Below are 72,089 nucleotides of genomic sequence, written 5' to 3'. Positions count from 1 at the left end.
TTTTTATTTAGAAATATTCCATAAGGATATTTTCCTATGTATTATATTTTTAAGAGATCATGTAATCAGAGTTATTATAAGCATTTTCCTAATCAAGATATAATTAAATTATAATCCAATATTTATGCTGTATTTAAAATCTTCTTTAGGAACATATTCTCATTGAGGATTACCCAATCAGCCAATAGTGAAGAGAATCTGTTACATGAGCAAAATCATTAATGAATAGGCAGGTAGACTATATTTCAATGTTAAGTAAACAATACTCCTGGGGAGGGGCAGGAAAATAATTCAGTTAACCATCTCTTTATACACAGGTTCACACTAAAATTATTTTTATATCTGAAGAACTCTTTATTATTGCAATTCAAACCATTTCAAAATTTGTACCCAAAGCAAATTTTTATAGTACAATTATTGAGAAGATAAAAAGGAGTTAGTAACAAAAATGCTGACACATCCATAACTACACTCCTGCAACCAGACTTTGCTATAATAAAGCACAGTTTTATTAAGCAATTAATTAGTTGCTACATTAAAATGATAGGGGCCCAACTCATAAAAATGACTTATGAGGATGCAGGCTTCTTTTGCTGTGTTAACTGAAAATGCAAGCTGTACACACCATTTAATTAAGAAAAATGTAATCAAGCAATAGTGTGGGTGTTTAGTTTGGAAGCAAAACTTGCAGGTGTGAGGGGACAAAGAAATGTGATCATGACATCTTTAGCTGAGAGTACCATTTGTTGGAAGCGACTATAAGCTAAAGTTTCAGAGGCTTAGCAACTGAAATAAGTAACGGTGCTCAGAGGTTTATCCTATAGCTTTTACCTATTTTTAATTTTTAATTTAGAGTTGCATTGAAGACATGTATACAGCAATCCTAATTGTAGACTGTATACTCAGTGTCATTTGAGGCAATTTGTTTAAAGGCAACTTAATAAGAAGAAATATTTAGGTTCTTATTCTATTGCAGATATTGTGCTAAGGACTTTATATGGATTAATTTTATATCTCTCAACAGCCCTTTCAAGTTAATTCCAGTTTTACAAATGGAATCTTAGGGACATTAAATAACTTTTCTAAAACCACACCACATGTGGTGGACGAGACAAATTCCTAATGGAGCCAATATACATGACTGCACAGACTGTGCATTTAAACCTTATGCTCGCTATCCCTGTTTTTAATTTAATCACCACCTGTAAAATTGTGGTCACTTTCACACTCTATAAGATAAGATCTGGGGCAATAGTTTTGTGTATAAATTACCCTAATTATTTTAGATTTCCCTCCAGAAAAAAAAAGAAGACAGAACAGAAATTATCGTATCTGTTTGGAGACTCTAGGGATGACAGAAGAAGCAACAGGAAATGTAGTTTTCCCTAGTGGTTAATCTGGAACCCAAATAAAATTATCATTTTCCAGAGCTGGCCAAATTCGAAAGCTTATTCTTGTCTCCTTGTCTATAGCCATTATTAATGAAATGAGAGCTATACTTTCCTTTCCTAAAGAAATAAGCCTTTAGCTGGCCTTCCCAGAGAGCTATTCATCACCATCATTTAATTATGAAGCAATGACTCACCCTCACAAAATATTGTAAAGGAGTGCGAAATAAAGACAGTTGTTATGATAGAATTGAAAATCATAGCATTGAGTTCCTAAATTTTTTTCTTGATACAGACCCCAAATTTCTAAAGTATTTTACTCATTTACCCTTCCTTCAGATTTTTATCTAGTTTCACCTTTTTCACCCTATTTATCAAGAAAATATGCCTCATTTTTAGCTCTCACATGTATCTGAAATCTGGTCAAGATAATATAGACCCCAAAGTAAGATAACTTAATTATGCTCCACAGAATATATTATTACTCAGATCAACAATATTTTATGCAATATTAGACAGGTAAAATTTAATATCAAAATGAAATATTGCTGAGCAAGAAATTTGCTGATAAAAATATTTCTCTTTTAGTGACTTCAATGATAAAACTTTAAAATTAAAAGAACTGTCAAAAGCAAACAAAAACAAACAAAAGAATGGTCATTTTTCTTCAAATATTCAGGGCCTTGGCCACCAATATCTTAAGCTTATTGTTCCTAAGGTAAGTCTGAGCAATTGAAGCAACACATTATCCATACAATTTTGGCTACATTAAAGATCACTATACCAGATAACTGAAGATAAATTATTTTTTACAGCAAAATTATAAAATATTTAAAACTCCTAATGTAACATGCTAGAAACACAGTAAGAAGCAAGCTAAAAAACATGAAGTGAGGACTTTAATCATCAACAACAAAATATATAAAAACAAAGCATACTTTTCTAAAAGAATAAGTGTTCAAATTACATTAATAGGAGATCTCAAAGCAAAAAAAAAAAATCAAACAGATTTTTAAGTCATAGGTATATTACTGAAGAAAATCGCTGAAACAATAAACTTTTTACATATTTACTTTTAAATATAATTGTTATTGGCAATCTTCATTTTTCTGTATTATTTTTAGAATTACCATTCTATAATAAATTTGATCAAATAATCAAGTAGAAATTCCAGGAATACTTTTACTACTAAAATCATTCAGCTGTCTTTGAGCCATTCCTCAAAAGTTTCTATATTGCATATATAATTTAGTATCTATCAAATAGGACCTGTGCTCTTTGAGACAAATGATCCTTTGGTTATTTTTTACCATTAAAAAAAAAAAAAACAAAAACCTAAGACAATAAGACACACATACTGATTTATCTGCATAAAACTTTGCAGTTTTTGTTTCTTGGTTTTTGGATTGCTTCTCGGCCTTTTGGCTAAGATCAAGTGTTTCTTGGTTTTTGGGTTTTTTTATTGTTGTTGTTGTTATTTCTAAATCAAATAAAGTACAAAGTGTTATGCTGGCCAAAATTGCCAGTGTTTGGGCAAAGGTAGAGTCTGTCAATTGACTGAATAGTAAGTACTAAGCCAAAAAGTAGGTGCAACTAGATTGTCAATAGTAGCACAAAATGAGGGATTTTTGCAGTGTTGAATCAAAATTCTCCAAGTAAAACAAGATACCTGCTGCAGTAAATGGAAATAAATGTTTCTACTTGTCCAAAGGAGGAAATTATGTGTCTCCAAAGAAATTCAAAAAAGATTTCTCTCTACCCATTTGTGGAATATAATGGACAAGATTTCTCTTTTACCCATTTTTAAGGTAAAACAATCAAATTCACCCAGTTTAAGTGTATAGTTTGATAAATTTGGTAATTATATGCAATTGCAATAACTATTACCACGATCAGGACCTAGGACAGTTCCACAGATCTAAAAAGGTCCTCCTGCCACATTGCAGTCAATCCAATCTGACCTCAAAACACAGCCATTAATCTGCTTTATTTTACAATTTTTCATTAGCATAATTTATTAGAATCAATTCATAGATAGCCTTTTTGATTTCTTTCAATTAACATAGTAATTTGTGATTCACCTATATTTTGAGTATTAATATTACATGTCTCTTTACTTCCAAGTAGTAGTCCATAATATGGATATACCAAAATCCATTAGTATTATTATTGGTGATTATTTTTATTGATTATTGATTTACTGATTAATGGACATTTTGTTTCTAGTTTTTAATGAATAATCCTGCTATGATTACCCATATGAACATATTTGTGTCAACACATATGTTAATTTCCACTGTATAAATACCCACGAGTGGAATTTGTGAATCTTAAAAAGAGTAGCTTTAACATACAAAATATCGCCATTGTATTTTCCAAAACTGTCCAATTTTCTGTTCCCAGCAATATTACATGGAGTTCTAGTTGTTTAAAATCATCATTACCTTGATATTGTCACTTTTTAAAAATTTAGTTATTTAATGGATTCCTTATGGGATATAATTAGGGATATACTTTGCATTTCCCAAATGAATAATAAGGTTATATACATCTTTTTATGTGCTTATTGGCCATTCATAAGTCACCCTTATGGAGTAAGTATTGAAAGCTGTTTCCCATTTTCATATTGGCTTTTTAGCTTATTATCAAGTTATAATACAAGAACCATGGGACAATTTCAAAGTTGCAATATGCATGTAAGTGTAATGCCAATAGAAGAAGGAGATAATGAAGCACAAGAAATATCTGAAGTAATAATAGCCAAGAACTTTGCAAAATTAATAACAGACACCAAAATACTTATACAAGAAGCTAAGTAAACAAAAATTAAACATTAAAAAATACCCCAAAATCCACATATAGACTTAGCATATTGAAACTTTAGAAGATCTTAGGATAATGAGAACAATCTTGAAAGAAGACAAAGGTAGACAAAGCATCTTACCTCTAATGGAACAAGGATATAAATTACAGTGGACTACTCATCAGAATCCATGTAAGCAAGAAGAAAGTAGAGTTGAAAAGTTTTGAAAGAAAAAAAAAAAAAAAAAAAAACCTACCAAACTAGATTCCTACATCCAGCAAATTTATCTTTCAAAAGTGAAAGAGCTCTTTGGTCTCAGCAGCAGAAATGAGATGACAAAGGGGACGTCATCCCTTTGGAAAGGCTCACAATAAGACACACATGTTGTACTGCTGCTTTACTCTAATACCACTTTCAGAAGTCGACCTGTGGCAAGTGTGGCTATCCTGCCAAACAGAAGAGAAAGTATAAATGGAGTGCCAAGGCTAAAAGATGAAATATCACTGGGATGAGTGGGATAAGGCACCTAAAAGTTGTGTGCCACAGATTCAGTCATGTATTCCGGGAAGGAGCAAAACCTAAACCCAAGAGGGCAGCTGTTGCAGCATCCAGTTCATCCTAAGGATTTCAGTGATTAGTCACACAATAATCAATGATCTGGTTTTAAAACATTAAAAAAAGGTGAAAGAGAAAGACAATCTAGGTAGAACAAATGCTGAGGGAATTCATTACCTGCAGATCTGCCCTGCAAGAAATGTTAAATGATTTTCTTTAGGCAGAAGGAAAATACAGGTTAGAAACATGGATCTATATAAAGAAAGGAAGAGTTTCAAGCAAGAAATAAAAAGGTAAAGTAAAATATTTTCTTCTTATTCCTTACTGATCTAAAGGATAATTATCCAAGGTAATAATACTAGCAATATATTGGATGATTATAACAAATAAATGAGATGAATGACAGCAATTGTCACCAAGGATGGAGGAAGGTTGAAAGGTACCTGCACTAAACTTAAAGTGAGATAGTTTTATTTTAAAGTAGACTAAAATTTGTCATAAATGAACACTGTAAATTCTAAAACAAAAAGCAAACAATTTAAAGTATAGTTGATACACTAAAAGATGATTTACATAAAATATTCTTTTGGAGGAGGAAGATAAAGGGAGCTCTGGCAACAAAGAGAAAACAGTTCCAGACATAGTAGATATTAATCCAGCTACTGATGCAAAAGTGATATGCATTTACTACAAACTATATTTTGAATTTTGATCCTTTCTTGGGCAGGCAATATGAGATATGATACCCTCTCATGATATTGGGCAGTGTAGAGAACTATAGCTCCCAGTCAGCCACACAATCACAAGGGTAAATAACTTATACACTTACAACCCTTATGTGTCCATATAAATCATGTTTTTCACTGTCAGTATTCAATAAATTACAGGAGATATTCAACACTTTATTATAAAATAGGGTTTGTGTGAGACAATTTTGCCCAACTATAGGCTAGTGTAAGTGTTCTGAGCATGTATGAGGTAGGCTAGGCTAAATTATGATGTTTGGAACATTAGGTACATTAAATGCATTTTCACCTTAAAGTATTTTCAACTTATAATGGGTTTATCCAGATGTAATGCCACTGTAAGTTGAAGAAGAGCTTTACAGAAATACTTTAAATATGAATGCTATAGATGCACCAATTAAAATATAATGATGGGCAGAGTGGATTTAAAAAAGGCAACTATATGTGTCTAAAAGAAAAACACTTTGAATAGGAAGACTAATATCTTAAAGGTGAAGGAATGAAAAAAGATATACCATGCTAGCACTAATCAAGGCAAAGCTGGAGGAGAGCTATATTATTTTCAAACAAAGCAGACTTGAAATCAATAAAAATTATCACATATAAAAAGAAGTAAGAGATCAATATGCAACAATGTATAGCAATCCTAAATGTGAATGCATCCAAAAATAGAATGTTGAAATATATGAGGTAGAGTGTCTGGGTGTCAGTTAAGTATCTGTCTGGTGATTTCAGCTCAGTTCATGGGTGGTGAGATTAAGCAGCATGAGCAAAACATCAATCTCTAAGCTCAGCAAGGAGTCTGCTTGAGATTTTTCTCCTTCTGTCCCTCCCCTCACTAGCATTTGCTTGTGCTCTCTCTCTAAAATAAGTAAATCTTGGGGCGCCTGGGTGGCTCAGTCGTTAAGCGTCTGCCTTCGGCTCAGGTCATGATCCCAGGGTCCTGGGATCGAGTCCCACTTCGGGCTCCCTGCTCTGTGGGAGCCCTGCTTCTCCCTCTCCCACTCCCCCTGCTTGTGTTCTTGCTCTCGCTATGTCTCTCTCTGTCAAAAAAATAAATAAAATCTTTAAAAATAATAATAATAAAATAAAATAAGTAAATCTATATATATGAGGCAAAACTAAATGAAAATGAACAGAGAAGTAGATAAATCCACTATTACGACAAGGCTTCCACGGTCCATGTTAATAATTGATAAATCAATATTGATAAATATTGATAAATCAATAAGGATATTGACCTAAAGTTGACCTGAATCAGACTATTAATCAACTTGATCAAATTGAAATTCAAAGAAAATTTTATCCAACTTCAAAAGAATACACATTCTTCTCATGGAACATTCACCAACATTACCCACATTCTGAGTCATAAAACATACTTTAACAATTTAATAAAATAGAAATCATGTAAAGTTTGTTCTCAGACCATAATGGAATTAAATTAGAAATCAATAACAGAAATATAGCAGTATGTAGACGGACATCTATAGGACATAGTGCATATATCAGGAAAGAGGAAAGATCTAAACGTCAATAACCTAGGTTTAACTTTAGAAACCTAGAGAAAGAAAAGCATATTAAGGCTTGAACAAGCAGAAGGAAAGAGATCATAAACATTATCAGAAATCAAGAAATTGAAAATAGGAAAACAGTGGAGAATATCACCAAAACCAAAAGTTGTTTCTTTCCAAATGAATGCATTTATAGGCAGGATAACAAAGAAAGAGAGAAGACACAAATTATAAATTTCAGAAATGTAAGAGACGTTGCTTATTTCACAGATATTAAAAAGATAACGATGTTACAAATAACTCGATACCTGTAAATTTGGTAAGTTAGATGAAAAGGGACAATAATTTTAAAGGCAAAACTACCAGGGTGCCTGGGTGGTATAGTCGGTTGAGCCTCCAACTCTCATTATGATCTCAGGGTCCTGATATCAAGCCTTGCATCGAGCTCTGCACTCAGTATGGAGTCTGCTTTAGATTCTCTCTCTCTCTCTTCCCCTCCCACTCATGCTCTCTAAAATAAATAAATCTTAAAAAAAAAAAAAGGCAAAACTACCAAATTTATTTGAAGAAAAAGATGACCTGAATAGTATGACATCTATTAAATAAATTGAATCAATAATTAATAACATTCCAAAAATGAAAGTACCAGTCCATTATGATCTCAATGGTACATTCTCCCAATCACTTAAGAAAGAAAGAATTCCATTCTTCACAATATTTTCCAGTATATAAAAATAGGGGGAATACTTCTTATTCCACACATTACTTTAATAATAAAATGATATAAAAATTTTATCAGAAAACTGCACACTGATATTTTTCATAAACATCCTCAACAAAATATTTACAAATTGAATACAATGTATAAAAATAATTATTAACCTTGGCCAATTGAGATTTATTCCAGTATTGTAGAATTCTGGGATTCTATTCCATATATGAAATGCTGCTTCAGTATTTGAAGAGCAATCATTGTTCTTCAAATAGAAGAATAGAACAAAAAAAAAAAGGAAGAAAAAAAAAGGAAATCTGCCAAAAAACATAAGTTGTACAAGGTAAGAGGGTTGATAATATACAGATGTCAAATGTTTTCCCATATAGGAACAATAAACAGATGGAATTCATATTTAAAATTACCATTTATGGGACCCCCTAGGTGGCTCAGTCAATTAAGTGGTTGCCTTTGGTTCAGGTCATGATCCCAGGGGACTGGGATCAAGCCCCATGTCAGGGTCCCTGCTCAGTGGGGAAGTCTGCTTCTCCCTCTTCCTCTGCCCCTCCCCCCAGCATGCTCACATGCTCTCTCTCAAATAAATAATCTTTTAAAAAAATAAATACCATTTAGAGTTGCATCAAAATATAATACTTAAGTATAAATCTAACAAAATATGTCAAAAAAAACGGTCTGTGGAAAATTACAAAATGACAACGAATTTTTTATATTAAAAAAATGTATAGAGTCTTCAATCACTCATTAAAAGACTTATAGCCTTTATAGAGTCAGCCCAGTATTGAAAAAGAACAAAGTTACAGGACTCATACTACCTTAGTTCAACCTTTCTACAAGACTTTATTAACGAAATGAGTGTAATATTGATGAAAGAATAACATAGATTAATGGAATATAAGCTAGATCCCAGAAATAGACCCTAACAAACATAGTCAACTAATCTTTGACAAAGATCAAAGGCAAATCAATAAAGGATAATCTTTCCAACCAATGGTTCTATATCAATTGGTCATCCATATGCAAAAATATTAACCTAGATCTTATATATTACATATAAAATGACTCAGAATGGATCGTAGACCAAAATGAAAAACACAAAACTATTAAACTTCTAGAAGATAACTTAGGTGAAAATCTACATGATCTTGGATTTTATGATGGGTTTTAAAAATATAATACCAAAAGCAATATCCATAGAAGAAAAATTAGTCTTTCTTAAAATTAAAAACATGGTCTTTATGAAAGATATTATTAATAGAATAAAAAGATAAAGACTTGGAGAAAATATTATCAAAATACATAGCTGATAAAGGATTTGTATCTAAAATATACCACCAAGGGGCACCTGGGTGGCTCAGTCATTAAGCATCTGCCTTTGGCTCAGGTCATGATCCCAGGGTCCTGGGATCAAGCCCCGCATTGGGCTCCCTGCTCCACGGGGAGCCTGCTTCTCCCTCTCCCATTCCCTCTGCTTGTGTTCCCTCTCTCACTGTGTCTCTCTCTGTCAAATAAATAAAATCTTTAAAAAAATAAAATAAAATAAAATATACCACCAAAAAATGACTAGGAGGAAAGATGGCAGAAGAGTAGGGAACCTCATTTAATCTGGTCCCTTGAATTTAGCTAGATAACTACCAAATCATTTTGAATACCTATGAATTCAACGTGAAATATAAGAAGAGAATTGCTGGAATTCTACAAAGAGAAAAGTGACCACTTTTTACAAGGTAGGAGGTGTGGAGAAGTGAATTGGAGGGACTATATCAGAAGATAAACAGTGGGGGGAGGGAGCCTCTGAAAGCTGGCTACCAGAAAGTGATATAGCCCCAGGGGGCAAAACCAGAACTTTTAGAAGTGTGCTCCAGTGAGAGACATCCTGCCTGAAAATGCTCAGGTGGCAAAGCAGGGCAGAATCCTAGGTGGACAGTATGGTCTCAGGATCCCTGTGGTCACAGAAAGAATGGAGGTGCCTGAGCCCACAGAGTTTCCAAGCATCAGAGTAGGAAAGTGGCTATGTTCAGCAAGGAGCCCAGGGGGTGGGCTCTCAGCTGGATTTGCCATAAACCCAAACTTCAGCATCATCATTCATCCCTTCTAGGTGCGGGGGCCCTGCAAAGTGCAGAAACCAGCCACCCTCAACCTTCCCCCGGGGGGGGCAGTGTAGGTCTGCACTGCAAGAGTCTGCAGCATTTGGCACACACACAAGTGAAGACTGCTTTTCCCTGGGGGTTTACTGAAGAGAGGGGGCCACAGTCTTTCAGCTCAGGGCTAGAGATCAGGGTGTAGCCATTTTCTCCTTCATTCTCTAAAGCAGCCAGAAAGCCTTCAGGGAACAAAAGCCACATAGAACAAACCAAAGCAGCATACACTGAGCCTGGCCCCCTGGCAAGGGGCAGTGCAACTCCGTCCAGACAAAGACACCTGAGATTCAGTGCAGCAAGACCCTCCCCCAGAAGACCAGCTAGAACATCAGGGGGATACCAAATTTATCAAGCACACAAAACTGCGAAACTCCAGTACTAAGGGAAAATAGTGTATAAAATTTGGGGTTTTTTCTCATGATTCTTTTATCTCAGTTTAAAATGCTCATTTTTTCTTTTTTTCCTTTTCAACTAGTTTATTTTATCAACTCTTTGTTTTTTTTTGTTTTTTTTTTTGTTTTTTTTTTAAGATTTTATTTATTTATTTGAGACAGAGAGAATGAGAGAGAGAGAGAACACATGAGAGGAAGGAGGGTCAGAGGGAGAAGCAGAATCCCTGCTGAGCAGGGAGCCTGATGTGGGACTCGATCCCGGGACTCCAGGATCATGACCTGAGCCGAAGGCAGTCGCTTAACCAACTGAGCCACCCAGGCGCCCTCAACTCTTTGTTTTTAAGTCTTTTTTTAACTTTCATTTTTACATTTATATTTTATAGATATATTCATTTTTAGCTCCCTTTCACTGTATTCAATTTTACTTTTGCATATATAAGTTTTGCTTCCTTTACAATTTTGGGATTTAGTGTCTCCTAACAAATAGGCCAATACCCAGGACCAAGTGGGTACTCTATTTTGTTCACCTGGGAGATTATATTCTCTCCCCACCCCCACCTCCCCTTTTTTCTTTTCTTTTCTTGTTTCTGACAGATTTGTCTAGCATGTATTTCATTTGGGTCATGGTTGATATTTTTGATTTTGTTCTCTCATTCATCCATTTTTCTCTGGGCAAAATGACTAGAAGGAGGAATTCACAACAAAGGAAAGAACCAGAGGTAATACTCTCTGCCACAGATGCAATCGGTATGGATATAAGTAATATGTTAGAGCTGGAATTCAGAATAACAATTATAAAGTCACTAGCTGGGCTTGAAAAAAGCATAAAGGACACTAGAGAATCTCTTAGTGCAGAAATAAAGTCTAATCAGGCCGAAATTAAAAAAGCTTTAACTGAAATGCAGTCTAAAATGGATGATTTAACACTAGGGTAAATGAAGCAGAAGAGAGAGTCAGCGACACAGAAGACATGATGGAAAGGAAGGGAGCTGAGGAAAACAAAAACAACTAATGGACCATGAAGGGAGGCTTCAAGAAATCAGCAATACCATAAAGCAAAACAGTATTAGAATTATTGGGGCCTAGACGAAGAAGAAAGAGAGAGGAGGACAGAAGGTATATTTGAGCAAATCACAGCTGAGACCTTCCCTAATCTGGGGAAGGAAACAGGCATTCAGGTCCAAGAGGTAGAGAGAACCCTCCCCTCAAAAATCAATAAAAATCAACCAATACCCCAACATATAATAGTGAAGTTTGCAAATTTCAGAGATAAAGTCCTGAAAGCACCTCAAAACAAGAGGTCCTTGACCTACAATGGTAGAAACATTAGACAGGCAGCAGACCTATCCACACAGACCTGGCAGGCCAGAAAGGGCTGGCATGATATATTCAGGGTACTAAATGAGAAAAAACATGCAGTCAAGAATACTTTATTCAGCAAAGCTATCATTCAGAATGGAAGGAGAGATAAAGAGCTTCCAGGACAAACAGAAACTAAAAGAATCTGTAATCACTAAACTAGCCCTGGAAGAAATATTAAAGGGGATCCTGTCAGCAAAAGAGAGAGCCCAAAGTAACATAGACCAGAAAGAAAGAGACAATCTACAGAAACAGGGACTTTACAGGTAATACAATGGTACTAAATTCATATCTTTCAACAGTTTCTCTGAATGTAACTGTATTAAATGCTCCCATCAAAAGACACAGTGTATCAGACTGGATAAAAAAGCAATACCCATCCATATGCTGTCTAAAAGAGACTCATGTTAGACCTAAAGACACCTCCAAATTGAAAGTGAGGGGGTGGAAAATCATTTATCATGCTAATGGACATCAAAAGAAAGCTGGGGTAGAAATCCTCATATCAGATAAATTAGATTTTAAACCAAAGACTGTATTAAGGGATAAAGAGGGACACTATATCATACTTAAAGTGTCTATCCAACAAGAAGATCTAACAATTATAAATATTTATGCTTCTAACTTGGGAAGCAGCCAAGTATATAAACCAATTAATAACCAAATTAAAGAAACACATTGATAATAATAATCATAGGAGACTTTCAACACCCCACTCTCAGCAGTGGACAGATCATCTAAGCAGAAGATCAACAAGGCAACAAGGGCTTTGAATGACACTGGACCAGATGGACCCCACAGATTTATACAGTGCATTCCATCCTAAAGCAACAGAATAAACATTCTAATCAAGTGCACATGGAACTTTCTCCAGAATAGATCACATACTGGGTCACAAATCAGGTCTCAACCAATACCAAAAGACTGGGATTATTCCCTGCATATTCTCAGATCACAATGCTTTGAAACTTGAACTTAATAACAAGAGGAGATTTGGAAGGAACTCAAACACTTGGAGGTTAGAGAGCATCCTATTAAAGAATGAATGCATCAACCAGGAACTTAAAGAAGAATTTTTAAAAATCTGGAAACAAATGAGAATGAAAACACAACTGTTCAAAACCTTTGATACAAAAAAGTGGTCCTAAGAGGGAAGTACACAGCAGTACAAGCCTTTCTCAAAAAAATTAGAAAAGTCTCAAATACACAAATTAACCTTACAACTAAAGGAGCTGTAGAAAAAGAACAGAAAATAAAGCCTAAACAGGAGAAGAGAAATAATAAAGATTAGAGCAGAAATCAATGAAATAGAAATCATAAAAACAGTAGAACAGATCAGTGAAACTAGAAGCTGGTTCTTTGAAAGAATTAATCAGATTGATAAACCCCTAGCCAGACTTATCAAAAAGAGAAAGGACCCAAATTAATAAAATCACTAATGAAGAGGAGAGATCAGGACCAACAACACAGAAGTACAAACAATTTTAAGAACATATTATGAGCAACTGTATGCCAACAAATTAGGCAATCTGGAAGAAATGGATGCATTGCTGGAAACTTATAAACTACCAAAACTGAAACAAGAAGAAATAGAAAACCTGAACAGAGCCATAACCAGCAAGAAAATTGAAGCAGTAATCAAAAATCTCCCAACAAACAAGAGTTCAGGGCTGGATGGCTTACCAGAGGAATTCTACCAAACATTTAAGGAAGAACTAATATCTATTCTTTTGAAGCTGTTTCAAAAAACAGAAAGGGAAGGAAAACTTGAAAACTTGTTCTATGAAGCCAACATTTCCTTAATCCTAAACCCAGACAAAGATCCCACCAAAAAGGAGAATTACAGACCAATATCCCTGATGAACATGGATGCCAAAATTCTCACCAAGATACTAGCCAATAGGATCCAACAGTACATTAAAAAGATTCACTGCAATCAAGTGGGATTTATTGCTGGGCAGCAAGGTGGTTTAATATTTGAAAATCAATCAACGTGATACATCACATTAATAAAAGAAAGAATAAGAACCATATAATCCTCTCAATTGATGCAGAAAAAGCATTTAACAAAATACAGCATGCTTTCTTGATTAAAACTTTCTAGTGTAGGGATAGAGGGAATATACCTCAATATCATAAAACCCATTTACAGAAAGCCCGCAGCAAATACCATTCTCAATGGGGAAAAACTGGTCCCCTCAATGGGGAAAAAAGGTCAGGAACATGACGGGGATGCCCACTCTCATCATTATTATTCAACATAGTACTAGAAGTCTTAGCCTCAGCAATCAAACAACAAAAAGAAATAAAAGGCATTCAAATTGTCAAAGAAGAAATCAAACTCTCACTCTTCACAGATGACATGATACTCTATGTGGAAAACCCAAAAGACTCCATCCCAAAATTGCTAGAACTCATACAAGAATTCAGCAATGTGTCAGGATATAAAGTCAATGCACAGAAATCAGTTGCATTTCTATACACTAACAATGAGACAGAAGAAAGAGAAATTAAGGAATCAATCCTATTTACAATTGCCATAAGATACCCAGGAATAAAACAAAAGCCATAAGATACCTAGAAATAAACTTAACCAGAGATAAAGGATCTGTACTCTAAAAACTACAGAACACTTACGAAAGAAATTGAGGAAAACACAAAGAATTGGAAAAACATTCCATTCTCATGGATTGGAAGAACAAATATTGTTAAAATATCTATGCTACCCAGAATAATCTACACATTCAATGCAATCCCTATCAAAATACAATCAACATTTCTCACAGAGCTGGAACTAATAATCCTAAAATTTGTATGGTACCAGAAAAGACCCTGAATAGCCAGAGGAATGTTGAAAAAGAAAACCAAAGCTGGTGGCATCACAATGCCAGACTTCAAGCTCTATTACAAAGCTGTAATCATCAAGCAGTATAGTACTGGCACAAAAACAGACACATAGATCAAAGGAAGAGAATAGAGAACCCAGAAATGGACCCTCAATTCTATGACCAACTAATATATGACAAAGCAGTAAAGAATATCCAATGGAAGACCGTCTCCTCAACAAACGGTGTTGGGAAAACTGGACAGCCACATGCAGAGGAATGAAACTAGGCCACTTTCTTACACTATAACAAAAATAAACTCAAAATGGATGAAAGATCTAAATGTGAGACAGGAATCCATCAAAATCCTAGAGAACACAGGTAGCAACCTTTTTGACCTCAGCTGCATGAACTTCTTGCTAGACACATCTCCAGAGGCAAGAGAAACAAAAGCAAATGAACTATTGGGACTTCATGTGGATAAAAAAGCTTTTGCACAACAAAGGAGACAGTCAACAAAACTAAAAGGCAACCTATGGAATGGGAGAAGATATTAGCAAATGATGTATCAGATAAAGGGCTAGTATCCAAGATCTATAAAGAACTTATCAAACTCAACACCCAAAAAACAAATAATACAATCAAGTAATGTGTAGAAGACATGAACAGACATTTCTCCAAAGAAGACATCTGAATGGCCAAGAGACCCATGAAAAAATGTTCCGCATCACTTGGCATCAGGGAAATCCAAATCAAAACCACAGTGAGATACCACCTCACACCAGTCAGAATGGCTAAAATTAACAAGTCATGAAACAACAAATGTTGGTGAGGATGCAGAGAAAGGGGAATGCTCTTACACTGTTGGTGGGAATGCAAATGGGTGCAGCCACTCTGGAAAACAGTACGGAGGCTCCTCAAAAAGTTAAAAATAGAACTATTCTACAACCCAGAAGTTGCAATCCTAGGGATTTACCCCAAAGATACAAATGTAGTGATCCAAAGGGGTGCCAGCATCCAATGTTAATAGCAGCAAAGTCCACAATAGCCAAACTATGGAAAGAGCCAAGATGTCCTTCAACAGATGAATGGATAAAGATGGGTATATACATATACAATGGAATATTACTCAACCATCAGAAAGGATGAATACTTACCATTTACATCGATGTGGATGGAGCTGGAGGGTATTAGGCTGAGCAAAATAAATCAATCAGAGAAAGACAATTATCATATAGTTTCACTCATATGTGGAATATAAGAAACAGTTCAGAGGATCAAGGGGAAGGTGGGAAAAACGGAATGGGAAGTCATTATAAAGGGAGAAAAACCATGAGAGACTCTTAAATATAGAAAACAAACTGATGGTTGCTGGAGGGGAGGTGGGTGGGAGAATGGGGTAATTGGAAGATGGGCATTAAGGAAAGCTCTTGATGTGATGAGCACTGGGTGTTATATACACCTAGTGAATTATGAATTATTGAACACCACCTCTAAAACAAATGATGTACTAAATGTAGGCTAAATGAATTTAAATTAAAAAAATAAAAAATATACCACAAAAAAATCTTAAATATTTAGAAAAAAAATCCAATTAAAATGGGCAAATATCTAAATAGATACCTAAAAAAGACACAGAGGGCAAAAAAGCATATGCAAAGATGCTTAACATAATTTGTCCTTAGGAATTGGAAAAAAATTGTTTTAATTTCCAATACATACTTTACAATGGCTACAATTTAAACAAGAAATAAATGTACTATGATATATGTACTAATGATAGGGTACAACAGGAACTCTCATTAGTTGCTGGTGGGAATAAAAATTGATACAGCACTTTGGATAGCAATTTGGCAGTTTCTTACAAAATTAAACATCTACTTATATCTACTTAAATTCTTGCACTGCTAGGAATTTACACACTAATTTGAAAATGTATGCCCAAACACATACACAAAATTGGCACATGGATGTATATAGAAACTTTATTCATAATCACCAAAAAATGGAAGCAATGAATATGTTCTTCCATAGGGAAATAAACTGCAGTTTATGTATACAATGGAATTATCCAGTGATAAAATGAGCTAGCAAGCCATGAAAATACATAGATAAATCTTAATTTCTTATTTATACATGAAAGAAGCTAGTCTCATAAAGCAATATAATGTATGATTCCAATTATATTTCATTCTAAGAAAGGCAAAACGAGAGAGACAATAAACAGAGCAGTGATTGCCACGGGGCTGGGGAAGGCAAAAATGAACCATAAAAACTATTTTAGGGCAGTGAAACTATTTTGTATGATACCATATTAAGCATTGGTCAAAATTCATAGAATTCTAGAACACAAAAAGTAAACTTTTATATATATGCATATTTTATGTAAATGTGATACATATTTTACATATATATTACAAATATTTATATATTTGTATATATACATATATATATACACACACACACACACATATACATATATATATATTTTTTAAAGAAAGTATTTAGGGGCACCTGGGTGGCTTGGTCGGTTGAGTGACCAACTTTTGATTTCGGCTCAGGTCATGATCTTGGGGTTGTGTGATCTGGAGCATCCGGCTCTGCACTCAGCAGGGAGACTGCTTAAGATTCTCTCTCTCTCCTTCTCCCTCTGACCCTCCCCCTGCTCATGCTCACTCTGTCCCTCTTTCTCTAAAATAAATAAATAATTATTTTAAAAAAATAAAAAGAAAGAAAGCATTTAGGAGATCAGGGATTCCCTAGGTAGAATACAGAATGTGATAAAAAATATAAATGTATCACAAATGTATAAAACAACAGCACAAAAGGAGGAGGGAATAATGGGCTATCCTAAGTTACTTTGAAAATAAGTAGATTCTGTAAAACTAAAGGCAAAAGAAGCTGCACATAAATACTATATTCTAGCTGATGGAGTAGTTTTTCACAGTGGTATGGCAGGGAATATATTTGAAAGTTGCTAAGAGAGCAGTTTTTTAAAGTTCTCACTACACAGAAAAAAAAAATGTATGTGAGGTAGTGAATGCATTAACTAATCTTATTTTCATAATCTTTTTATAATATATACATATAAAAATGATTATGTTGTGTAACTTAAACTTACACAATGTTATATGTCAATTATATCTCAATACAACTGGAATAACTAACTAACAATTCTGAAACCATTTTACAAGTACACTGTAACTGAACACTTATTTCCATTAAGTAAATGGAAGGCAGAGTATTAAATCCAGGTTCCTCATGGTTGGAGTAGGCAGCTACAGGTAAACAAGAGGAAGAAAATAGAATGATCTGTGTGGTAATGGATTAGAGTTGGATAGATCAGTATTAGATCAGGTTTCATTTAGTATACAGATGGTTATACATAGAAAAATTTATAAATATGTGCTACACGCATGGATCTCCTGTCAGCTAAAAGAACCTAGGTGTAAAAATATCCCAGAGCAGCAAGTATACCTAAATACCCAGATCTTGGATTCTAATATGATTTTCCAATAAAATAAACCACTGAAGAAATGACTGATTCTCTGACTGGGGCAGGAAATACACAAAATGAGCATAGACCATCTTGTATTGACAGAAAAGATGAAATTTCTGGGGGGGGGTGGTGAATTATAAAAAGAAAACCTCAATGATGGGGGTGTGTAAAAGGGACACTAGAATAAACTAAAAGAGCTCCCACTGAAAAATTTGTAATAATTCAGCAACAAAATAAAGACAGTAGTATGAAATCATAAAGTATAAAATAAATATCCATGAGTCCATTCTAATATAAATAGATTAAATAAATGATTAAATCTCTCATGCAAAATAATCCCAAATAATGTATGGAGATACTTCACCCTTAACAAGTGGCTCATAACTTCTATTCATTAAGTGTGGGGTATGCACAGTGATTTCCTTTCAAAAGTAAAAAAGAAAGGGGTAAAAAATAGTAACTTTATGGTGGAGAAAACTGACAAACATTACCTCAAGCCAGGTGATTATTAACATCGACAGTGATAAGTCATATTGATAGTATGTACTGTCGACTAATGTAATGAGAATGGCATTTTACTTTTATGATGCTCCTCTAAAAACACATTATCTCAGTGAGAAAAGCATCAAACAATTTCCAACGACTGACAACCTATAAAATATTTGACCAGAATTCCAGGTCATCAAAATAAGAAAAGTCTAAAATACTGTCAAAACCAATAAGAATCGAAGGAGATAAGACTACTAAAGGTAATGTGGAATCATGGATGGGATCCTGGAAGGGAAAAAGGATACTTTAAAAAAATAGTAAAATTGGAATAAATATGGACACTAGTAATAATAATACATCAATATATGTTCATTAATTTTAACAGATGTACTGTGTACATGTAAGATGTTAATAAAAGGGAAACTCAGTATGGGACATAGGGATACTGTCTATACTACTTTTCCTTTTAGCAGCTTTATTTAGATAGAATTCATATTCCCTACAATTCACCAATTAAAAGCATACAATTAATGGTTATTAGTATTTTACAGATATGTGCAACCATAACCACAGTCAATTTAAGAACGTTCTCATCACCTCAAAAAAACAAAAAAACAAAAAAAACAAAAAAACCCCCCTGTGGTCTTAAGCTATCACCCACTCTTCTCCCATCCCATCTCGCCAGCCATAAGCAATCACTACGTTAACTTTCTGTCTCTATAGATTTCCTATTCTGGATATTTCATTTGAGTGGAATAATATGTGGTATTTTGTGACTGGTTTCTTTCACTTAGAACAAGGTTTTCAAGGCTCACCCATGTTGTACCATGTATCAGTACTTCATTCCTTTTTGTAGTTGAAAAATATTTTATTGTATAGATATATGCCATTTTTATCCATTCATCAACTGATGGACATTCAGGTTGTTTCCACCTTTGGGCTATTAATGATTGATGCTGCTATAAATATTTGGTTTTTGTATGGACATAACTGTCAACAATTTTCCTTAGTTGTTTTCTTCTCGGTGTTGCTATTGTGCCCATTTTGATAACTAATTATCATGTAGTCAGTGTATGCTCTTATGGCAAAAATGAGGTATATATTAATAAACCACTATATCGTAAACATTTTTATGCCTTGGACAATACTTGGAAATATTAACTTTCATTATGGCGTATGTAACTTTTGTATTGCAATGACTGTATGGAATGTGACACATAATTATAATTGTCTCACCTCTCTGTTAGCAAGAGCAGAGAAACCCGAGATGCATGATTGACTAGATATCTGCATCCAAATGAGATTCATAAATTTTAAAGCAGAGCTTTTAGAAATATCTGTCATATCTACTTCCTTCTACTGTTATCCTAATTATGAGTATTTGAAATAAAGATATTGTGTGATATGATTCATATCCCATCAGAAATGTTAGTTCCCTTCATGATTCTGTGACATATGTGTTACATAGTTTAGAACAATTCTGATGAAAATGTTAAAAATGTATAAGTTTCTCTCCCCACTTTTTTTTTTTTTAAATAACACCACTGAAATGTAATAATGCCTAGGAGCCAAAAGAATTCCATATAAGCCTGTTGCAATCCTCAGTCTTATAAGCAACATTCATTATAACTTCAACAAATACTCCAATTAACCTTGACACCTCAACTCCAGTTAAAATTGGTCTAAATATTTTTAATAAGCAGAGCGTTTATCACCCTATGGACTACAGATTCTTGGAAATAAACCAAAAATCACAATTTCTTAAGTTCCCTTACCTTTCTTAGTTACTCCCCATCATTTTCATATATTCCCAGAAATTAGTTTTATTATTAACTTCACATAAGCCCCCAATCAGTAGCTGAATGATAATTAAATTACAAACATAACAAATTAAAAAATCAGTATTTTTTTTCCATTTTAAGTAAAAAAGATAGGTTTTGAATAAACACCTTGTCAATATCCAACAGAAATTCGAATTAAAATAGCTATCATGTAATTTAGACCAAAAAAAAGTTTGATTTCAAATGAGTTAACATGTCTTAAGTCATAGCCATAATCATTATGTAGTTCATTGCTTAAAAGGCAGCATAATCTAGGATAAAAATGTTCTCACTTTTTTTACTGAATATAATTCTTACTAAATTTTTTTGGAAAGAAAAACAGAACCACTAGGCTAAGATGCCTTGCCCTCCTCAATGTTGGGCTCTTCTGTCCCTCTTATTATACTGGCCAGGAATTAGCATCTAGCAACTTTAATTCACTAATTCACCCATTTATTTATTCATAGAACATATGAAACATCTGTTATGTAGCTGCTGAGTTTTATTAAACCATTTTTTTAAATTATGGAGAATGAAGGCTCATAATACAGACTGATATCCTTGATGCTCCCTAGGAGTTTATCCTGTTAACCGTTCATTTTACAATTTTAATATAAATTAAGAGGAGGAAACTATAAAATATTTTATGAACTATAGGAGATAGGAATAACTGTAAGACAAAATATGCAAGAGAAGAAATAAATACATGATGTTTTCACAAATAAAAATGATAATGATCACTGCTATCAGGCTCCCAAGTGAATGAGAGATTTTTCAGCGTAAACTTCAGCTCAGATCTAATGCTGGCTCAACTACTACTTCCATATTTTTTCTTCTTGTCATTCTCACATTTCCTCAAACATGCCATTGATCTTTTAACAGAACGTTTGACTAATCAAATGCCTATTTAATAAGCACCCATTTTGTGATCGTCACTATAGAATCAGAAAAAAAAAAAAGGAAAAATTTCTCACAAATGATTGGAAGACTGGAATGTATATACAATAATGGTATATTAAATAGTGTATAAACTGTACTGTAGTGGGCTGTTGGATGGCCACCAAAAATATATGCCCACATCCTAATTCACAGAACCTGTCAATATTATCTTATATGATAAAGAGTGATTATTACCTTATATGGCAAAATATGTGATTCATCAAGGATTTTGGAAGGAATTGGTTATCCAGATATGCCCTAAATCCAATGACATATGTTCTTATAACCATGATGCAGGGGGAGATTTGATAGATAAGAGTAGAAGGTAATGCAGCTACAGAGGCAGAGAAAGCAGTGATGCAGTTTCAAGTCAAGTAACACCTGGAACCATCAGAAGCTGAGAGGCAAGAAATGGATTCTCCCACACAGAACCCTCAGAGAGAAAGGACATGGCCCTGCCACAGTTTGGCCTCCAGAACTCTCAGAGATTAATTTCCCATTTTTCTAAATCACCAAGTTTGTGATAATTTGTTTACAGCAGCTCAGGTGTATATACACATTCATGCACATATTAGAATTACATATATGACATATAACATATGCATGTGTGTAAGAGTGTGTCTGTGTGAGTATAGTAAAGAAAAAGCAATTCAAAGGCATGTATAAGGAAAGACTGGCTCTCATTAAATCACTTGGATCTGAACACAAATGTCACCTCTCCTATTTTCTTCCATTCTCTGTTTTATATCTCCCTGTTTAATAATGTTGGTATCAGTTACCTTTGAAAATTATTTTTCTATTTGTTTTCTGTTTGACTGTTGTTTATTTGTACATTTTCTATGTCTCACCAAGACAATGCAAGCCCTATTAAGGCAAAGAAAACAAAGAACTTATCTTTCATATACCAAGTGCTAAATAAATGTTGAATAAATGAAATAAATGAAGAAGGTTGATGGGAAAGAAGAACCTTATTGGACTACTTTTTATGAAGACACAAATATGAAGATACTATTCTTAATTTATCCATTGGATTAATTGAATAACCTATTTCAGTATAAAATATTAAAATGATACTTTAGTTGTTTACCTCTTTCTAAGAAAAAGTACTTTTTTCTCCCATTTTTCCTATTCCTTGTAAGGATCTATTGTTTAATTACCTGTGCTGGAAATTTATCTTATTTCTTTTTCTCTCTTTCATCATCAATCATCAAATTAATTGCCAAGTTTTAAAAAGATTATCTAAAACACCAATGCATATAGTATGATTCTCATTTGGAATAAAGCAAATAATTCTCAACATATGGACACACATGCTTGCATATTTTTACTCGAATAGAGATAACACAGTGTAAAGATACACACTAGGGGGATTAAAAATCAATTAACTCCAGGACACAAGAGAGCTTTGTGTGTATGTGTGTGTGCATACTGGAAAAAAGAGGAAGAAAAATGATGTTTCACATTTATATTTTTTGTATTGTATTTCAATTGTTAAAATATGCACACATTATTTCTATAACTTGAAAATCAAATAAAGAAAATTTTAAAACAAAAATCTTGTCTGTTTTTAAATTTCATTTTCATTCAGGCTTCCACCATCTTAATTCAACCTAAAGTTACTTCATCCTTAAACTAATATACAGTTGTTCTCTCCTCCTTCAACATCTTCCCATTTCAGTCTACCCTACATAGTTCTTAGATTTATCTCCATATAACTCAACTTAAAAATCTATAATCTCTCTCTTGAGACTACAGAATTATTAACGAAGGCTCATATAACATCCATAATGTTCAAAATGAGGCTCTTTTTAACTTTTCTATTACTTTCTTATCCTTTATAGAAAAATTGAACTGTCTGTGCACAAAATAAAGCTGATCATTTTACTTTACCAAAGTTATACCTCCTATGTTATCTCTACCAATAAAGACATCATATATTTATCCATCCATAATTATCTAAGCAGAAAAAAGTCATTTGATATTGAAACAAAATTACATATTTATCTTAAAACACTCATGCTTTTTAATAAAGATATTTGTAAACTTACCTTTTTAAAAGCAATTGCAAATTTTGCTACTACTTTACAAAGTTTCCCCCTATATGAGCTCATTTAATCCTGACTATAACTGTGTTAGATATAATTGTAATTAAAGCCCACAAGCAAATTGATTTGACCAAAATCATGCATTTGGTAAGTTATAAAACCGGCACTTGAACATCAGTCTCTGACTACAAAATGTGGAGTCTTGTTCCATTAAACAACAATTGCCTCTCATCCTGCCCAGTTCATTCAATTTGACTGCAAATTCTCTGATAGAACTCTTGGCTTTATCTTTTTTAACTTCAAAGGTAAATGACAAAATACTTTGAAACAGAACTTCAATAAATATTTAACTAAATGATTTGTCATTCAGATAAATGATGTAATTTTAGACATTACCAGAAAATATGGTCACAACACTTAGACAAATTTTCAATCAGTTGGATAAATATACACAAACACAACTCTGTTCTAAAAAGTTTTTGATAGATTAAAAGAATGGACTTAAATTTAATAGAATAATATCAAAGTTTTGTAGTTAGTTCCAAAACAGCAATCACTGAAATAGAGATAAAATGATGTGTGATAAATGTTTAAGATTATTTCATTTAATATATACGTATGTATACAGTTGATTCTAGTTACTCATGGTAGTCAGTAGGCATGTTCTATAAAGTTGCTGGAAACACTAAATTAGTGACTATTAAACCACTGCTCCTAGATAAAATACAGATTCTTGTGAGCTTCTGGTCACACTTCCACCAACTGATCAATATATATAACCTCGTTTTATTTTTGTTTCTGTTTAAAGACAACTTATATTATCATTGACTATTATTATATATAATGATATATTACTGACCTTTTAACATTAAAATCACGCCAACAACAGTATAACACATGCCTGAATAAAGCTAATCTAACAAATATTTTCTCCGTAAGACCCAAAGCAAACTTCTTTTGATTAAGAACACCAGATAGCACTTCAGTACTATGCTTAGGGGGTCATTTGAAAAAGTTAAATCACCAACAAAAAAACACCAATGTGGAAATGTGACATTATGTAGACCATGAAAAGGATACTTGTTTACAGTATGAGAGCTGAAATAAGAAGGCAGAGCCTCACCTTGTTCACCTTATTCAGCCGGGAACTTGCAATTGGGCGATGCAAATTTTCACTGGTATGCACCTGTTCATGAATGACATATAGTGAAAGCACATGAGTACTGATTTGGGGTTACAAGTACATTTTAGCCAGCAGGTGAATAGGCAAATACAGAATCTGCCAATAACAGGGATTGGCTGTACACATACATGTAATTTTAGTCTACTTTTCTTTAAACAAATTCATGTTTTCTTATTAATGTAAAATCCAGGAAAGCACACAGGTTCACAATTGTCTTTTTTTTTTTTTTTTTTTTTTTTTTTTTGGCTAGTAGGGTATTTAAGAGGTAGTGATTACTGTCTTACAAATTAGACGTTGAGGGGGTTCCACTGTTTCTGGAGTCTGATGAAACTTATGGCACTTCATCCTCAGAAAATACGTTCATGAAAATAATATTTTGCACAGAATTTCAGGTAGTTCAGGGAGATTTAAGGCATACATAATCACACAATTGTAAGTTTCCTTGACTTAGAAAACTGCACTCCATTCTAGTAAACACATTTCTAAAATATTATAAAAATACAAATGAAAATGAATATAGGATAAAATGAAAACTAAAAGCTACAAAACATAGCTCAAAAAAGTGGGGAAAGTTAAACTGGAGACTTTTTGTAATACAGCATTTATACCAAAGACTAGTATATGGAAGGTACTTTCTTCATTTCCATGTAAGAATTCATAGGACAGAATAAGAATTAATGGGGGTGGCGGGGCTGGGTGGCTCAGTCAGTTAAACATCTGCCTTTGGCTTTCTCATGGTTCTGGGATCAAGCCCCACGTCAGGCTCCCTGCTAGGTGGGGAAGCCACATTGGGCTCCCTGCTCGTTTCTCCTGCTTGTGGTTTCTGGCTCTCTCTGTCAAATGAAAATAAAAATCTTAAAAAAAAAAAAAAAAAAGAATTAATGGTGGGGGAAAGCTACAAAAGACTATAAAAAGTCATCTTTTGCCAACAGAATTATCCAAACATGATTGAACTGCCTCATACTGTAGATTACCTAGCATACCAGTCTCTGAGGTCTTTAATAAAAATGAATATTTGTTGGAGATACTGAAGGTGTTCAAACATTACATGATATTTAGACAAGATGCTTAAGGCTAAGAATTTAGAATCAGATTCTAAAATTAATGAGTATTAAATTTTATTTTTTAAATCAAATACTGATAAGCAAAAAAATATTTCACAAGTAAAATAATGTCTTTCCCTTAGGAAAATGAAAACTTAAAATAATGAGTTAGTGCTTTAAACTTGATTTTTGAAACGATTGTATAACATAAATAAGTTTTGTGTAAGGAGAAATTTGGGAATAGAATACTTCTAGGCCCAGTAAAAACTCTCTTTTACTATAGTTACATCCAAATAAACTATTTTTAAAATAAATAATACAAAGCAACTTACAATTAAAAATTTACTAAATCAGAGCCCACAGCTTAACTTAAAGATATTTTTCATTGTATAAATGGGTAAGAATAATACCGTTAGTTACAAAAGTCTTTGTTTCTAAATTTCTCAACATCAATTTTGTGTTTAAAAATTATTTTGTAGCTTATTTCCAAAGTGAATTTCACTTTCGTTTTTGATTTTAAGTTTTTCTGTAACTCGCAATAGAACAATCATGAAATACTAGTTTCAGAATGCAATAGACATTCAATAAATGAAGTGTATCTGATTTTTACTGAACACTGATAGAGTAGTCCAACTATTTGTATTGATTTCCTCACTGATTGGCAGCTGGGGATTGAGACGAAGAAAAATGCCCTGAGAAACTATAACATGGAGGGCGCCTGGGTGGCTCAGTTGGTTGAGCGACTGCCTTCGGCTCAGGTCATGATCCTGGAGTCCTGGGATCGAGTCCCGCATCGGGCTCTCTGCTTGGCAGGGAGTCTGCTTCTCCCTCTCCCCCCTCTGTGCTCTCTCTCTCAAATAAATATATAAAATCTTAAAAAAAAAAAAAAAAGGAACTATAACATGGATTGTCAGTCAGTAGGAAAACAAATATGTCCCCTGAAAACTTTATCCAAAAAGTTTTTCTGAGCAAACACAGTTCTGCTTAAAGATATTCAAACCATGAATCAAAACATCAGGTGATCTGAGATAGAATTTAAAAACATCATAAAATCATAATGATGAAAACACATTTCAAAGTTATTTTCTAGTAATTCTAGGTCACTACAATCTAAGAGGATAGCAAATCAAGATTATAAATTTGTTGTACAACAATAAGGAAAATTTTATATATTTTAAAAATATTACTGTCCCTCCTCTACATAAGTATACCAAAAACCCTTCAGCATCAGAGGCAAATGTGAGAGCATATTTTATAACTTATCTACTGCTTTTATGAAATGTATCCTTTTCACACTTAGTAAAATCATAAGAAAAGTATTGTGCATTTCTTTATTTCATCAGGGAGAGAGCTGAGAGAAGGTGGCAGTTTTGCAAAAGTTGTCATTCTAATACTTAAATGAGCACTACTGTGTTATGCAATAGAATGTATGTCCTTTGGGTAAAATTATCCAGAGAAAATACAGTTAAAAGAATCGTGGAAGTTATCAGAAAATAATGAATTATTTCATTCATTCCATTTTTCTTTCAATATGTCTACTGAGGATCTGCTTCCAAGACTACTTATATGGCTGTTGCAGGATGCAATTCCTTTTGGTTTTTTGGTCTGAAGGCCTAACTTCCTACTTGATTGTTGGCCAGGGGCTGTCCTTAGCTCTCTACAGTATTGCCTTCCTCAGATATTGTGATTTATAAGAAATATATCAGATGACCAAAATATATATATTTAATTTATTTTAAAGATTTTTATTTATTTTTTGACAGAGAGAGAGAGACAGCGAGAGGGAACATAAGCAGGGGGAATGGGAGAGGGAGAAGCAGGCTTCCCTGCCGAGCAAGGAACCTGATGCGGGGCTCGATTCCAGGACCCTGGGATCATGACCTGAGCTGAAGGCAGACGCTAAATGGCTGAGCCACCCAGGTGCCCCTGATGACGAAAATATATTTCACTTATATTTTTACGTCAAGTCCTCAGCTTACAGCTCCCAAGACCCTTGGAATTTACTGGAAGATAAGAGTTATGGAAGTATCTTCTTTTTATGATATTTGATCTCTTATTCTCAGTTCCTAAAAAGCTCCAGAACCATAAAGATGAAATGGATATCTTTTTAATTCATAAAGCCCCTATCAACCACAACTGAGTTTATGTTAATGAGATGACTTTTCAAAATCTAGAGAAGGTAGGGGGTGTGGGGGTTGATTGGTTAAATTCCAACCAATTTCGAGGGAGGCCAGAGGGGCCGGAGGTTGAATCAATCACCAGTGGCCATGTTTTAAGCAATGATTTAATGCCTATGTAATGAAGCCTCTATAAAAAAAAAATAAATAAGGGGGTTCAGAGGACTTACAGATCAGTGAACCAGAACACTTCCACATACCACCACACTGCCCCAAACTTCACAAGAACAAAAACTCCTTTTTGGGGTACCTCACCTATTTATCTCTTCACCTGGCTGTTGACTGTATCCATTAATATCATTTGTAATAAACCATTAATCTAGTGACTAAACTGGTTTCCTGAATACTGTGAGCCCCTCTAGCAAATTAATTGAACCTAAGAAGGGTTTGTGGAAATCTCTGATATAGCCAGTAGGTCAGAAATACAAGTAGCAACCTGAATTTCACCTGACATCTGCAGTGAGGGACAGTGTTGTGGGACTGAGTTCTTAACCTGAGGAATCTGACGCTATCTCCTGGTAGACAGTGTCAGAACTGAGTTGAATTGTAGGACACCCAGCTTGTATCTGAGAATTTCTTGGTGATATGGGAACACTCCCCCACCCCATTCCCTGAACCCACACACTGGAGTTGGTGATTAGGACACTTACCTTCCTGCAGGAACGCCGACAACATTGATGCCGTCTTTGGCCCTCCATCTTGTGCTCCCATTTAGTGCACAGATGGTGCTACTTTAAATAACTAGTGATCCCTCTGGCACACAGGTGGCGCCACTTAGATAACTGCCCTGTGACCTTACCACTGTGCCTCTCACTCCATGAAAGCTGGGGATTAAGTTGTGAAAAATGGAGGGTGGAGAATAGCTGCATAATGCCCTGGATCAACTGCCCAAGTCAGTGAGTGACCTTGAATAAAACTATGTAAACCATATGGAGTGACTTTGTTTTTCAGTATTAAAGTGCTTTCTCCATTTGGAAGATACATTACTTGAACCTCCTCCGCCTTCTAACACTTCTCAACATGGCAATTTGCTTCATTAAAGCAAGCAAGAAAAAAAAAAAGTGCTAGCAAGATGGAAGTCAGTATTTCTTATAATCTAATCACAGAAGAGATATCCACTGCAGTTGAGATTGTCTAAGAAGTATTTAGAAGCTACCCAGCAAACTATGCATCCAATAAGTAAGACCTGAGTGGCTATTATACCCCGGGCATTGTTTTAGGTGTTGGAGATACAGTGGTAAGCAAGACAGAACAAGCACTTTGCTTCATAGAACTTAGTTTCTCCAATAGGAGTAATATGTCATATTTCTGTTTTAAAGTCATCCATCTGGGCAGGACAAAAGAATGATTAAAGGAAGGCATTAGAGACCAACTGGATGGCTATAGTAATCCAGATGAAAAAAGCTGACGGTGAGGTAGAGAATTTAGATTAGAACAATGTATAGCCTTGAACAATTGGTGTCACTACCAAAATAGGAAATGTCTAAAGGGATGGAAGGTAAAAGGAATGAATCATTTGAATTTGTTCAATTTGAAAAATGTGCGGATGTCAACATAGAAAGTGCCCTAGGAAATTAATTTCAGAATTTCTGGAGTTCTAATCTACATAACACTCTGGAAATCACATCATATAATGTCTGCTTCCTAATATGTCCACAAAAATTTGTTAACATACCTTTATTCAAAGCTTATCTTGTATTCTATCTCTTTTTGGGGGGGGGGTGTTTTGTTTCTATTCCTTATACCTCTCCCTAACCCACATTCACCAATGCACCCGCAATACTGGATTCAATATATGTTCTCCTAAAATACTTCCCACGATTGGTTTACATAGTAAAAATCTACATGTGTATAAAAAACAATCTTCTAAACTACCTTCCATAAATGGGTTTTCCACCTATCTACCTATTCTTAAAAATATGATTTGGGTTTCAGAGTGTATACATTGAAATATGCTTTAATAGTATCCTAATTGTCTATTTTTTTTCATTTAATAATATAAGGCCTCCGTGTGTACATCTAGTTCATTACTTCTAACTGCTGCATACATTTTAATCAAGTATATAAACTCATTTTACTTTTCCATTTCTCTATAATGAATGAATACCTCTCTCTAATCTTATCAATATGATCTTTTGGTGAATGCCTTAAATGTGACTCCTTATGAATGTGTCCCATAGGTTTACTGGGTTAAATACTTTGTAATAAAATTACTAGTGTATAGCATATACAAACACTTCACTTTAAAGGTATTTCCAAAGAGCTCTTTTGCAATTGCTTATGCTCTCACCAGCACCGGAAATTATGTCACTTATTAATGTTTGCTATCTGATGGATATACAGTGTTATCTCATTGTATTTAAACTTGTATTTCTCAAATATAATGACACGGTGTCTCTGTTTATAACTTACTAACTTACTTACTAAAAATGTTTTTCTTCCTTTTTGGCAGCAAGAGCTGACGAATATATATCATATGTGTATCTTCAATTTTAGCAAGTAATATGTTTTCTAAAGCAGTGCCATCTCGATAAACTCCCACAACAGTGTATTAGTCCACATCTTACTAAGATTCTCCCCTAGCCTCTGGCCAATCTTTCATTCACAGCTCTCTGTGTTTACATACAAAACACATACACACACAGATGTACTCTGGGTATCACACATCCACACATCTACACACCAAGGGGATAAAACCATTTCTAGAATACTTGTAGATTTCTTGTAGTCTGTGTGTGCGCACGCACACACACATGCATGGAGACATGCATGTGCAAGTGAGAGAGGGAAACAAAAAGAGAGTTATCAACATATGTCATCTTCAGGATTCTGGTGGTTTCAGGGAAGGAAGCCAGAAACCTATGCTGGTTTTCCATCTATTTGGAAAAAAAATAATAATACAAAGTTTACACATCAGTTCTTTTTATCGTTTAATACTTTATAAATGTGAAGTACTTTCCCTCATCAAGATGATGATTTCTCTAAGTAAATAATGCTACAACTTAAAAATTCCTTCCTCCAAATACATTCCTTCTAAAACCAAGTAGAATCACTGTAGGCACTGTACTCAAGGCAATTTTTTCCTTTAATATTTACTGATGCATGTATACAAAACATGTGTAACAAAATGATGGCTTGTTTCAGCTTTCTTGTTTACATTTTCTAACATATAGCCACAAAATATTTTGCTAAAAGTATAAAATATATGCAAATTTTAAAATATGTATTTGGAAATCTCGGTGTGATAATGAGAATTGCCTTCTGAAACATTCATTCTAGGAGCTATGTTTGTAGATTTAAGTATGTCAGAGGGGAATACCTTGGAAGCAATTTGACTCATCATTTTGAATTGACACTCTTTTTCTGACCTAGGATGTGCACTTTGTTCTTATTTGTAGCCTTTCCACATTCATTTGCATTTAGCAACCTTGATTCCAATGGTTGTTATTGCTACTTGTGATTTCTAACAGTGTAGTCCCCCCAGGGTCATTCTGTCAACAGATCTAGATGCTTCTTTCAGTGGTACAAAGTCACACATCAGGGGTGACAGTTAACAGAGAATGACCCCGCTGTGTTTGCTCTTAACAAAGCAGGAAGACTTGTGCTTATCATACTCTATCTCATTGCTAGGAGGCAGTGTTATTCTATTTGCTTAAAATTACCTTGCAAAGATTCATTCAAATTCTTTGTTAATCCAAGAGAAGTGAATAAGTAATTTTTATTGTACGTGCTTACTATAGAGACTTTTTGTGTGATTTACAAAACATTTTTATTATATCCTCCTATAAAAAGTTTTCTAAGATTGGTTCCCAGTGAGGAAATCACCTAAACACAATAGTTCCAAGATAATATTGTTGGTACAAAAATTTTAAATGCAATATATTATAAAATTATATAATTAACTTGTTTTCAAGAAATTATTTTGAAATCTTCTGTCTCCACATATGCTAAAATTGTGTGCGTTCTATGGATATGGCAGAAACAATTCCCTTGGGGTTTTTTGGGGGTTTGTTATTTGTTTTTTCATAAAATTTGAGTTAAAATAAAAATATGAGCTTTGAATACTTTTCTAACACTGATACATATATAATGGACTATTTAGAAAATGTTGAAGATATTAATTTGTCTTACTTTTGCATACCTGTTGGAATTGCTAAATGAGAACTATCAGAAGATGGCAATTTTGAATATGTGAGAATGCACAGAAATTCATTAGGAGGAGGAATTTTAATTCTCTGGGTAAAAAAAAAAATGAGTGAAAATGATAAGAAGCCAATAGTGCTAACTTTTTTTTCCCCCTCTATTTACTTATATTTTCTTTCTTTCTTTTTCTTGTTTGGAATTTTGGAATTACTAAAGAACAGGAAAAAGACAAGACTCTAACCTGGTTCACATTTCCTATGAAAACTGGAATAAGAAGACCCATATACAACTGATCAAGAATAAAAAGAAATATCCAATGGGTTTTAACATGTGGCAATTTATTGTTCCCCTGGCAAGGGCCCAGTTGGGGGTCTAGGATGCACAGGGCTGAGAGCATAGCTCCCATGGGTAGAGAAAGCAAAGAATGAAATTATTTCATAGTTTGATATTCCTTCTTTTCAGGTTAAATAAAAATAATAAAATTTATCCAATAAAGATAAAGCAGATAAAACTTAAATTTTCTTTGCATATGGCTATCAATTACGTTAAAATGAAAACAGAATAAAAATGAGTTCTTGACATTGTAACCTAAAGTGCTCTAAGAGAAAATAAGTATTATAGGCATCAAAATGGATGTATTTACCTACCATGTAATTAGATATATATAAACACATTGACCAAATATTTTTGATAAATTGGCCATTTTGCATGTTTGAAAAATTTTGGTATATTAATAAAATAGTGGAATGCTTGAAATTACCCTATGAAGGAGGGCTATAATGAAGGCTATAATGAAGATATGTAAGCAGAAACTTGAGGATTAACAGATTTCTTATTTCAGAGATAGAATAGTTACTTATGTGGGTCATTGCCCTTATTAAATCAAAAGCTCCTTGAGGTTAAATGGAATAATATCAATGAGCACAATATTTTGTGAACAACATTTAGTCAAAACATTGATTGAATGAATGAAGAAATGTTAGGAACCTCGGCAGGACTATTTATGTTTTTGATGCAATAGGACAAAAAGGTATGGGAGAAAAATACAAAGGAGAAAGAGAAGTTAACAGATGAAAGAACATCGAAGTGAGTAAAAATGTAGTTGAATCACAAATAAACTAAAGCATGAGAAGAAATAATAAAAGAGTATGATTATTTAATATCAGAATCAATCTATCTACAACAATGTTTTGTGATGTGAAACAAGGCTTTTATTTTATTTTATTTTATTTTTATTTTATTTTATTTTATTTTTATTTTATTTTTTTAAAGATTTTATTTATTTGACAGAGAGAGACACAGCAAGAGAGGGAACACAAGCAGGGGAGTGGGAGAGGGAGAAGCAGACTTCCCGCTGAGCAGGGAGCCTGATGTGGGGCTCAATCCCAGGACCCTGGGATCATGACCTGAGCCGAAGGCAGACGCTTAAGGACTGAGCCACTCAGGCACCCCTGAAACGAGGCTTTTAAAATGGGTCCTTTCTTTCCAGGTTTTGACAAAGTGAGGCCAACAAAGTTCAAAGTAGACATTGAAAAATTGATTAAATGGCTATTTAAAAATAACTAAAGATTTTTATTTATTCATTAGAGAGAGAGAGAGAGAGAGCAAGTGGGGTGAGGGGCAGAAGGAGAAGCAGACACCCCGCTGAGCATGGAGCCCGATGCCTGGCCTGATCGCAGGACCCTGAGATCGTGACCTGAGCTGAAGTCAAAGGTTTAATCAACTGAGCCACCCAGGCGCCCTGAGGATGATTTTTTTTGGAGAGAACTATTGGCAATCGGCTGTGATTCCCGAACTCCAGAAGGGAAAGATATACTTCTTTCACTTTAAGACAAGGGAGAGGAGAATTGTGAGGTCCACATTGTAAGACTCTGGTAGGGGTTTTCATACTAAACAAGATATGAGAAAACAGAAAAACAATGTCTATGTAAATGTCTGAGAAATCTAAAGGACAAGATTAATTATAGTTTGGGAATTACCTATGCTCAGGCGGCCGGTGAGGGCTTACAGTAAACTTTTACATGCCTGGGGCTACAAAAAGTGTGGCACATGACTAGCCAACATAGAAACTTAGTAATTCTGGTGAAAATTTAAATACTTAGAAGAATGGACACTGCAGGAGTGAGTTGGGCTGTTGATGTCTTCAACAATGCAAAGAAGTGCCCCAAAGAAAAAGAATGAAATATATTCCAAGTTCAAAGAGCAAAGATTATAGATGACCACGATGTTATCAGTCTAGGACACATTTGTTTCTAAATTTCTTCTTTTGACTCCCACTACTCCAATTTGACAAGCTTCAGAAACTGAAGGTAACTACCTGGATGAAGAGGAACAGAAACAGGAAAGATGACAGAGACATAAAGTAGAAGCCAAACACACACTATCTTGCCTGGAAAAGGCGGGAGACTAAGAATAGAAGAGTGACTTTAATTACAAATAAATCTCAGAGCTTTGACTATTATAAAGGAACTGATCTAGTGATTAAAATGAACCCAAATTTTATCATCTGTATTAATTTCCTATCATTACCGTAACACATTACTGCAAATTTAGTGACTTAACCAACATAAACTTTTTATTTTACAATTCTATGGGTCAAAAGTTCAATACAGGTCTCACTGGGTTACAATCAAGATGTTGGCAGGGTTGTGTTTCTTTCAAGAGGCTCTAAAATAATCCATTTCCTTATCTTTTTCCGGCTTCTAGAGCCCACACATTTCCTTGACTCATTGTCCCTTTCCTTCATCTTCAGAATCAACAATGTTGCATCTCTCAGACCATTTTTCCACAGTCAGGAAAAGTCCCCAATTTTAAGAATCCATGTGATTATAGTGAGCCTACCTAGATAATCCAGGATAATCTTCCTATGTAAAAGTTTTCAATTTAATCACATTTGCAAAGCCCTGTTTGCCACGCAAGGTAACATATTAACAGGTTCCCAAATTAGGACTTGGGTACCACATCATCTAAGAGAGAGAAAAATATCTCTGGGGCAAATCTGTCCCAGAAAAAATTTAAATAGTTTTTACTTAAAACTATTTAACTATTAAACTATTTGGTGTGAGACAAAATAAACTTGCTTTATAAATAAATGCCATAAATACTATTTGGGCAATGTATCAGATAATTATAATTCAAAGTTTTGTACTAATTAATTTAGTTGTGTTATCAATCATTATAATTTTTCTTTTTAAAACTGGGTACTGGGACAAGAATGTACACAACGAAGTATTCCAAGGCATTGAGGTTGAGAGGTCAAGAAGCTTCAGAAGCTATGAAATCAGAGGGGATGTGCAAACATGCCAGTTAACAGAAAATCTGGGATTGGTATGCTAAGGAACACAGCCTGAAGAGAACACCAAGGGGAAAAGAAAACCAAGGGCTGGAGGAAGTTATTAAAGGTAGGGATATGAAGCAAAGGGTCAAGGTTTCTGGAAAATGAAAATTTCAGGAAGCAACAAACTACTCACAGGAATAGAGTGGATAAATAAGCTAGGAAGAAGATGGGAACAAGACATATTATCCCTGAATGTCTTCTAAAGATCTCTAAATGCCACTTCAGTGGGTAGCCACCCTCACATTGGCCTTTGTACATACAAGTGTTGGCAAAAAAGGTAAATGATGAAGGCTCAGCTCAACTCCCCCTTATTTTATAAGACACTATGGATGTCATCCAACCAACAAGCCAAACGGGTTATTAGGATTAATGTATTTATTCAAATTATCCTAGAGATCTGTAGGTTAAGTACTTTATAAACTTATCAAGTAACACATATTATAAAATGAGATATTTGATAGTTTACTATAGCATTAGTTTAATACAATGTTGATCTTTGCTCTTCAAATAAAGCGCTGACACTAAATCAGCATTTGGATGTACACAGATGCCTTAACTTTTCACTTTATAAAATGAAAGGTATCATTTACTTTCCTAAATTCCTAAAATAAGACCAGCAAAGGAATTCAGAGCCACTTACCTCCATATTCTGAGCTCTCTATTTTAGCACCATCACAAGGCAGAATTCATTGGCCCATGACAGGAAGAATATCTTCCCTTCTTTCAAAATGACAATCAAAAATTGATGGGTTCTCACTATTTTTATTCTCTGACACTGGCTAATTATTAACTCTGCAGGAAAAAGATTAAATTTTAATGTTAATGTCATTGTAAAACACCAGGATCTGTCTCAGCATGATAAGATATAAAGGTTTACGTTGTTTTGGTAAGTTGGCCACCTGTTCAAATGTTAAAAATTTACAGTCTTGGGACGCCTGGGTGTCTCAGCTGATTAAGTGTCTGCCTTGGGCTCAGGTCATGATCCCAGAGTCCTGGGATCGAGTCCTGCATCGGGGTTCCTGCTTGGCAGGGAGCCCGCTTCTCCCTCTGGCTGCCACTCCCCCTGCTTGTGTTCTATCTCTCTGAAAAATAAATAAATAAATAAAATCTTAAAAAAAAAAAAAAATTACACAGTCTCTCCAGCCTCACTTGTGTCCATCTTTTATATTGATATATTTATCATAGTCACTGTATTTGTATGGTTTGAAATAGTCCCTCTTTAAGAGGTCTGCTGAATGCATAGTTTAAACTGCAAATGTTTCTTAAATCTTTCAAGAATAATTTATATTTTTCAATTTTTTCCATCTGATACCTTGTTAGAAGTGCCACTAAATGATTAACATTTCTTAGAAGGAAGTAGCCTAAAATTGGAATAATCTAAATGTAAAAACATACAGTAACCTCTGGACCACAATTAACACTCAGCATATAACACCACAGCAAACAGAGCACGCTGTCAAACACATGCTCCATAATAAACTTTTGAAAAGATATTCTGTGCATTTCTTTTACCTACTAATCTCCATAAAGAAAAGATAGCTAGTTGAATAATTTGAGTAGCCCCTTAAGTAGCTATTTTTATAAAACAATAATATTTTATAAAAACAATCACCTTCTATCAAGCCAAAAGTGTTGTTTTATCATTAAAGATTTCCTGTATTTATTTAAATGAACCACAAGAAAAAGATTATCACCATGAACCTCATTTCTATTGTTAAGCTGAAAATAAAGAGCTGCAATGAGAAGCAAACAAGCATTTATTTGGGATCAAAGAATTGCAATTCTGGAAGCACGGATTCAGGTAGAAACTCAAGTAGTGTCCTGCTTGTGGAGTGAAAGCAAGGGATTTTTAATAAGGAAAAGGAAAGTGGGGGGTAATTTCATAAGTTAAGAAGACAAAAAAAAAACCACACATTTTTCTGTGGGTGTCAAGCTAAACTACTCTGGGTTATACATTGATTGACTACTGATTCTACCTTCAGAAAGTCCACAACCATCAGTCTTGCGATCAGGACATCCATTCTCCCACTGACTTCTCGAACAATTGCTGAAAACAGTTGCCATTTTGCCCAGTCCAAAGGTTTTTACTCAGTTCAGAGATGGGGAAGGCAGTTTCTCTGCAGTGGCAGGTACAGCTCCACTTAAAAATGGTCCATTCGGGGGTGCCTGGGTGGCTCAGTCGTTAAGCAGCTGCCTTCGGCCCAGGTCATGATCCCAGAGTCCTGGGATCGAGCTCCGCATCGGGCTCCCCGCTCAGCGGGAAGCCTGCTTCTCCCTCTCTCACTCCCCCTGATTGTGTTCCTGCTCTCACTGTCTCTGTCTCTGTCAAATAAATAAATAAAATCTTAAAAAAAAAAAAAAACCTTAAAAAAAATGGTTCCCTTCATGGCAATTTTTCACATAATTAATACATTTATTTAGATATGAGAAGATATAATTACAAGTAGGGTTCTAGCTCAAAGACACTTTTCTTATGAGACACTGTTTTAATATTTAACTTGTTTAAAATTTTATTGTATGTAAACTAGTCATAGAGGAACTATGGATCAATATTTAAAAAATAGGAGCTAAATTCTTTGCTCTCAAGTAGCTTATAATTTAGATAAGGTTTTATCTTCATGGATATAAAAAATTATCCAGCGACCTTTGTTTTGAAAACAGACCCTCTCCAAAAAAATGCGTTATTTTACAGAAAGTGAATCATGTTAAGAAATGCTGAGTAGAGGGGCGTCGGGGTGGCTCAGTCGTTGAGCATCTGCCTTCGACTCAGGTCATGATCCCAGGGTCCTGGGATCCAGCCCCGTATCGGGCTCCCTGCTTCTCCTTCTCCCACTCCCCTTGCTTGTGTTCCCTCTCTAGCTATCGCTCTCTCTGTGTCAAATAAGTAAATAAAATCTTAAAAAAAAAAAAAAGAAAGAAATGCTGAGTAGACTTTAATGATGAGACTGAGGAGACTCTTCTAGGATTAAGGGAAGGATAACTGAAGGATAAAGTTTTGTGTTAGATTTAAATATTAATTAATCATTTAATCAGCAAACATTTATTACAAGTCTCCATGTGTCAGGCAGTTTTCTTCACATTGGAGATGTAGCCACGAACAAGACAGACATGGACTATGCCCTTATTGAAGTTAGAATAATAAAGCTCTCATAAATGCAGTGATAGGAGAAGTGCAGGTTGCTATAAGATTGCCTACCCAGGGTAAATTTCCCAAGCCAGACAGTGATGGAAACTTTTAAGGAATGGTAATAATAATATAAAATTATAATAATAGTAGTAAAGATTGTAATAGCCAAAATTGTTTAAGCACACACCCTATACAAAGTACTTTTGTATGTACTTTATAGGTATAAAAGGAAAAACTACTGGAGCGCTTGGGTGGCTCAGTTGGTTAAGTGACTGCCTTCGGCTCAGGTCATGATCCTGGAGTCCTGGGATCGAGTCCCACATCGGGCTCCCTGCTCAGCAGGAGTCTGCTTCTCCCTCTGACCCTCCTCCCTCATGCTCTCTGTCTCTCATTCTCTCTCTCTCAAATAAATAAAATCTTAAAAAAAAAAAAAATTAAAAAAAAAAAAAGGAAAAACTACTTTGACATTTGTTAAAGATGGTAAGGCAGACTTTACTCAGTGGGACTATGACAATGGCATTTTGTAATAAGGGGAGAGAGACTGAACTCAACCCCAAATACCATAAGGACAAGGGGAGATTTATAGCCAAGGGGTAGGGTGAAGGTCTGCAGATTGAAAAGTACTCAAAGCAGACCTCAAGGGTAAGAAGATTCTAAGCTCACTTGACAGAGTTTTTGCTGAAGGCCGGCCAGGGTGATAAGATACTGAAGGTGGGGAATAAGGAAAGTGATCACACATCAAGGGTGGGGATTTTCACTATATTGGCCCAGCAGGATTCTTGCTAAAATTGGACAAAATGCGCTTAGGGCAGAGCCCAAGGGCAAGACCTAGTCAAAAATAGAACTCAGAGGAGCCTGACTAAGGAGGTAAGAGAGTCTTTGTCATAGGTATTAAGACATTTAGTACTCCTAACACATAAGGCAGCATAAGTAATGTCATGCTTACACTGATAAGGGAGTCAGGGAACATCTAGGGTAAGTCAATTGCTAAAGATCACATGGCAAGTACGTAGGATAGCCTGGTCTCAAATCCAAGCTCTCTCTCTGCAGAGCCAATGCTTTTAGTCTTCTACTCCACTGATATTTTCCAAATCAGAGAAACATCATGCACTATCTACTGGAATGGGAGAGAAATATGGCAGTTGCCACACTTTATAATTTTTAGGGTATATTCAGGATTCATTTCCACATTTTTTCATATATCTATATCCATATATTTGTCTGTAACCATCATGATATATAAATGTCTTATAACTTTTTATTATTATAGTATTTTTAAATTACCCCTAAAAGTTAACTAAAAAAAAAAAAAAAAAAAAATCACAAAGTATAGCTGACCCTTGAATAATGCAGGGGCTAGGGGTGCTGACTCCCCCAACCCCTTGTAGTCAAAACTCCACATATAACTTTTGGCTCTCCTAATAGACCAACTGTTGACCAGAAGCCTTACCAATAACATTAAGGGTTGATTAGCACATACTTTGTATGTTTTATGTATTATACACTATATTCTTATTGATGAAGGATAGTTGGAAGATAGGCAGGCAGGGACAATCACCCCTCCTACCCACCCCCCAAGAGGAAACCACCCTTAAAAGGATTTTACACCACTCTGGAAGGAGCCCTCCACCCTTTCCCATGTGATAGATAGATGACAAAATCCTGATTGGATGACAGGCATGGAGGGTTAATCAGATTAGAACAGCCCACCGACAAGCCCATAAAACCCCTAGACTTAGAAGCTCCAGCGGCAACCCTCTTGGGTCGCCTCCCTCCTCAGGAACTCTGTACTATCACTTTGCTATCGCTCAATAAACCTTGTTTTGCTTCCCACCACTCTGATCTACCTCTTCATGCTTCAAAGTTCTTCGAAGCGGTGTCACACCGTGGGCACCAATGGAGAAAAAAATCCTGTAACATTACAATAAAGTAAGCTAGAAAAGAAGATGTTATTAAGAAAATCGTAAGGAAGAGAAAATGCATTTACAGGACAGTACTGTATTTAGAGGGAAAAAAAAAGTATAGATGAACCCGCCACAGTTCAAACCCATGTTGTTCAAGGGTCAACTGTATTTATTCCATAAATATACCTTAGTTTTAATAACCATCTTACTATAATTACATAATAAAAGTGTTTCCAATTCTTCACTTTGCATTATTTCAAATTTAACACCATTCACTTTTTTAAATGCTATTCCTGAAATTCATGTGATTTCCTAAGGATAGAAATGAATGTGTCATAGTTGCCCTATTTTTTTTAATAAAAGGTTTGTAAAAATTGACATTCACTCTCATATGAAAAGGCCCATTTACTTGAATTTTATTTTATTTTTTTAAGATTTTATTTATTTATTTATTTATTTATTTATTTATTTATTTATTTATTTGACAGAGAGAGAAAGAACAACAGGGGGAGCAGCAGAGGGAGAGGGAGAAGCAGACTCCCCACTCAACAGGAAGCCCAACGCAGGACTCCATCCCAGGACCCTGGGATCATGACCTGAGCTGAAGGCAGATGCTTAACAGACTGAACCATGCAGGCACCACTGAGCATTATCTTTTTAACCACTATAATTCTCTTTAAATATTAAAGTTGGTAAATATTGTATATTTATTAAGTTTTATTTTGGTGTGTTGGAACATGTTTGTATGTTTCTTTTTTTTTTTATTATTAGAGAGAGAATGAGAGGGAGAGTGAATATTAGAGGGGGCAGGGTCAGAGTGAGAAGCAGACTCCCTGCTGAGCAAGGAGCCTGATGTGGGACTCAATCCTGGGACTCCAGGATCATGACCTGAGCCGAAGGCAGTCGCTTAACCAACTGAGACACCCAGGTGCCCCTGTTTGTATGTTTCTAGTTGCTGTGGTTTTACTGATCAGTATTTCCTTTTCTGTGAACTGTCCATATTTTTGCTCCATTTTTAAAATTAAGACCTTGGTTTTGGTTCACATTTACAGAGTACCTACCATGCTCTAGGCCCGGTGGATAGAATAGCATCATCGTCTCTAACTATGGAGGGGAGGTCATCAGGGAAAGATAGTCACAGTGGAGGGGGATGAGTAGCGGTTATCTCACTTCTAAGATCAACAGATAAAGTGATTTTTAAACTGCTTGGGGGAAGGATGGGACTTAGTCATGAGTTGAGGATACTTTTCACTTAATCAGGAGAGTAGCATGTTTAAAGTCTCAGAAGAGCAGAAACATGGTGATTCCAAGTAATTGCATGTGACTAAAGCATAAAGTATAGGAGTAGGGTGTGATAAAAAATGAGGATGTAGAGGTAAGCAGAGACCATTTGATGACTGGCTGTGCAGTCTACCTTAAACTGCTCATACGCATGCTTATCTGAGTCAACTTTCATTCTATTTCTATTTAAATGTTGCAATTATTGGGGTTCCTGAGTAACTCAGTTAAGCATCAGACTTTTGATTTCAGCTCAGGTCACAGATCTCAGGATGGTAGGATCGAGCCCAGCCTCGGGCTCACACTGAACCTTGGAGACTGCTTAAGATTCTCTCAGCTTTTCTCTCTGCACCAACCCCCCACCCCTGGCCCACTCATGCACACTTTCTATAAATACATACATACATACATACATACATACATACATACATACATACATACATAAATAAAATGCAATCACTTAAAATACTTTTCCAATGCACTTGGTTCTGTTGATCATGTGCTGGACATGCATACATTTTCTTCCTTGTAATCAAATCTGTTCACCTTTCCTCTACCATTTTTTCAATTTTTCTATATTAATTCAACATAGTTTTAAAAAGTAAGTAGATAAGACCATCCTGGACTGGTTTTATTTCTCAATTAACTCATCATATTTGATAAGAAATGCACTTACAATGGAAACTACATATTTGATGGAATAGAATAGCAATGATTATGTTTATTTTAGTAATTATATGTGACCATATCTAGAGCAGTAATTTCAAGAAATATCCATTGTTCCCAGCAGTATCTTATGAATATTCCATAAGCAATTGGAAATGCCATATTCCAAGATTTCACAGGTGGTTTGGAAAACCCCTATAAATTGAAAGGTCTCTGTATTTGAATTACAGCTCAGCTGGTGTTACAGCTAGCCTCTTCACAAGTTGAACCAACTGCATTATGTGGGAGTCTGGAGGGTTTCCACAGCATAGGGCCATTTAAAGCTGTTTATACTGCCACCAATTCTCATTATAATAAATGTACCTCATGGTACAATACTTTCATCTAGATCCAAGTTGTCTTTGACACAAAGCCTAGAAAATAATTTGTAGGTAATTTTAGATAATCATCCCCTTACATTATTTACTGTGAGAGATTATTACTATACTTACCAGGGAATTTGAAGAACATGTTGATAATCCTAAATCTAAATACCAAGAAGCACAGAAATACAGATACTATATTTCAAGTGAAAATAATTTATTCTAGAAAAACCCCTATATGCCTGCAATCATCTCATTCAGGAATATAGCTTTATATTCATTTTTTTAACCTTTATTAGTGGCATCTGGTGGCACTACATTAGAATGGGTGGAGGATGTACTGACTTATGATTGTTCTTTTTACAATACTTTTATTTTCTAATATAAGAAGGACGTAAATGCAGAAAAACTTTCATTGAATACCACCACCTAGAATAATAACACTTAGTGTCTCCTTATCAATACTATATTTTGGACCCTATTTTAGTCATTTTACATATATTAACTCACTTATTATCATAAAAAGTCCAATAAGTATATATTATTACTGTCCTCACTTTACATATATAAAAATATTGAGTTCCAGGAATATTATGTAACTATTCCAAGGATACAGAATTCTAAGGGTCAGAGTCAGACTTGATGCCAGGCACCTGGCTCTCAACTATTATGAAACATGATAGGAACTATGTACTAGGTATATTACACACATGAAGTTACTAAGATCTTACAACATCATGAAACAACTTGTTACCCTTGTGGCAAATGAAGCAACTAAGACTTAGAACAACTTAGTAACATGGTAAATTGAACAGATAGTTGACTACAGAGCAAGCCCCAGACTAATTTGACTATAATGGCCTGTAACACCCTGTGCCCAAACCCCCCTAAAGAGAATTGCACATTCCACGAACTATAATAATTAAGATACCTAAAAATAATAAATGGAAGGGATCGTTGAATCCACTAAATCCTAATTTTATCTAATTCTTTTATTGTTGACTTTGTAAAACTTTTACTAGAACAATAATCAGTTTACCTTTGTGCCTTAGTTCTTTGTCATTTTTTAAAAACCATCAGACAGATGTGATAATTATTAGACACATAGGCACAAAAAAGAAGCAGGAGAAAAAAGGGCTTGAATAATTTGGAAATGATAATTAAACACAAGGTAATAAGAATTTGCCTTTGCATGAACTATGACCTGTTAGAAAGCAATATGACTTTCATCCTATTAAATATATAGTCAGAGTTAGAAAGGTGCTAGAAACTATATAAATACCCAGGTTCTAGGGGCATTTTTATCTCTTTATGGTGTATTTACAATTTGGTCTCTGATTTTAGATACACATCCAAATCCTGAGTACTTATTATTTCTCTCTCTCTTTTTTTTAACCTACCACCTACACATAATATTAAATTGATAAGTTAATTTATCCTTAATAAATGTAGCTGCATTATATCACTGTCTGGATTTTATTGTCTGAAAAATGATGGAGGTCACATTTCGACCTATATCGAGAAAGTACTATATATTGCTAAAGATTTTATTGAGAGTTAAGGGCTAAAAGTCCTCACAGAGTTTTCTTTCTGCCCTCTCTTTGGTTAAGAAAAGCATTGTCCAATTATTTCTTCAATTGGGAAAGAAATAAACATTGGGTTAGAGAATTCTATGAATTTTTGGTTGTTTCCAGAAAATGTATCACTAATACCATAATAACCTGCAAAACAAATTAAAAATTTTGGAATCAGAGGCTCTTTCAAACTCAGCTTAAGATGCTCATTATTGATAGATACCATTGTTAACTTCTTTTTTTTTTCCAAACATTCTTAAATTTTATTATTTTTATTTTTTTTAAGATTTTATTTATTCATTTGAGACAGAGAGATACAGAGAGAGAGACAGCATGAGCAGGGGGACAGGCAGAGGAAGAGGGAGAAGCAGGCTCCCGCTGAGCAGGGAGCCGGATGTGGGGCTCGATCCCAGAACCTTGGGATCATGACCTGAGCCGAAGGCAGACGCTTAACCGTCCGAGCCACCCAGGCACCCCTCATTGTTAACTTCTTGATGAGATTAAGATTACCTACCAACCCTACTGAGCATTTTGATACAAAAAGATATGCCAAAATAAAAAATAAATAAATAAAACAATCCCTGAAACAGATGAAAAATTGAATATATAAACTTTTTAAATGCGTAAGCATAGACAATTATAAATCTCTAAATATTTAAGTTTTGTATTCACAAGAGAATGTTATTTTAAAACATAAAAACAAGTTAATTTCTTAATCTTTAGAAATATGATAGTTTCTTAATATCAATATCCAATCAGAATTCGAATTTCTCCATTTATTTCATAAAGTCATTTTGACTGTTGGTTTATTGGGAATTGTATCAACCAATGCTCATATATGTTAGTCTCTTAACTCTCTTTTTTAATCTACAGGTGTCCGCAACTCCTTTTTGTTCTGGAAATTTATGTGGTAAAGAATGCAGAACTGTATTCGGTACTAAAGAATTCTCCACATGCTGTGTGCTGGATGCAGCTAATTGCTTCCCCATGATGTGGCTTAACATGGTCCTCTGACTTTTTTTTTTTTTTTTTTTTTTTTAAGTTTTAAAGCAGAAGGCTTGATGAGATTCAGGTTTGATTCTTTGGCATGACAAATTCATAGGTAATGGTGTATACCTCCTATGGTACCATATCAGAGTTGCATAATATCTGCTTGTCCCTCTCTTGGTACTTTTAAGACTAGTCAGAGGTTTGATGTCATCGCCCCAATTCATCCAGTTGTTAGTTATACCCTAACATCTCTCTTGGTCGTGTTGACAGTAGACAGATACAAACTCCGGATACTGCTGGAATTGGTTGGTGATGGACCCAGAGACTAGTAGTACTCAAGCATGTACACTGGATAATGACAAATGGAGAAACTGCCTTCTCAGGTGCCTTACAACCCCAAGAATGTATGATTTTTAAGTTTTCTACATCTACCCATCTAAAAGTTATGCATTCTATAGTTAATTTATTATGTCAAAACATGCATTAGGCCTGGTAGGCAATGCATGTGTGTATATATATTATATTATCCAGGGATCTCCAGACAAACAGAACCAATAGGATATCTAGAGATATATACAAAGAGATTTATTATGCCAGATTGGCTTACATATTTATAAAAACCGAGAAGAAACATGATCTCCTCTCCGCAAGCTGGAGGCCCAGGGAAGTTGGTAGTGGTGGGCCAAGTTCAAGTCCAAGCCCAAGGGCCAACAAACCAGGGGACCAATAGTGTAAGTCCCAGTCTGAGTCCAAAGGTCTGAGAACTAGGAGCATAGATATCCAAGGTCAGGAGAAGATAGAGACTCCAGCTAAGGCAGATAGTAAATTCACCCTTTCTCTACCTTCCTGCTCTATTCAGACCCTTAAAGGATTGGATGATGCCCACCCATACTGGTCAGAGCGTCTTCTTTACTCAGACTATTGATTCAAATGCTAATCTCTTCTAGAAGCACCCTCAAAAACACACTCAGAAATAACATTTCACCAGATACCTAGGCATCTGTTATCCCTATCAAGCTGACACGTAAAATTAACCATCAAAAGTGTACTTACATATAATTTTATTTAGTATTTCTTGTAGGGAGTAAGCTCTTTGAAATGACTTTAGTGTTCTTATATATGATTTTATTATATTTTGGAATAACTTTTTCATTTGAGCACACCACTGCAAATTTCATAGAAAATGCCATTCAATACAATTTGTATATTTCACACAAATCTTCAGTGTTATATCTTATGTGACAAAGCGCTTATTAGGCCAACATATTTATTGAGTATCTTTTAAATTCCAAGGCTTCTTTTTAGCATGTAGGATATACAGTAAAAAGCAATGAAAAACTCCTGCCTTAAAAAAGCCTATATTTTCGGGCACCTGGGTGGCTCAGATGGTTAAGCGTCTGCCTTCGGCTCAGGTCATGATCTCAGTGTCCTGGGATCGAGTCCCGCATTGGGTTCCCTGCTCAGTGCAGAGCCTGCTTCTCCCTCTCCCTCTGCCACTCCCTCTGCTTGTGCTCTTCTGTCTCTCTGTCAAATAAATAAATAAAATAAAATAAAAAAGTCTATATTTTCATTCATCTATAGGTTTTTCTATTTTGTAAAAGTCTCATTCACTTGAATAGCATTCATATATTTTATATTTATAATACATAAATGTTATATATATTTATCATATTATATATAATATATATAACATACATTTATATATTATATATGATTATAAATGATTATTGTATAAGCATATTGATTTTGGACAATTCAAATTACCCGTACAATTTCATTTTCTGAGGGCTTTAAAGACAATGAAGACCAAGGAGAGTTTCCTTGTTTTAATACTAAAGAGAACAGCATATTAGCACATTTCTAGTTAAAATGCATGGGAAATCTTACTATTAGAATGTAAGATCTAGTGCCCTGCTCTCAAGACAGTGTAAAAAAAAAAGGGGGGGGGTTATTCTAACACATTGTTTTTTACATCTTTTATCATTTTGGACCTTGACAGTACTCATGTTTTCTCCCAAAGTGTGTATGTAATTAACATTTATTTAAAGGTCACATATAAATTTTTACACATATCCTATGAAATATAACTAATGATTACTAAGAATATTAAAAATGTTTGTGCCACTGCTGTGACACTTTTGGACTGAAAGACCAAGATGAGTCAGTATATTATTGATTCATTAACTCGGTCAGACTTTAGTTTTCAACTGCAAAACTGGCTTCCATAGATTTTTCAGTAAGGGAAAAAGTACATGAAATGTATAAGACTATGTGACTCGTGGAGCCCACATGACGATGGTTGTGACTGAAATAAACACCTGAACCTTGAGCTGAGGCAGTGTAGAAGGCAGAGCTGTGATACACACATTGCTCTTAAAAAACAAACAAACAAAAAAAAACTCTGTTTCCTGGGTGGCTCACTAAGTTAAGCATCCAACTCTTGATTTTGGCTCAGGTCATGATCTCAGGGTCTTGAAATCAAGCCCCACATCAGGCTCTGTGCTGAGCATGGAGCCTGCTTAAGATTCTCCCTCCCTCTGCCTCTCTCTGCTCACGCTCTCTCTCTCTAAAAATAAATAAAATAAAATAAAATAATAAAATAAAATAAATTAAATCTGTTTCTGGGTTAAGAAATGAACAAAACAAACAAATAAAGCCAACAAATTTTAATTTCAATTCCAATTCTTGGTATAGCACAGGAGAGGACAGTAAGTCTGTGGGCTACAGAACATAGATATCTCACATTATAGAGAGAGAAGACAGCAGAATAACCAAAATCAAAGAAAGAAACAGAGGTGGGAATAGGGCACAACTAAGAGAACTTTTTTTTTTTTCTTGGAATAAAAATAGGGTTGATGTCCAGTTATACCAACTGTTAAAATATTTAACTATATAAATGTTTCATATCAGATACCAAGTAGTTGCTCATGAGTCACTCAGAGGGACCACATTAACTCAGATTGCTTTGGTTCCTCCTCCTAGACCCCTAGAATTACCCATGATCTAACAATTAAAGGGCAACATTGTAAATGGTACTCCCATTGTATCAGTTGTCAAATAGTTTTACATACTGGTAATAAAAAAAAAAAAAAATTAGCAGCGTGCATTGTGTAAAATATACCAGGAGATCAAAATGTAATTCATGTATGAGCAAGGGACTATATAAGAAAATTAGTAGGCTTCACAAAACTCATGATAGAAGACAGAAAACACATGACACCTACCTAAACTTGAGGTCAACTTGTTGGGGAAGTCAATCCTACCAAGTAACCAGGAGAGAGAACCATATACTTATGAGTATCCATAAGAGCTACCATTGGATTGTCTCCAATTCCTTAGTGATAAGTTTTAAGGGAAGGAGTATTCCATCTATTTATATATCATCTATATATCTTTTCCAAATGCAGCAATAAAATATTTACATATACATATACATATTACATGGCTTCCAGTGTTCTCTCAATAATTCTGAACAAATCATTTTACTTCAGAGAGCAAAATGAGGTGCCCTTCACACAGAGGGCAAAATGAGGTGAGGAGCATCTTACTGAGTGTTGACCACATTCCACTTGTTCATTAAATTTAAAAAAAAAAACCTCTGTTCAGTATTTTTAAATAAGAAATACTGTTAAGAAAACATCAGATTAAATTCACGAGTCTTTCTTTTAGTACCTATGCCAAATGCCATACTAGTCAGTAAATGTAGAAAAATAATTACAGGCACAGTTCCTGTCCTCAAAGAGTCCAAATATGTAAGAGTAGAATTGTCCAGTAAAATGCTAACAGCCTGGATGATGAAAGGAAACAGTTGTTTCAAGAGGTCACTTAACTCCAACTAAGAAGAGGAAAAAGAAAACCATATCAAGGAATTTCCAAGAGCAGTTGAAACTTCAACTGAACAGAAGACTTGTAAAGTGAGCCAGGGAGACCCAAGTCTCTCCAGTTTCAATTGCACCTTCCCCATCACATGACACTGATCTTCAGGGAAAGCAACCACTGCGGCTCTTCAGGCTTCCTTGTGGAGGGATTTAAGGCAGACTAATACTCCTTGTTCTGACCCATTCCCCTATACTCCTCATCCATTCCTCTCCAAGGAAGAAGTGAATTATCCAATTAATGAGTTTGGAAGAGTGCTCCTCTTCAGAGCAAGCCTGCATTCTGGATAGATGTGTTCTGGCCTGCTTTCTCAGCCTTGTAGTGAGCGTAGGGAGATAGCGATGCTCTGGTAGAACAGCTTGCAGTTCTCCAGTAACTGGGTAAATAAGTTGCTCCAATTCTCAAGTCCTTTGGCTGTGTATCTATGCCATGTCCTTTACTCCTTTGAACTATTTTTTTTATTAGCAGTAAAGCTGACAATTTGGTCTCCTGTAACTGACTCCTGTGCCTATTATCTATATTCATTCCAAGTACGGGCAGTAAAGAAGGATGTTATTTAGGGACTCATTAAAACCACAACCATCACTTCCAGTACATTCTCTTAAGTGGTTAAATACATACAGTTCAGTTTTGGTGATTAGTTCAGAAGCCTAGAACCTGATTCAAATACAATTTGGGTCCTGATAGCATCTCTTTTCCAGAGTCATGGCCAAGAATTACGCCTCTGACAAGAGCTACAATTTTAAATTAATGCGTTTAATCTCTCAGCTTGACTCCTTTGATAGGTCAAAAAGTAACAAATAATACAAATCTATCAACACTGAAAAATAACTATGAGCGCTTACAGTATTGCTCATGTGTTCGTTGCATTACTGTTTTAGTTGGCTCCGGCTGCCATAACAAAATACCATAGACATCAGGCATTTAATTTTCTCACAGTTCTGGAGGCAGGAATTCTAAGATCAAAGTACCAGCATGGTCAGTTTCTAGTGAGGCCTCTCTTCCTGTGTAAACAGCCACCATCTTGCTGTGCTCTCACACGCGCTCTTCTTCCTGCACAAAAAGAAGGAACGGGAGCAAGCACTCTGGTGTCTTGCCCTAGAAGGACACCAGTCCTATTGGGTCAGAGCCACAGTGTTACGACCTCATTTTACCTTAATTACCTCTTTATAGGCCCTGTCTCCAAATCCGGTCATGTTGGAAGTTAGGACTTCAACATATAATTTGGGGGGTTGGGGCACACAATTCAGTACATGGAAATTACCTTTGTAATAGAGTAATGATGACTAATTCATCTTAATTAATCATTTTTCCTGCGCCAGTCTGTGCTGCTTAAATTTAATCCTTAATCTTATTTTATTATTATTATTATTATTATTATTATTATTATTATTATTATTATCTATTTCAGAAAGTGAAACTAAAATTAAAGAAACTTCAGTAACCTATCCAAGATAACTCAGTGACAGGATTAGAATATAAATGCTACAATCAAATGCTGTCATTCTTTGTTATTTCTCAGCCTGGGTTGGTTCGTATTCCTTGTATACTTCCGTTTGCTTGTTGCTAGGGATTCAAAGACATGGGGTCTGCCTTTGTGAGTGGGAAGAAATACAAACAAGCAATGACAAATAATATGTTGATTAGCTGCTTCAATGATATGAAGTCCAAATGTATTACATATACACTACTTATTTTCTCCTTCTTCTTTTTGTCCTTTTCTAAGCAAAAATGTTGCCCGTGATAAAGGCTGGAAAGAACATAGGGCTCACATGCTCTGACAGGCAAAAGCGAACATTAGTGTCAACTACATAGATTCCAAACAATAAGTAGGCAGCAAGAATCTGCAGAATGTTTCCAGGATAATACCACAGTGCCGGGTATTATTAAACAACAGTCTCAATAAATTACTCATATAAGCCATAGCACAGTAATAAATTGTATCTATGCAATATAAAAGTAGGATCTAGAAAAATTTTTTTTTCACTTTTTCAACTCTGGGGCATCATAACCTACTAAAGCTGTGTGTGTGTTTGAGCAAATTAATAAATTAGTTTGCATATTTACTTCTTATTACTGCTACTGCAGGCATTGTAAGAGTAAATAAATCCTACAAGTTTCTAATTTATGCCCAGGGATTAATTTGTTCACTAAACACGTCCAATATGTTCTTGCTTTGAGTCTGTAACACTGCTACAGATAGAGACAAAGCTGAATATTTTTAGGCGCCTGGGTGGGTGGCTCAGATGGTTAAGCGTCTGCCGTTGGCTCAGGTCATGATCCCAGCGTCCTGGGATCGAGCCCCTCATCGGGCTCCCTGCTCCTTGGGAGCCTGCTTCTCCCTCTGCCTCTCTCTCTGTCTCTCATGAATAAATAAATAAAATCTTAAAAAAAAAAAAAAACTGAATATTTTTGCTGTCTCCTATTAGCTTATATTCAATTCCTTCTAATATCCCTATATTTGACTAATTATATTTGGACTTGTTCACAAATTAATTTATTTTGATTAAGTAAAAGGAGATAATTCCTTGGTTATTTTAATTAGTACTTTTACAAACATCTGTCTTCCTAATAGAGACCTTCGCATGACCCAGAAAAACAACATGCTATCCATGCTATCAATTAGAATTAACATTATTCAAATAGACCATATAGAGGCAACAGCAGAAAAATAGAGCCTGGATAAATAATTTCTAAGCTCATGCCAATAAGAGGTAAGAAGAAATAAAACAGATGTGTTTCATTCCTTTTAGTTTTCCTCCCAATGTGAAGTAAATAGCCTCACAGAATATGCTATTTTGACAATACTCATAGAAATTTTCTTTAAAAGATGGTTTCTAAGGAGGTAAGCTAGAAGATTTTAGAATGAATTATATTATTATTTTCTTCTTGGAAAAACAATATTACGGACTGATACACTCTTTCATTGAATCTCTTCCTAGAATCCTTCCCAAAGTTGCCTCTACTTTATCATCCAGCAGTATGCTCTCTGCCCCACTCCCCTCTCTTCCTCCTTTAGCAGAGCACCACTTCTGTTCGTAGATCTTCAGCCAGAACAAAGGCTTAGCCTGAAATGGCTTGGATATAATTCAGACCGGAGAGGCAGAAAGTACTGTGAACTTTTAAAGCATTTTCACAACAAAAATGCACATTTCGAATTGGAAATTTCTGTAAGATAAGATAAGGCCCATAGTGTTCTTTTATTGATGCACTATGCAATGCAATTTTTATACTCTCCTATCTCCTGTAATAGAAAATATGACCTGGAGCTACACATAACACCAGTATTTGGAACCATTACAGGCCTTTGTAAAGTGTATTATGCCTTGGTGATACATTCAGAAGAAATCCAAAAGCATATAAATCTAACTATTGCCCTTAAACTACACCTTTGGGTGAGATTTCAAGTTTTCAGAATCTGAATGTTTCTTAGCAGGTTAGAATTTTAGAACCATTGGCTATCCCTCAAATGAATGTTTGACCTTTCCCTAGACAGGAACGGGAAGGGATAAGAGAATGGCATAAAGATGGAAAAGCTATTTTTATAACTGAGGTACCATAGTAATATTAAAGAATATGTCATCCATACCTATAAGCGTGCATATGTGCACACACATTCATGAAAATGCACACATATAAAACCCTTTATCAACTTTTCTCCCTTTGTCTTGATTTACTTTTCTAAATACTGCTTTTTACCACTTGAAATATTGAATACGTATTAATTTGTTTTGTCTTATTCACCCATGTATTTACACTTACTGATACGTAGTAAGTGTTTAATAAATATCTATGAATAATGAATAAGCGCATATGCAAGGAGATTGTATACTACTTTCCCTTATTCTATGATACACTGTTTCTAAAACACAAACTCAATATCAATTTATTTGATTTTTAAGCTTCTTGTCAATTGTGCACGTCCTAGATGCCCAATACCTGTTTGATAGCTATAAGACTATAAAGAAAATTAAGACGAGGAACTGTCAATGTACGGTTTTACCGAAATTGCTCTTCTATTTGAATTTGCCTTATTTCATCTGTTGTCAATGAAGAAATTATCACCACTACAGTAGTATTAGATAATTAGGTAATAAACAGAATTTTACTGCTTATTAGGGAAAATGACAAAAATATAAACAAACCAGCCAATCGGCTAGTTTTTTTTCAAGTACATAAATACATGCAGGTAAATTTATATAAATGTAAAACTAATAAAATTTTTATTAGTAAAAAACATATTTGGAGAATCAGAGAATTATTTCGCTTAGAGATGTGGTAATAACTATAAAATAACATGTTAAGATTTTCTTCAGTGGAATTTTGAGATTAGAGGAAAAAATTTAAAAACCTTTACACTATTGATCAGTGTTTGTGATATGAAAATTGCAGATGTAAGCATAATTTTATTTGATCCATGTAAAATTAGAAGGATGATTACCTATCTTAGATGGAATTGATACAGTTACAACTAAAGACAGAAACAATTTCTTTTAAAAGAAAGACCGTCTAAGGATTTTTCTGTATTATCAGTCCATTATTTTTAGATAATAATTTCCTTTTAACTATCTATATATCATGTTATTCACCCAGATATATTTGTATCTCTCCTAACATAAACCTATTCTTAAATTTGACACAATATACCATGATTCTGTAATTTTAAAAAATAATTAATAAAAGGGAGATTCAAGTGGAAAATTCAGTTCAGGGATTTAAAACACTATTACACTTTTTTAAGAATGATTTACACATCTCTTTCAAGTTACAGTCTGTTTTCAAAGGAAGATGAGGTCTGCCTTCTATGTTATAAGAATTGTATGGAGGGAAAAATAACTGGAGATGCTCAACAATAGCTCAAATAATGTGATGTATGAGTAGGAAAAGGATTCCAAGCATAAATAAATAAATAAATGTCATTTGCCTTTGCAAGAAAAGGAAGTATATTAATAAATTAACAAGAAAAATTGAGATATTCTTATAAGAATATATGACTAAAACTAAATAAAACTAAATAGTACATGAATGTAGAAAGAAAATTAGAAAATCTTCCTTTGTTGGATTTAAAAATATCAAAATAATAAAGTTTGTCTTGGATGACTTAGATGTTAGCATTGTGGTTGAGTGACATTTCCTTGATTGTATAGTTGAAAATATTTTTAATGTGAAAGCGGTACATAAGGTAGAAACTTAAAGACTAGAGAAAAAATAGGAAAGAAAGTCAAAGTGCTAAACCACATCACTCACAGATTATTGCTAATATTTCAATGAGTGACACACACACCAAATTACTATACATCAGGAATGGTAAACTGGAGTGAAGACAGCTGTTTGGAGGAAAGACACAGTATCTCTCCATTTTTTAAACAAGTTCTTCAACAATAATTGTAAATTTTATTCATATAGGTGGTACATTTTTCTTCTTAATATTCTTAGATTTTATATTTACATTTTTCTGCTTTTATGAATGGGTTTTTTTATTGTATGACCTAATTGGTTATTTTTATGTAGAAGAAAAATCATCAATCTGTAATATTGTAGTTTATTGAGTCAGTGTTTATAATTCAAATAATCATACAAAATGTTTTATTTAATCAAGTATTCAAATTTATTAGTGTAATGTTATTTAATGTATCTCCCTATTTTTTTATTATTCATATATGCTTAAAGAACTAATATTGGTACTCTATAACTGCTTAGTGTATTCATTTATTTGTTTAGTTTTTTTGTTAGGTATGTTGATCAACTTTTTCTTCTACTTATTATTTCTATATTATTATTATTATCTCTATCTTATTATTTCTAAGGTTGTTATTCAAGTGTTACCTACTTTCATTGTGTGGTTCAGGTAACACTCAGATTTTTCTTTGCAACAAAATTTTCTGGAAATTGGTGGTTCCCAAACTCTGCGCCTAAGTAGTCATGAATTTCAAGAGAGTTAATGCATTATCTGGGTGTAAGTGATATTCTAAAAATGAATCTCCTGGAGAAGGGAGGCAACAATTAAATGATATGAGTCTTATGACTCAGACTCTATGTTACACCTCTAAGATTGTCAGGGAGCTACTGACAAGGAATTTCTGAATGGCATTCTCTAGACAGTGAAGCTCACAGAACTGCATTTCAATTTCACCTGCATGCTCTTAATCATTTACGAAAATATGATATAAGATAAAATCTCAAGATAAAACTAGAGATTATGGGGATTATATTTTGGTCTTTCTCTGTCTAAATACAAAGTCATTTTATTACAGATGTATATCAAATTGGGCTTATAATAGGTACTCTACAATATTATACTGCTTGCATATTTTCTTATTCTAGGGAATTGTAAATTGATAATTTGATGGCTTGTCTCAGTATCCTTTCATGTATTAAATTTAAGCTGGGAAGTCAAGAATTACTAAATTATTCCTATTTCTCTTCTAATAGTTTAAAATATGCATACATATTCACAGATTATTTAAAAAAAATAAATGTAAAGATAGAAGATAAAAATAGCTAAGACTACAGAGTATTTTTCACATAACATTGTTTTGAATTGTATATTTAATGCATATATTAACTCATTTCCAGAAAAGGAAACTAAGGCAAAGAGAGGTTACACAACATGCCTAAATTCACAAAGCTAGTCAATGTTGAAGCCAGAATTCTAGCCCAGCAATCTTGTTCCACCACATTATACTACTTGCACTGCAGTCATACTTCATCATCATGTGGCATGTCTAATGTCACTCAAAAGCAGGAATTATCCATTGTATTGTTGATTCCAGTAAATATGAAAAAATGGGAGAGTAGGAAAATCCACCAGAGCAGAAAACTCAAGAAATTGTTTGCAAATGTTTGTAATATCCATCGAAGTATTTAATTACAAATGCATTTTATTAATGTTACCACAGAAAATACAGGATGTTCAGTTAAGTTTGGGCATCCTTGGAACATGTTTATACTCAAACACATTTTGCTGCTTATCTGAAATACAGTTGAATTGGGCATCCTGTATTTTTGTTGGCTGAATATGGCAACCCTAATTTCATAAAATAATAGATATTACAGATTATTAAAAAAAAAAAAAACACAACTAGGTAACCAAAAAACTTTGATGAATTATACGCATAGCTTCAACTTTTATAAACTTGAATATTTATCAATTATAGATCTTAAAACTGTTGATGGTTTTAAATCAAACTAAAAAAAAAAACATCTAAATCAGTGTTCAACTGTCATTTACAGCAAAAGACATAGAAAGCAGTTTGGCATGGCTTATAACACGCAGAAAGGACAGATAAAATTAAAAAAAAAAACAGGAATATATGTGTGTGTATATGTATATATGAACAAAAAGTATGAGTAGAAATATATGCTATCATATATTATATTATATCTATTAACAGTTTTACTCCTGAAAGGCAATGGGTGTTGTGTACTACTGAAATGAGGATGTGAAAGTGAGGAATGGGCAAGACCTGGAAATGCAGAAAGCAGGTGTCCAGTCCAGGTAAGAAGTGAAATAAATTCCTTAGATGATGATTTAAGAAAAGTCCCTAGATAAGATGTGCAGTGAGGATAGGGGAACACTGAGTCTAAATTAGAACAGAAAGTCAGAGGGTTCTACAAGTAATGTTTTTAGAAAAAAACTGAATTAACAGATAAAATGATGCAATCAATTGTTCTTCAGCAAATGAGAGAGCATAGAAACCCACAGTTCATAAAATTCAAAAGAATTCAAAATTAAGAAAGAAAATTATATTATAATGGTTCAGCTATGGGCAATATTTGTACACAAAGATGTTGACATTGAACATTGTTTTTCCAAAAATCATGATAAAATCTTCTTAGGAGAATTTACGAATGTATTTTCATACTAGAAGAAGGAGAGATACATTAAATTATATTTAAAATAGAAGAGGAGACCAGAAATTAGTAGAATAAAGAACTCTTTCCTTAAGAAAAATTGAGTGAATATTAGACAAATGAATTTGAAATGTGAAAAATAATGTCTTCAGGGCAAAAGAATCATACTTAGAAAAAAAATTCAAGAAACTGTCATAATTTGTCATAGACTTGTAATATTTAAACATAACAATATGCTTGTATTATTTGAGGGCAAGAGAATTGATAGGAGCTAACAAAATGTTTGTGGGATCCTTACAGAGAATATTATAAAACATTTAATATATAAGTAAAGGAAACCAGAATTAATGGATAAATAAGATTTTGATAGAATGGTGGTTACTGCTAAGTAGCATATTCACAAAAATGGATAAAATAATCAAAATAAATGCATAAAAGTTATTGTATCGATAGGAGTAAGTCTAAAAACATAATGGTAAAGTATAAAAAGCAAGGTGCAAACTTATACTTGGAGTATGACATCTTTATTAAAATTTAAAGACCTGTAAAATCTACTATATTTTTTGGATACAGACATATATAACAGTAGTATCAAAATATGTTTGAGAATTATAAAAACTACATGCAACATACTGGTTGATTCTTTTTTGTTGTTTTTGTTTTATTAATGTGTAATTACGACATGAGAGCTCACTGCTCAGGATACCTGAGATGACTTGAATCTGAATTTTTGTTAAAATCAGCTGAAATTAGAATGTGCATATATTTAAGTTTTCCATTCATCTGGTTTCTGCCAACTAGTTTTTTATTTTTAAAGATCTGCTAAACACCCAACGCTATAATACTCTGTAGACTCCTTTTTTTTTGATGTAGTGTTCCAGGATTCATTGTTTGCATATAACACCCAGTGCTCCATTCAATACATGCCCTCTTTAATACCCATCACCAGGCTAACCCATCCCTCCAACCCCCTCCCCTCTAGAACCCTCAGTTTGTTTCTCAGAGTCCATAGTCTCTCATGGTTCATCTCCCCCTCCGATTTCCACCCCCCTTCATTTTTCCCTTCCTACTATCTTTTTTTTTCCCTAACATATAATGTATTATTTGTTTCAGAGGTACAGGTCTGTGATTCATCAGTCTTACACAATTCACAGTGCTCATCATAGCCCATACCCTCCCCAATGTCTATCACCCAGCCATCCCATCCCTCCCACCCCCTACCACTCATACTGGTTGATTCTTGATAGAACAGAAGGAAAAGAAATTGAAGATAAAATTCATGGGGTTCAAATGTAGTTTATAGATTAAATAATTAATAAAAATCCAGTAATAATAAAGAATACAATATCAAGATATGACAAATCTGAGAACTATGAATTCAGATATTTTTAGTATATTCTTAGTATATTTTTTCTATAAGATTAAAATATTCAAAAATTAAAAAAACACTGGAGTGCTATCACAGACAGATGGAGAATTCCTGGCAATTAGTAAATTGGCATTATTGTAGGTAAATGACCAGTTAGATGTGTCCAAAGCACTGGAAAGAGCAAGGATGACCACATGAAAGAAAGCAAAGGATAAATATATGTTTTTTTGGATGCCCACAACACTCTAGGCAAAGCACTACACACTTAGCATATATCATCTCTTTTAAAGCTCTCAATAATACTTGTTAATTTGAAGCAAAGAAACTGAAGATTAAAAGTAATAAATTATCATACCAACTAAGTGGTAGATCGAATTCCTTATGACATCAACATCTACGTATTTTCTATTCTATTCTGTTGCCTTATAGGCCAAAATAGGGCAAATTTACACTGTCTCCAACCCCTGGACTAAGATTTCTCAATTCCTAAGTAAATAAAGAAGAAGCCCAGTACACACCTGTTAGAATTACCAATAAAGTAAGCTAGTCAAAAGAAAATAGTATTAAGAAAAGGCCAAAAGGGGCAAATTTACACTGTCCCCAACTCCTGGACTAAGATTTCTCAATTCCTAAGTAAATAAAGAAGCCCAGTACACACCTGTTAGAATTACCAATAAAGTGAGCTAGTGAAAAGAAAATAGTATTAAGAAAACCACAAGAGAAAATATATTTATAGTACTGTACTATAAAATTCTGACTGTAAGTGTTCCCATGCAGTTCAAACCCATGTTGTTCAAGGGTCAACTGTATATTGATTTCAGGGGTACAACATAATGATTTGAAATTTGTATGCATTACAATGTGATTACCACAATAAATCAAGTTACCGTCCATCCCCATACAAAGTTAAATTTTAGGATTTACTCTTGGCAACTTTCAAGTATGCACTATAATATCATTGACTATAGTCACCATGCTGTCCATTAAATCCAATTTCAGAAGTTTGGCAGGTTTCTAAAATGCATATACAGAGACTCTTTTCTGGAACTTATCACCTGTTAATAAAAATATTTCTTGGTAGTGGTAACTTAAATACTGATTTTCTTCCCAAGGAAAGGCATTATTCATACTATCATGTGGCAAAAGTATTCAAAAACTTTTATTGAGCACTGACAGTGAACCAGGAACTATAGCTTATTCCTGGAAAAAAGACATAAATAAGGCACATTTTTTTCCCTCAAGGGCATATAAAGCACCAATTACAAGACAAGGGAGCAATTTCTTAAACTGATATTAATGTAATGATAACAGAGAAAAGGAGGTCAGTGCAAGTGCAGTTTTCCAGAATAGTCCAGCACTGTGCTTGCTATTTAAACAACAGCCTGGTCCAAAATTGGGAATGAATCTAGAGCTCCCAAAGGAAGTAAGGTCACAAGAATCCTTCAGTGCCACATCAGGAAATATGGACTTTATTCATCAGAAAATGAATTGCCTAAGGCAATATGCGCTATTGTATAAAAAAAGCATCTGCCTAAGAAAATGCCAAATTAAAAATTTAAAAATAAAAGAGGTACTTCTAGCTTATATTTTAAATAATGGCAATATTGTAATTATATTAAATTTTTAAATTTATATTTTGGTTTATTTTACTGGAATTATCTTCTGTACTTGTTCACATGTAGCTCCTCCAAAATTTCTAAGAATAGATTTTATTCTTCAAAAATTAATTGCAAGAATCATTATTTCTGTTTTGAGTGGGATTGCTAATTATCACATTTCCTTTAAAATTGTGCATCTAATTCTCGTTTTTGAAAAAATGATCTCAACTATAAAAGAAGATCTTCTTTTATGCATTTTGTTTGATCTGATCAATCACATTAAAATATAATTACCACACCTCAACTTGTTTTTGTAACAACTTTGAGTCACTTTCCACTACCACGCTATCTTTTGGTCTAGCTATTGTCTTTAGGCATTTTAAGTTAATTCCATCACTTTAAAAATATTTTTATCTCAAACCATGTGTTTACACTGCTTTTAGTCACAGCATTCAAATCATAAACTTTTTTTTTTTTTTTAAAGATTTTATTTATTTATTTGACAGAGAGAGAGACACAGCGAGAGAGGGAACACAAGCAGGGGGAGTGGGAGAAGGAGAAGCAGGCTTCCTGCAGAGCAGGGAGCCCGATGCGGGGCTCCATCCCAGGACCCGGGGACCATGACCTGAGCCGAAGGCAGACGCTTAACCGACTGAGCCACCCAGGCGCCCCCAAATCATAAACTTCTTAATTTAGATTTTGTTTGTAGGGATTAGAGTGTAGAGGTGTCAGGAAATAATTCACTCTTGATGGGTTTCGTTACCACGTACTGAAGATTGCCTCTGTGTTTCAAACACCTTTTTGTACTTTTCCACATTAAATACTTTCTGTATTTCTGTATCATTTTGTCCCTTTCCACTGATACTGTGTAGTCTTGTCACTAACAATCAGCTCTAGGCTTTAGCTTTATTGAAAATATCACCTCAAACATTGCAATGAATTTTCTCTCAAATTTTAATTCTCTTTGCACAAAACAATCTTGAATATCTTCTGCTTAGTGAAACAGATGTGTCTTGAGCTCCACATTCTTCAGTATTCTGTCATGTCACCTTGGGGGAGTGGCCTAAGTTCAGTGTTTCAGCTCCCACATTGTGCGATAGCATGTAGATAATAAAGTTCACATAGGAGCTGGGAAGATAAGATAATTGCACAGCACTGTGTAAATGCAAAGTGTTGTAGGAATAGGACAAAAATGAGATACGAAGCCTTTTAATTTCATTCTGGCTTTCTCATAAATGTATCTAGCCAGTGTGTTCCTACAGCCTCAGGTAGATGTGATAAAATTGCTTTGCCAGCACACACTCCAGCTGAGAGCTACTGAGGAGTGATTTTCTTCAGAGTGGTAGGCCTGTGTGAAAGGGCAACAAAATGAGAGATGGGTAGAATGTAAGGAAAAAGAAATGGTTTTTTTCTCTAACCAGGAAGGAACATAGGTAGCCTAAGTAACTTGCCATACTTACCTTGGCATAAAGTAGAAAGCAGACTAACATATGAGCATTTATTTGTTTATTTGTATAACAATGTTCTGTGTTATACAAAGGAAGGTTTGGGATTCATAGGGACCTAAGTTCAAAGCATCATGGAGTCATTCCCTGGTTTTATAAGTGAATAAGTTAGGCACTCTGAGACTCAGTTTCAACACTATAAAATGGAGATTATGGGGGTGCCTGGGTGGCTCAGTGGATTAAGCATCTGACTCTTGATTTCAGTTTAGGTCATGATCTCAGGGTCCTAGGATTGAGCCCCTGCATTGGGCTCCAAGCTCAGCGGGCAGTCTGACTGAGGATTTTCTCTCCCCCTCTCCTCAGCCCCTCCCCCCTTCACTCTCTCAAATAAAAAATAAATCTAAGAAAGAAAGAAAGAAAGAAAGAAAGAAAGAAAGAAAGAAAGAAAGAAAGAAAGAAAGGAAGGAAGGAAGAAAGAAAGGAAGAAAGAAAGAAAGGAAGAAAGAAAGAAAGAAAATGGGGATTAAGATACTGAACTCAGATATTTGTGAGAATTAAAAATAACAAAAGTATTTAATGTTGTGATTGCACATGGTTAGTATCTCCTAAATGGTAGTGGACACACGTGATTGAAAAGTTCATACTGGAACCTTTACTGAAACTTAAGTATTTGAGGGTGCAATATAAGTATTCAAATAACAAAAATGTATACACACATATATATAATTACCTGAATTTTATACATTTACTAATATAAAGTACTGGACTCTGATTTCAAGAAACTGTATTATTTCTGTTCAAATTTCTGTTACCAATCACCTTCCAAAAGAGAGTTATCGTTAGGGGCGCCTGGGTGGCTCAGTTGTTAAGCGTCTGCCTTCAGCTCAGGTCATGGCCCCAGGGTCCTGGGATCAAGCCCCACACCGGGCTCCCTGCTGGGCCGGGAGCCTGCTTCTCCCTCTCCCACTCCCCCTGCTTGTGTTCCCTCTCTCGCTGCGTCTCTCTCTGCCAAATAAATAAATAAAATCTTTAAATAAATAAATAAAATCTTTAAAAAAAAGATAGTTATCATTAATGCTTATAACATCTGGCTTATACTTCTCTGATTCTATCTTTGGATGTTAATTAAAGTACTGTCACAATTCCTTTAACTTATCAAACATAACAAATTTGATCAGGACCAAAATCATACTAGGAAGTGCTAACATTTCAGTATTTCCAACAAGAGGTTTAAAATCTGTATTGTTTGAGTGCCTGGGTGGCTCAGTTGATTAAGCGTCTCCCTTAGGCTTGGGTTATGATCTCAGGGTCCTGGGATCAGCCCCATGTAGGGAATCTCTGCTCAGCAGGGGGTCTGCTTCCCTCTCTTCCTCTGTCTCTCTCAAATAAATAAATAAATCTTTAAAAAATATAAAATCTGTATTGTTTTAACCCCAATCACCTTCTTTCCAGTATTAGTGTCTCAATAAATTAATTTCATTTGTAGAACGATTCAGTGTTTGTTCCCTTCTGCCACAACCTAATGAACTCCTGGATGTTGCTCTCAAGAGCAACCAGAAGAACAAAGACACTTGCAAATTCTGATGGCAAATTTCGGTGGCTTTAAAGCAGCCTTATAAAATGAATAAGCAAGTCTTTCAATGAGAGCCTCCTTTTGGAATCAACTGTCTTCTGATAGTTTTGGCTCTCTGATCTATTCACAGATATCTGATCTTATTCCCTCATGCACGCCATACCACTCCTAGGATTTTTCACTCACACTTTAATTTAAACCACTAGTCAAGGCTCAGTAAATATTTATTTAGACTATAATATAGTGAGTGTGTGTGTGTGTATGTGTGTGTGTGTGTGTGTTGTTGAAAAGAGGAAAACGCACTAGCTTGGAGAGAATATAAGAAACTTTTTACTTACTTCTTATTTTACTTAAAAATTAATTGGTCATACTGGTAACAAGGATTTCCAAATGAATTGTACTTCTCTGTCCTCATTTTTACATACACAAAATTAAAAGAAATAGTAACATAATGGGGTCATAATTATGGACCAGATGTAATTAGCTTTTCCTCTTCTAGTTGATTTTTGTGACTAACAAAAAAAAATCAATTTTCAATCCGGATAACACAAAAACAAGGGTTTTCTATATTAGAAATTTAGGCACTGTTTAAATTGAAACATATAGAGAGATATTTTTCTTTTGAGAAACCAATATACATATCTCATCTCACGACATCTGTTCTTTTATCAAAAATGAATGAATAATGTAGAGTTCTTACTCTAGTTTTTTTGGAATTGATATTTTAAATTTAATCTTTCACATCTTGGCTATAAAACATCTCTGTCTCTATCTCCGTATCTCATTCTCTCTGTGTGTGTCTCTCCCCCGCTCATGTAGACATGCAGTGTATGGAATATGTTTTGCTGTGGCACCTATTCAGTATTATCTCCTAATCACTTACCTCTTTTTTCTTCTTCCTTAAAAAGAAATGGGTTTCTTACAGCTGAGTTCTAAAGCATGCAAAACATCATAAATACAAGGCATTCTTTGCCCTTGGAAAAGTGAAAGGACTTAAGCAGATGTGTCTGGGGTAAAAACATATCTTCAAAATTCTAAATGTTCTTTACAACAGATCTCATAGAGTAACACACTGCATTGTAATGTACTTCCCCAGGAGAAGTGAAAATTCAGAAAAGTGGGTGTCAGCCAGTTCTCCAGAAGATAGCTTCAGGGTCCTGAGAAACTTACCTGTAAGATACTAGATGAGAGATGCAAGAATGACTTCCAAACACTGTCCCCCTTGCCAAATTAATTATGTAGGATAAAAAGAAAAATGCTTATCATCTGCTTAAATTAAGATTCAGGAACATCTAACGTAGCATTCATTATTTATTAGATATTTAGTCTCCACTATGGATGATAGGTGCTTCATTGTGAATGGCATACAAAGCAATTACACATCACCCTTGCCACCAAGGAGTTTATAATCTAGTTGAGTGTGATTTTAAGACAAAATGCTAGGTGTTACAAGAAATTAGTAAAATTATAATTTTTAAATGTTTAATGACTAGCATTATAAGCCCATATTTATCATCCTTTACCTGGAATTGATCCAGCACTGGCTATACATCAGCTCCTTCCACAGCATCCCCACTAAAGCACAGTAACTTTACGAAAAATCCATGACTCTGTTATTCACCCTCCTAATGTTTCTTCTGCACAGGTTTTAGTTCCTCCAACCCCTCATTTCCACACGTTAATTTTATTGGATTTTACTAGTGTACAAATCAGTTTTTCAAGGCTATGTAGAGGATTTAGAACAAGGACTAATTAAACAGACAAAAGGACCCTTATAACAGCTTTCAACTCTTCTGAATGAGAGGATTAATTTTAACAAATTACAATTGTCTTAAGAATAATCCACAAAGAACTGCCCTACAAGAGTCTTTAATGATGAAAATTTTTCCTTAGCAAATTTGTGCTACTTATTATTTAGATAGATTTTTAATCATTAAAAAGATTCCCCATGATTCATTATACATCATTCTAAACACTATAATTCAGAAGAAATGCTAATGTGTGTTCTAGCCTATAGGTCAAGAATTGGCATCCATAAAGGAAAAATTCCTAACTATACATTCTACTCTGTCTTCCATTGAAACATAATAATTTAACCAACGTTAGTTCCTTATGGCTGTGAGTGTCCAGTTAGTTCATCCCGGCTTTGCCCCATTGAAGTATCCCATTTATATCAGTCACCTCCTTAAACCTAGTTTTTAAAATGAGATAATTTGAATAGGATATAGTACTACCACTAACGGAGCTTATAACTTCTTTCTTTAATTAGGGGGAAAAGAAGAAAAATTATGTAAGAAATGAATATAAAAAATAGTTAAAACATAAGAGGATCAAGTATTAATATAGAGCAAGGAAGATAAAAGAATCTGTAAGGTCAATCCATTTATCAAATAAAAATGTATTAACAGTGCCAGCCACTGAAATAGACACTAGAGATATGGTGTTGAGTATTAAAAAAAAAGAATCCTTCCCCTGATAGAGCCTATATTACACACACCAAGCAAGTACAATCATGGTATGTTAGTGATACATGCTAAGAAAATAAATAAAACAGGTAAAGAGAATAGAAAATGTGCTAAATTGGGCTAAAGTTTTATAATGTGTGCAAGGACAGTCTTACAAATTAAGTGTCATAGGAATAATGACCGGAAGGAGGCAAGGGAAGATGTCATGAATGTATCTAGAGGAAGAACTGAGGAAATAGTAAAGCAAAGGTCCTAAGAAGAGCGGGGAAGGGGCAGGACTGGTCTGTTTTAGGAACAGTGAAAAAGTCAGTGAGGCTTGAAATTGGAGAGTCAGGGGAGAGTAATATGAGTAAAACGAGTATTATGAGAAAATACAAAAAAAAAAAAAACTCGCAAAAGTTTTTGATCTGAGCATCTGAAGCAATGAGATTCCATTTATTGAGATGTGAGTTACTCTGAGGGACCAGGTTTGATGAGAAGATTAGGAAATGAGTGAAAAGAATGACAGGGTTCTGTTTCAAGATGATGAAATAGGAGGCTTCTGAATTCACCGCCACCCATGGATGCACCAAATCTATAGCTACACATGGAGCAATTTGCCACTAAAAGGAATCCAGAAACTAGCTGAGTGAGTCATCTACATTGGGTGAATGAAAAATACCCACATTGAGCGGTGTAGGAAAGGCTATGAACCACATCCCCAGCACAGTAACATACAGTCGGAAGAATCTCCCAGCTCCCAACTTCTCCCTGAGGAGTGAAGACATTGGATCCAATTTCTAGCACTCCAACTTTTAAGATCTCCACCTAAGAGACGGGCCCCTAAAACACCTAGCTCTGAAAGCTAATGGGACCATGAGACCCGTAAGACAACAACAAACACATAGTTCTTACTTTGTTCCAGAGGACTTGCTGTGACTGTTTACCACAGAGGTTCAGGCTCAGCAAAGAGGGAACAGACAGAAATCCCCATCTCCCAGCCTTTCCCAGAAGGAGGCCTATTTACATACTTCAAAAACTGCTTCAAAAACCTAACCCAAACGGTTAGGTTTCTCATTTAGTTCACATCTAGGAGCCAACTGTGATTCTCCTGGGAGACCGGGGAGGCTGGGGATGCCATCTCTGCATTCTCTCTCTAGCCCCTTCTAGGTCACCAGTGTCTTCCTAGAAGGAGCATGTGCACACATCACATGCCCACCAATCTGTGTTTTAGCAAGCCCTCCAAGTTTCTCTTATATATGGTATAGTCTGGAATCACTATTCTAAAAGATCATTCCAGAAAGAAGCAAACGTCACACAGAAGAACTAAAATGCAAGAAAATGTTCAATATGTGAGCAAATTTTAGTAAACATAGCCTATTAAAATAATGTTAAATTAACGTCTAATTTGTCGGCCTAAAAAACAAAGAAGTAAATAAAATACTAGAAAAATATAGCATATCTCTCATGATATCAGTGAGTGGGTTTAAAGTGCATATCCTTTCAGAGTAGTGTAGAGAAAATTATTAACTGTAAAATTCTGTGTATGTTAAAACTTTAAGGGTAATCATTAAAGTAATTGAAATAGAATGCATATATTCCAAACTAATAAATAAGAAATAAAGTGATTAAAAACCAACTTGCTGACAACCCAGAGAGAGAGAGAAAGAGAGAATATTCACAATACATGTATTTGACAAATTCAGAACATATAAAGTACTCCAGCAAATCAATTAGAAGAAAAGTCAGATGATAGAAACACAGAGGGAAAAAAGATTTAAAAGACATTTCACCAAAGAAAATATATCAAAATAGCTACATAATATAGGTAAAAGTATTGTTGAACTTCACTGACCACCAATAAAATGCCAATTAAAACTGCAATGCCATTAAACACTAAAATGTCTAAAATGAAAGAGATGAAAAAGTGTTGGTAAGGAGGTGCACCAGCCAGAATTCTGTATGCTGTTTGTCAGAGTATACATTTATTCAACCAGTATGAAAAACTATTTGATGATTTGGATTGAAGGTTTATCCCTAAATGGAATGTAGACAGATTTACCAAAAGATATATGCTGGCATACGTAGCAGTTCTTAACAGCCCCAAACTGTTAACTACTCAAATGCCCATCAACCACAGAATGAATAAATTGTGTTATATTCACAATAAAATACAATAGAGCAACGAGAATAGACAATCTACAACTGCATAGAAAAATAAGGATGACTCTTGTAGAATAGAAAATCAGACAAAAAAGATAAATACCAAATCTCATCTGTGCTGCTAGAAATCTCAACAGTGGTTGGTTCCTCTTGAGTGGATACAGAATGGACAGGAACATGAGGGGACTTCTGGGGTAATGGTAATACTCTGTCAATCTGAGTGCTGGACATACATAGGTATTCAATTTATAAAAAAATTACTGAGGTATACACTTACGTGCATTTTTGTTTGCATATTATACTTTGACAAAAAGTTTTTTAAAACTCTAAAAACATTCCCTTATCAATAAACAAAGAATTCAGGAAAGAAAATAAAAAAAGAGAAACAAACAACACATATAAAGGTATTCCAAATATATCAAGCATCATGGTGAATGTAACTGCATTAACTATTCAGTTAGAATATAAAAATATAAACCTAGGCAATTTTTAATGAAATATATATGTAAATTATTAGCTTATAATAAGGTTGAAAGTAAGTTAATATAAAATTATACAATAATAAATCCTAGCCAAAATAAAGGTGGTATGGCTACATCAGGGTTTCTAAATAGTGGCGCTATTGACATTTGGGACTGGATAATTCTGCGTTGTGAGGGATTGCTCTTGTAGGTTGTTTACCAACATCCCAGGTCTCTATGCACTAGATGCCAGTAGCACCACCACCTCCATTGTGATAACCAAAAATGTCTCCAGACATTATTATAAAATTACCCCTGGATTACAAAGTCACCCCTAGTTGAGAACCACTGGGCTACAATTAATATGATACAAAATAGACTTTAAATAAAAGCTATTAACACACTTAGAGCTACTATGTCATGTTAAATTATTTCATTGATATTTGTTCCTCAATAAATATTTATTAAGTTCCTACAATATGCTAGACACCAGGGATACAATAGAGAATAAGCAAACAGATCTCTGGTTGTCATGAAACTCACAGTCTAGGGAGGATCAACAAATAATAAACAAATAAATAATTCAATGGTAACAGCTAGAAATAAAAGTAAAACATGGATAATGGATGGATTTTGATGTAGTGAAGTGTTATTTCTTACAAAGTTCCCAGAGAAGATTTATGTAATAAGTTGACACCTCAAAATACATGTCAAGATGGTCATGGATTGGACGCCTGGGTGGCTCAGTTGGTTAAGCGACTGCCTTCGGCTCAGGTCATGATCCTGGAGTCCCTGGATCGAGTCCCGCATCGGGCTCCCTGCTCAGCGGGGAGCCTGCTTCTCCCTCTGACCCTCCCCCCTCTCATGTGCTCTCTCTCATTCTCTCTCTCTCAAATAAATAAATAAAATCTTTAAAAAAAAAAAAAGAAGGTCATGGATAGTAAAGATTGTTCTGGAAGAAGGGAAAGCAAGTACTTGCACAGAATCCAAGAACAATAGAGAGGATAGTATCGCTCAAGTAGGGTAATAAAGAGGAAATGTAAAAGAAGATAAAAGTTTTGCAGCTAGTTTGTCAAAGAGTTTGATTAATTGGATGTAAGGATTCTAAACACCTATGTAGCTAAAAACAAAGGATGAAAATACATAAAACTACTATTATCAGAATTTCAAACAAACTTATGAAAATACATAACCACATTTGGAGACCTCTCTCAGCAACTAAAAATCAATCTGACAGCACATCAGCAAAGATAAAGAAAAGTTGAACAACATAAACAAATGACTAACTTCATCCAACAGACATAACCCTAAATTTGAAAATAAACCCTTACTCTTGATCACCTTGTACTTTTAATCTTGGTGAACAGCATTATCCAACTCACATTATCATCAAATTGAGAAACCTAATTAGGACAGCTGACTCCTTTATCTCCCACCCCACGTCTCCTATATTCATGCAATGATTGTCTCGTGTCTGTCTCCAGAATTGCACTAATAATTAGCTTTCCATCCTCTCCACTCGTGCTGCACAAGTCCATGAATCTCCCACCATCACTTGCCTACAACATACTTTCTGGAAAGCACAAGCTCTTCTCTTTCAATGCATCCTTCATGCTACCAAGATAACCTTTTGAATTTCAACTCCTTTTTCTTTGGGGGAATTTTGTTTATTATATATTTATTTTAAAAATTATGTAATACCAATCTTTCAACCGGACTAAAAGTGCTACACCTTTAGTCATGTATTCAGCTTATGCCATAAAACTAGCACAATGATTTAATGAATGATCTGGGATACCCAATGTCGTATCACCCTAGCCCCACTGTGCTCACACTAACCCCTCCCACCCACTTAGTAAACCATTATAATATTCTCTATCCATGATATTTCACAGCTCTGTGTTTTTGTTCAGGAGCCTCATTCACCTTTCCCTCAAATGCCCTTAGTACTTATATGGTTAGTCTGCCAAACACCTATACAGTTTTTCAGGAACCAACTAAGAAATGATTAAAGAGATGAAAGTCACTTTAAATCATGTTTGACCCTCCTCTCTCCATTGTACTGCCAATGGAATGGATGGTGTCCACATTTTTGTACTCACTAAGCTTGTATCATTCAGAGTTCATTCTGGGCATAGAAACCACAGCAGTTACTTTAGCAAAGATAATTTAATATAAAGGTTTGTTAATTAGGAATTGAAGAAATGGAAAGACAAAACAAGTACATGAAGGTATTTCCTTAGGTAGGTGACAACAGAAAGCAGCTACATCCCTAAGGCTGGAGGAACAATGGGTTGGAAGTTTTAAATCATAGCAGACTCAGAGGAGGGGCCCTTCAGCCTGAAACTCTGGTATCTGAGGAGGAGGTGCCTCTGCATTGGGTTCTATGGTTCTGGTTTCCTAAGTGTTATTGAAACTGCTACTAATGGAGCAAAGTGCCATGGTTAAGATAAAGCAGCTCTCTGCTAAGGTGATGCTGACAGGTACAAGAAACAAACAGCAACAAAATTGTGCACAGTCCTTTCTCTTTCAGCCTTTTGGGACCTATCACCCCCTATTGGCGGAGATTTAACAGGAAGCTATCTTGCTAAGGAAAATGCATTTTACAGGGTCCACATGTATAGATGTGTTTAAAGGAAACATATGATAACTTGATAACTGGCACATCGTTCTATCTGCTTTGTTGTAGTTTAAAAAAAAAAAAAATTAGAGATAGCATGTGCACGCGCGCTGGTGCGGAGGGGCAAAAGGAGAGAGAACCTTAAGCAGGCTCCACACCCGGCCTGAAGCCCACAGGGTGATCCATCTCAAGACTCTGAGATCATGACCTGAGCCGAAATCAAGACTGGGGCACTTAACCGACTGAGCTAACCTGGCACCCCTGTCACACAGTTTATGCTTGTTTTCATGCTCCACCAGCAGAGGTGTGATTGTGGCAGAGACCAAGTGGCTCATAAAGTCTAAAATATTTATTATTTGTCCCTTTAAGGAAAAAAAATGCCATTCGCTATAACAGATCATTAAAATTTAGTATTAACACTTAAGAGGATATCATATAGGTGTATTTTTTGTTATGTATATATGGAAATGTATGCTACCAAAATCAACCAGGGGAAATGTATTAATTTACTTTAGAAATTTAAATAAATTTAGTGTAAACAACTTCCCTAGGGCATTAAAAATTCAATTTTCAATCATCAGTCTAATTTAAAACATTTTCAAGCATTTTTTGCAAGGACACTTAGGGGATGTATAACTGAGACAGTTTTGTTTGTTTGTTCATTTGTTTCTCAATTCCCTATACTATTTGGAACAAGTGTGTCTTCTTAAGCTCACTAGATAAGAAACATATGTTTTCCCCAGGGGTAGTACAACTTAGTAGTATTTGGCAGATCATTTTTCACTAGAGATCTAACATATAAAATTGTACTTTTATTCCCCCCTTATGTGCCTTTTACTTTTGCAAGGGCAATATCTTTTTTGCTTATTAACACATTGGTAATTAATTCATCAAACCACGCTGCAGTAAACTTTAAAAAGAATCCCAATCCGTATATAAGCAAAATTTCTGTATGAACCCGCTAATTTAAAATGTTTTTTTATTATCCATGATGTGCTACTAGCCCAGGTAAAAGAATTTAAATAGGTTACAAAGTTTGAACAAAAACATAAACTAGGGGCGCCTGGGTGGCTCAGTCGGTTAAGCGACTGCCTTCAGCTCAGGTCATGATCCTGGAGTCCCGGGATCGAGTCCCGCATCGGGCTCCCTGCTCAGCGGGGAGTCTGCTTCTCCCTCTGACCCTCAGAGGGACAGAGAGCTCGTGCTCTCTGTCTCTCATTCTCTCTTGCAAATAAATAAATAAATAAAATCTTAAAAAAAAAAAAAAACATAAACTAAACTAAACACAGAAAAAAATCACACTCTATGGTGCCTTTTAATGTTAACTAGTTTTATATGTTAAGGGACAAAGTATCGCTCCCTGAGAAATCTCTCCTTTGCACTACCATTGAAATTATAAAATTACTTTGAAAGACTGTATTATTTAATTATTTTGACTTAACTTTTCTTCTCTTAGACTTCTTTGTACTAGTATCAATTCACAAAGCAACAACCTATCGACTTTTTTTTACTTTTTTTTTTTTGCTTTTTTTTAGAAACCAGTCACACTTTTCTCTGTCCATGAAAGAAATATTTTCCCTTTCACAAGTTGTATGAAGTAGAAGTACATATTATCTTTGCCCTTTCAAACAAGAAAAGGGCAAAATCCTTCAAAGTA

Source organism: Mirounga angustirostris, unplaced genomic scaffold (genome assembly GCF_029215605.1).
Source record: "Mirounga angustirostris isolate CCGP_5_RB_7025 unplaced genomic scaffold, mMirAng1.0.hap1 SCAF_3, whole genome shotgun sequence".
In the NCBI taxonomy this organism is placed as follows: domain Eukaryota; kingdom Metazoa; phylum Chordata; class Mammalia; order Carnivora; family Phocidae; genus Mirounga; species Mirounga angustirostris.
Note: the sequence above shows the minus strand (reverse complement) of the source record.